Source organism: Arachis hypogaea, chromosome 8, assembly GCF_003086295.3.
Source record: "Arachis hypogaea cultivar Tifrunner chromosome 8, arahy.Tifrunner.gnm2.J5K5, whole genome shotgun sequence".
NCBI lineage: Eukaryota > Viridiplantae > Streptophyta > Magnoliopsida > Fabales > Fabaceae > Arachis > Arachis hypogaea.
Genome location: NC_092043.1, coordinates 17,814,180 through 17,883,722, shown reverse-complemented (window position 1 = coordinate 17,883,722; position 69,543 = coordinate 17,814,180). Strand labels below are relative to the sequence as shown.

Genomic DNA, 69,543 nt, shown 5'->3' with positions numbered 1-69,543 from the left:
CAAACACACTATTTCTCCAAGGTTTAAAACATGGACAACATCCACTAAAAGATTAAGGACAGGGAATCATGCCTGAGGATAAAAGGATTCAGAAGAAAGCAACATCATAGATTAATTTACCCCAGATTTATACTTGGCAGATCGGGAAGCCAGTTTGTTGAAAAGCTGCATTAACTGAACAGGGCTATCCTTCTCATATCGCAAAGCATATAGCATGACTAAACGCAGCCGGTCCACATCTGATATGCTATCATCATTTAGTAGATTTGTCACTGCCTGAAGATAGTACATTGAGACAGAAATTGTCACTTTTGTTAGTCTAAACTCCAAAGCCATTGCCAGTACATATGATAACAATTAGAAACATCGAGAAAAAATATTGGGGGAAGATAATAAGACACTAAAAATATTGCTTTATGTATCTTGTAATCTGCTAGTGTAGGCATGGGTTGTTGGCCAAGGGAAAGGATTTTACACCTATACTTCACCATGTATCCTTGTCCTTACTTCACATCATTGATGGAAATTCAAATATATGTCAAGAAGCCCCCAATTGCAGAACGATGTACCGAGAACAGAATAAATTTTTACCCCATTAACAAATCAACTCTCCATGGAAACAATATGAAGCTTATTAAGGCAATGAACAGAATAATTACAAGATAAAATATCCTTTGAGATGAATGGTAGCACTGAAATGAGCAAACTACTATAGTTGAGTTTTCTAATTTATCATAACCATACAAAGAAACATGCATAAATATTCAGAGGTTAAAATAAATTAAAAAACATTGCACCGCCAGCACCGCTCAAAAAGAATATCCCCCTTTTTTCATCTCCAAAGAGCCTTTTCTTTGAGTGAGAGAGAATACATTAGACCAAATAACGCTTGAAGTTTGAGCAAAAGCAAAGGAAATTTTGCTAATCATTAATACATACCTCAAACGCAGCCCCTTGTCCTCCATTGCAAGCCAGTTCCTGTTCTGTTTGTGAAACTGTCATAAGTTTTCGCTGTTGTACTATCTTGCTCATTTCTGTTACCAAAGTCACATGCTTTGACACATTCCCATGCATTTTTCTGTACTCAGGATAATTGTCAACAAATTTGGCCATGTCCTCTGACAAGAGTCAAACCATAAATCAATTAACTACATACTATGCTGCCATGTATGAAAATAGGTGTAATAGCAGAAGGAACTTTATTATTCTAAAATGTGAGACAATTATAAGTACAAACCTATCGTTTGGATGTTCTGGTTGCTCTTTGACACTTGCTGAAATTCATCAACCAGCCGCTTGATATTCATACCTATATCTCCGAAATTCTCATACATGTTGGCTTTGAAAAACGAATCTTGTTCCGACGACAACACAACCTCCTGCAACAGCAAATAGCACAATATTTCTTTCAATTTGTATAAAATCTAAACTCGAAGATATTGCTAACGTGATTAAACAGCATAAAAGTCTCTCTAACCTCTTGATCCTTTGAAAATTTATCAATGGATTTCAAGTCCACCTTGTTGTCTTGGATTCCTATCAATTCATGAACCATAGCCTGGAAAGTATAAGGCCACAAACAAGAATTACTTTATGAATAAACAAACTATCAGATAGCTAAGCTGTAAGATTGTCAGTAAGCACTGACTATAGCATTAATCCCATAGATACCTGATAGGTCCATTGATTGAGCAATGGGGTTACAGGATCATCTCTCCTATCAAGCACCAACAACAGTGGTGAAACTTCTGTTCGCCTAAAATCAAAAAGACCACTTTCTTCTTGGTACATCAGTTTCTGTTTGAAGCCCATTAATGTAAATTAGTTTTCACTACATATGCATGATAAATTATAACACATAGGGATACACATATTGCCAGATAAAACAACAATAAGATGGCTACATCTGTGGCAAAAGTATGCCTAGAGATATGCATGGTGAGTTCAGAAAAATGAAAATTATAAGGATTTAAAAGATAAAAGTTAACAATTAAAAAAGAAAAAATAATAAAAACACATGCAAACGCACCTTAAAAACATGCAAAAGTTAAAATGCATAAGATTGTCTAACATAAACAGGAAAATAACAAATAATATATATTATCTACTGAGAAAAAGTGACTACATAATTATGCAAAAATTCTACTCACATTTGTTTCGTGTGCTATTCTTTTGGCAATGTCAGACGTCCTTTGATATCTAATAACTGGTCTCCGTTTTAATGCCAAAAAGACAGCTGCTACACCATCAACAACCCGATCACAGAAGCGTTGCAGTGTTGAAGGATCCACCACAGCTGGGAGCATATAAATATAACTTGAAGGGATGTGCAAAGTGAAATGATAAGGATCAACTGCAACAAAGTCTGCGTAGAACTCCTGAATGATCGTAACAAAAACTACATCAGAATTAAACTTCGCAATACAAATCCCAGCATTTGATATCACATATTTACTACAAAAAGAGATGGGGGTTCAAGGGTTCCAGCACAAGAACGTGTGCAGTCATCTATCATCATAAAACGGATAGATAGAAAAGTTCCCATGTTTACAGCGCAAGCAAAAGCAGTTACCTGAACTTGCTGGACAGCTTCATGTTCATCTGAATCAGCAAGTATGTGAATCTGAGTGTCCTTCAATATGTTGGAGAAAACTGTAAATTTCAGAATGCATTCACAAAGTATCTTCGAATCAATGCGAGAAAAAAAAATTATCACTTCAACTAGGGAAAATATACAAAACGAAATTCCTAAATAGGGATTGCTTTATATATACTACAGCATCTGTAAAGATTTAAAAGACCTACATAGGTGATACTCCCCAAATCTAGGAGCGGCGAGCTGGCGGCGCAAATGCTGGATGTTCTCCGTCGTAGGGCGAAGGAAGTAAACGGCCTTGAGATGCGACATAAGCTCCTTCGACTTGGTTATGGAATCCACCAACTCCACCAAGAACACTTCCTTCTGAAGAAGCTCTGACTGTGAATACACAACGCTCACAATACTCACCTACACCATCAATTTCACATTTCACATCCATGTTGTAGCTCAACACCATAACCAGCAACACATATTTACGAGTTTACAATCATATGGAAAAATGAACGCCAATATCATAATTGAAACAATGAATGAAGAATTATATCAGAGAAAATGAATTGATTCGTTGAGATCGTGGTGCGTACCGTTTGGGAATCGAGGATTAGGACCTTCATGCCGGAGATGTCCTGCAGCATGCGGTTGACGTAGTCACGTGCAGAGGACGTGAGCACCATTTTTTTTGTAGTGGCGACTCGAATAATATGGATCGATCTAAGTCTCAGTGGAGAGATTGTAATCGAAGATGATTAACACTGTTGAATTCGCCAAAGGGTTGCGAATCTGGTACAGGGGTTGCAGAATTTAAAATAAAAAATAATAATTAAAAAATTAATATAAATAAAAAATAGTCAAATTATAATATAATATTTTTATTTTTTTAATTTTTAATTTCAATAAAATTGTTTAAAATAATATTTATCAATAGAATCATCTTTATTTTAAAAAATAAATCGCATAATTTAAGTATATATACGAAATTGTAAAATAAAATAAATAAAATTAATAACTAAAAAAAATAAAAACAAAAAATGAATAAAAAATATTTAAAAATTATATAATTATTAATTTTGTAGTGGTAATCATTCTTTTGTCTAAAACCTTTGGCCCAACGGGCCGGCCCATCCTGCCCGCCAAAATCCGCAAATTTGACAATGCAGGTTTGGCGGATTTTTTTATTTGGTGGGTTCAAAATCATATCCGACCCGTTTTTTAGCAAGTTCAGCGGATCGGCCCGACGGGTTCGACCCATTGTGCCACCCCTATTGAAAACTAGACCGGTCATTAAATCGTTCTAGTGATCAATTTATTGGTTCAACCGATTCAATCGTAGTTCAATCGAAATAACTAATTTATAATAAAATAATAAATAAAATATAAATAAACACACTAAAATTAACAAAAATTAACTATATTTAACTGATATTAACAAAATTTTCAAACATAATTTTAACAAGATCAACACAATAATTAACATACTTTAACAAAAATTAACCTAGTTTTTAAACCAATTTTAACAAGTTCAGCACAATAATTAACAAAAAAAAATATTGAATGAGCACAGTCAACTCTCCAATTGCTTAATAACATCCTTTCCTTCCAACAGCTTCAAAGTAATTTCTAACTCATCCCACAATAACTTATATCAATTAGAAATTATCAAACCACATTCATTTTGTATGCAAAAATAGTTTTACCATGGAAAGCTTCATTGCAAAAATACAAGAGTTCAAGTCGGTATGCAGGTCCTCGAACAGCAAATCAATACAAACGTTCGATAAAAAAAAAAGAAAGACAAAATCAAAGCAACAAAGAAAGAAATATCTAAGAATCACCATTGCTGAGAATAATAACTTGAACGTGTATGCTCAAAGAATCTTAGGCTAAGCTTCACTGGGAAAGTGAAGAACACCCAAACGAAGTAAACTTCAATCACAGCTTAAACCAAAATTCACAATCCCCTTAAATTGAAGCAGCAAGCAACTTGAGAACTAAATCAAGGTCAACAAGGTTAAGCAGTGAACTAAATCAGCATAATTTTAACAAAGATTAACTGAACTAAATCAACTAATTATTCAATGATTCAATCCAAAACAAGAAAACAGTATAGTACAGCACAAAAGCAAAGCTAATCAACGATTCAAATTTCAATCAGAGTAGCACTAACAGAATCCAAAAAAATCAATGTTCCAGCAGAATCTCAAAAAAATCATTGAATCAATGTTCTGAGAAAAGATCGAAGAACAGAGAACGAAAATTTTTAAAAAATGAAGCCATTGCCTTCGTGAGCTAGAGGAAGACGCACCAATTGTTGAATGAGGAAGAAGCGCGGAGCCGCAGACGACCAGACGAAGACACGGTGGTGTCTGAGCGCAATGGACGGCGGCGCTGAGTGAGACCCTTGCGGCGGTGGGAGTAATCTAGGGTTTGTGTTTTGAGGATGGGGGCTGTATACCTGTATCTGAATGAGGAGAAGGAGAAGTGGGGAACCTGCGCTGCGTTGCTCGAGGGGAAGGAGAAAGGATTTCTTTTTTTTTAAAAGAAAGCGCAAAACGGCGAGCAGAGAGCAGATGAAGACAACGGCTAGCACGACCGCAAGATGACGGACGATCGAGGAAGAAGTTGCGCGCCTGCGATCGGTGAGTCTGAGAGCGAACAGGGGTTGGAGAGGGTTGCGGCGGAAGCTCAACGGACGGCGACAATGGCTCGCTCCTTGTGGCAGCAGTGGAGGCTAGGGTTGCGGGCAGCTCATTGTTGTTGCTTTCTGAAATCTGAAGGAACTAGGAACTAGGAAGGGGCTTGGGGGCGGGGGCGGGGGCAGGGGCCATGGCATCTCTCTTCTTTTTTTTTTCCCCTATAAAGAATAAGAAACAGCGTCGTTTTGATGAAACCGGCCGGTTCTGCTCCAGTTCAACCGTCCAGGTTCAGCGGTTCAATAACGGTTTTTGACGAACGATTTCAGATAATGAACCGAACCATTAATGTTAATTGTTCATGGGCGGACTGATCTGACCAGCCGGTTCAATTCAATTTTTTTTTTGTTATTACACTACCCACACACCCACACACCCCGGGGTCTGTTCGGCGGTCTATGTTTGTTTTGGAATGCAATATATAAGGTTGATATTTATTTTTGGTGTGATAACTATATTAAGGCTCGAATTGTGGATAAAGAAGGAAATATGTGGTTATGCAATTTTGTATATGGTAATCCTAATTTTAAAAAAAGACAAGAACAATGGAGGGAGATCACGGTTAGTTGCAGAAGTGAAAGTGAACCTCAGCTCTTCATAGGAGACTTTAACGACGTTTTGAGTCAAGAGGAGAAGGTGAGACTGCATCCGAAGCCGCAAAACCAGGTCAGAGACTTCAAAAATTTTGTAGATTCAAATGCTCTCATAGATTTGGAATTGAAAGGAGGAAGGTTCACATGGTTTAGCAATCTAAGAAATGAATTTGTGACAAGGGAAAGAATAGATAGGGCTTTGGGCAATTGGAAGTGGAGGATGATGTATCCACATGCCTATCTTTCGTCAATGCCTGCTATTAGATCGGATCATAGTCCGCTAATTTTATATTTGAACCCTGTGCATAATGTTAGAAGGAGTTTTAAGTTTGAAGCTTTTTAGGCTGACCACGAAGATTGTGAGAATGTAGTGAGAAGGGGCTAGAGTAAACGAGAACCTAATGGCTGCGAATGGGGGATATTAACTAATAAAATCAAGAGTTGTAAGGATGAGTCAAGAAAATAGAGTAGAACTACCTTCAAACGGGTAGACAAAGAGATTCATTGTTTGAAGGAGGAACTTAAAAAATTAAAAGCCTCTGATTTTTTAGAAGAAAAACAAGAGCATATGCAGAATATAAAGGAGAAATTAGTTAATTTGTGGAGGCAAGAGGAGAAGTATTGGAGACAGAGAGCAAGGGTAAAATGGTTGAGGCTATGGGACAAAAACACCTCTTTCTTCCATGCAACCACCATTCAGATAAGAGATAGAAATAGAATTCAAAAATTGAAGGATGCCTCAGGACAATGGTTGAATAGCAAGGAAGAAATAATGGAACACATTGTTAATCATTTCACGAATTTGTTCACTTCAACAAGAAGACAGAATTTTGATAGCATCATTAGAAAAATCCCTAAGAGGGTTACAGAAGAGATGAATAACGAGCTGCTGATGGAAGTTTCAGATGAAGAAGTTAAAAAGGCAGTGTTCACTATTTAGTATGGGAAGTCTCAAAGCACTTGGGCCTGATGGTTTGAATGGATTGTTTTATCATAAGTATTGGGATGTCATTAGCAAGAAAGTGTGTGAAGCAGTAAGAAATTTCTTCAAAAATTGATATATACCGGAGTGTATTGGGGAAACTACAGTTGTATTAATACCCAAAACCAAGAGCCCTGAAAGTCTTAACCAACTAAGACCCATTAGCTGTTGTAATTTTATTTACAAAATATTGGCAAGGGTCATAGTTTTAAGACTTAAGGGAATAATGGAGAAAATAATATCACCAATACAGAGTGCATTCATAGGAGGGCTTCTCATTCAAGATAATTTAGTCATTGTGCAGGAAATATATCATAGCCTTAAAAAAAGGTAGGAATGGATCTCAAGATATAGCGGTTAAATTAGATATGAACAAAGCATATGATAGGGTGGAGTGGGACTTCTTAGAACGGGTCATCACAGCTTTCGGGTTTCATGAACGGTGGGTAAGATTAATGATGGAGTGTGTTAAAAGTGCCAATTACAAGTTCAAAATCAATGGGGACTTGTCAAGGAAAGTGAAATCACAAAGAGGATTATGACAGGGAGATCCGCTTTCGTCCTATCTTTTTATTCTTGCAGTGGAAGTGTTTACTATATTAATAGAGGAAGCACAAAAAGAAAATAGAATTTCAGGCCTAAGAATTGCCCCAACAGCCCCAACAATTACGCATCTTTTATTTGCAGATGATTGTATTATTTTTGCCAAAGCAAAAGAAGAAGAGGTTTATCAGATAATAACAGTCCTTAATGAATATACAGAGACCTCGGGGCAAAGAATAAATTTAGATAAATCTGGTATTACTTTTGGACATCAAGTCTCAATACAAACAAGAGTATGCATTGAAGAAATACTAAATATGTCATCGTGGGAATCCCTAGGAAAATATTTAGGACTACCTGCAATTTGGGGAAGATCTCTAAATCGAGCTTTGTCGTGGATAGAAGAGAGAATTTTGAACAAGCTTGAAGGATGGAAAGAGAGGTTACTAAACCAAGCTAGGAAGGAAATTCTTATTAAAGCAGTTGTGCAAGCCATACCAGCTTACGCTATGAATGTGATAAAATTTTCCAAGTAGTTTTGCAAGAGAATCAATACAAGAGTAGCGCGATAATGGTGGGCGACATCCGGAAAGGAGAGAGGTATTCATTGGAAGAATTGGAATATAATAACAAAGAGCAAGATCGAAGGGGGATTGGGCTTCAAGGACTTAGAAATGCAGAATATAGCGCATCTTGCAAAACAAGCATGGAGAGCTTTGAAGAATCCAGATGCAATTTGGGTAAAAATCCTACAAGTTGTCTATTACCCAAAGGGCAATTTCTGGGAGGCGCGGGTTGGGAAGAATTCTTCGTGGAAATGGAAAAGCATTCTGCATGGACGAGAATTGCTAAGGAGAAAAAGAAAGTGGAGTGTTGGAAATGGGTCAAAAATTAATATATGGAGGGATAATTGGATAGCTGAAGTAGGTAAGGTGCTGGGGAATGGTAGACAAGATGATCAAAAAGTTGAAGAGCTCATTGAAGAGGGAAGGGGTTGGAATGAGAGAAAAATCAGAAGCATGTTTTCACCAGAAATTTGTGATGCTATTATTAAAACCCCAATTAGTTTTGTGAATAAGGAGGATAATTTATACTGGCCAGCAAGAGATGATGGTATATATACCATAAAGACAGGTTATTTCGCAGCAAAAGGAAAATTTCAATCTCGAGATCATGGAACCCATCCACAATTGATGCTAGGAGGGAGTTACGGAAAGAAATTTGGAAAATGGAAGTTCCCTCTAAAATCTAATCATTTTTATGGAAGGCAGCCCATAATATCGTGCCGGTAAATTTAAATTTGTTCAAGAAGAGAATTGCTGGGAGTCATATATGCCAGATTTGTACTAAAGAGGTGGAGACAACATAGCATGCATTATTGCTATATGAGTGGACAAGGGCTGCATGGTTCGGAGCTGATTGTCAGTGTATTCCAACAACAGAAACAGTTACTGAGTTTGGAGACTGGTTTATGACTACATACAAAATATCAAATCTGTAGAGGGGATGAGGAAAATAAAAGAATTAGTAAAATAGAATTTTTGGTTGGGAGATATGGAAGACTAGAAATCAGAAAGTGTACCAGCAGTAAGAAATTAATCCTAGATGGACTATAAAGAGGGCTAAACTAATGGAAAATCTGTTTTGGAGAATAGCGGAAAAGAAGATAAATTTAAAAGAAAGACAGGTTCAAAAAGGAATGAGAGAGGTTTGTTGGAGGCCACCCCCTGCAGATTGGATCAAGGTAAATGTGGATGCTTCTTTAAAAAAGAATACAGGCAAAGGAGCTATAGCAGTGGTGTACAGAAATAACAAAGGAAAGATTTTATTAGGTTTCACAGGATTAATTCAAGCAAACTCAGTCACAGTAGCAGAAGCTTTAGCAATCAGACAAGCTCTAATCATTGCAAATAATTTGTTCATGAAAAAAGTTCTCATTGAATCAGATAATCTAAAAATCATACAAGCAATTAAATCCAAGAGTCCAATTGGTGAAGCATGGGCAATTATTCAGGACATTCAGTTGTTATTGAAACAATTACCTGGCAGGGGCATAATTTGGACACCCAGAGAAGGAAATCTTCTTGCACATAAGGTGGCTAGAGAAGCAGAATTAGGGAACCTTCATTCAAATTGGAGCATGCAACCACCATTAGAAATTCTGCATATTATGCACAATGAAAGTAAGAATCAATAGAATGAGCAAGATATGTGAAGAGATGAGCTATAAAGAAAACATCACCTGTTCTCATACTTCGTTGATAATACAAAAAAAGAAGTGCCTCTTAGCCAGATCATTTGTGATCTGAGGCAAAAGCTCTAAGTGTAACCCAAAGTGACTCGGTCCAAAAAGAGGATGGCCCAAGTTTTGGCGTGAAAACAGGATTTCAGAAGTGAGTTGGGTATCGCCGAGCAGCAAGGATCCCATGGAAGGTGCAGGAGCCATGTAGACGATCGATCAAGCAGCTTAGGTGGCGGTCGAGCGCAGAAGGGGACGATGGAGCTGCAGGCGTCGACGGCGACACACACGAGCGAGGAGCAATGAATCAGGCGCATCTGGGAGAAGGAGATTCTTCTCACCGGGTCAGGTTTCGGAGATCCGGTTATCTTTCGAGCTCTGTGTCCATTGATTCAGGGGAGTCGAGTTCGAAGATGTTGCCGTCCACCTCGCCAGAGCTCTTCCGGTCATTCAGTTGCGTTTGCTGAGGGAAAGCCGCTACAATGGAGGGCGTCGATTCTGGTCTCACACACAAGATCGAGGGGGAAATGTAGGTTTGAAATTCGGGTCGGGTTGGGGGCTTGGAGCTTCTGTTTTGGATCTGGGCCAATTTTGCCCCGGGTCCTTGCCCAAAAAAAAAAAAGCGGACATATCTTTTGGTGGTAAAATATCTTTGATTCAACATTTTTAACCCATCTTTTTCGACAAGCGGTAAAATTAGAAGCTTTTTTTCTCTTCTCTTCTCTTTGCAAATCATCATCTTTCACTCTCCTCTTCATTTGTAGTGCACTTCACTCTTTTCTTCTTAGCAATTTTGATACTCTTATTAAAAGTTCCTTTTCATACTTAGAAGAATTGGATATTATTTTCTGCAGCAATTAACATCGTTATAGAACATTTTTTCCGGTTAATAGAAAAAGTGTTGAAAATTTAAAGATACTTCTAAATGAAAGGAAAATAACAAATAAATTATGAGGGAGCGAGAGAGAGCGAGAGGGGGTGGGGAAACACCTAGGGGGTAGGTCTAGGCAGATGCAACAGCTAGTTAAGGATCCAAGGGTTTGGAATTGAGAAGAGTTTCTCCGATTGGAACAAGAGTCTTTTACTGTTTTTATGGATCGGTTACCAGGGGATATTTCGAAGCACGAATTGTTTAAGCTGTTTTCTTGGATGGGGATGATCAACGACATATACCTATCAAGAAAGATGAGATCTGGGTTGGTGTATCTGTTTGTGTTCATACGATATACAATCAAAGGAGGAGTGTTGAAAGCGATCTCAGATATGAATCACATGCGGTTAAGAGGTAAGGAGATCTTTGTGGGGGAGGCTAAGTACAGGCAAAATAATTCTAAGGGGAAGCAGACGATGATGGTAGTAGACCCAAAGAGGAATATAGGAACTGGGGTGGTTGATCGAGGGGGAGGCAATGTGCAGGATGGAAATCATGTGGAATAGTGTACATGGGACGAGGAGGTTGAGTGTGGGAATAATACTACACTACCCAGGGATGACTTAGAAGGATGGAAGTTGGTGGACATTGTAAAGGAAAACTTCGGAGAAGGTGGGATAAAGGAAGTGGCAGTTGCAGTGGCACAGGATAACTTGGTGTGGCTGCAAAGAAGTGTTGTTGGGAGGACAACAATACCTATTGATTACCGTGTGCTGTATGAGAAAGCTCGGATAGATTGACCTCATGTAGACAAAGTTTTTGACTTGGGGGCATACACAGACTTTGTTGACATTCGACTGCGTTTGTAGTGCGGAAGAGGCGTTGGGTTCTAATATGGATAGTCTTCTGCGATTCTTTCATAGCGTATTTCGATGGGAGGAGCATGTGCGATGTGATAAGCAGAGAGTGTGGCTTGAGTGCTGTGGAGTGCCGCCACATGCTTGGTTAGAAGATACGTTCAGTAAGATTGTTGGACTGTGGGGTGAGATAGTGATATGTGATGATCTTACAAAGTCCTCTAAATCGTTTCGCACTGGACGTGTACTTATTGATACGCAAAGGTTTGAGGTCATTCATGAAAAGGTCCGCGTCTCGTAGGAACAACAGCGTTTGATGTGTTTGTCACGGAGGTCGGAGGCAAGATGGCTGGTTCAGCGGGCGGTGTGAGGAATAAGGCCTTGGATGGAAATCATAGTCTATTCATGGGAGCTGCTTGTGCAACGGGGGCATTTCAAGGGATGTGGGTGGCTGTCGAACTCACAGGCAGCGGCTGGGATGGCATGCAAAGGCAGAGTTGTTGGCCCCAACGAAAAGGTAGGAAGAACAATGCAAGGGTAGAGTTGTAATTCTTTCTGAAGATTTGAATGAGTGGAGTACCAAATTTTTGAATTCTAAAACGGCAAGAGCAATAAGTGAGGAAGCTAAACCTCGGGAGAGGATGACTGATCGCGTGGGATTCCCAGCTGACCTTGTGGAGACAAATTCAGAAAGGACGGTCTCATGGGATTATGGTAGACGTTGTATGGTTGCTGAGGATGAGGTTACTAGTAAAGCAAAGCGGGGCTTGGGTACTAAGCAGCCCAATAACATGATCCCTGGGGTTGGTGCCCAATTGCCTGTACATAAGGCCAAGGGAGTGCGGCTGGGCTTAAAGCATGAAGGCCCACACGGTGCTGTTCTTTCTGGGCCGGGGAAGGAGCAGGGTAATGGCAACTTGAAGCAGCTGGGACATTCGCGGCGATCTACAGACTGTGCGGGTGGGGCTCGTAGTTGCGATGTTGTAGTCCAGACCCACGATAACCCAGATTTGATTGCTGAAGGGAGGGACCGGCCAGACAGGAGAAGTTTGACTGCGAATAACAGCAGAGGGCTGTAGGGCTCGGTTGGAGACAGCTTGCAGACCAACCCGATGGAGGATGGCGAAGAAGGGAAGGGGAGCCAGGATGCCGCTGGTGAAGGTAGCGCAATTCGGTGGACGAGGCCGGCGTTGGTTGCTGAGGAGAGAATTCCGGTGCTGACGAAGACGTGGTCTGGGCCTGGCGGTGAGAGCGGGTTTGCTGAGGTGGGGCGAGATCTAAATGGAGGTGAGGAGTGGGGGACTGACGCTGGTGGTGGGGGTACGACGAGGCTGTTACGGGGAAGTGGTGGCTTGGTGTCGGGTCAGTCTGAAGCGGGAATTGAACCTGGGATATGTTGCGATGGAGATAGTGTTGTCAGGCTTCCGTCAGCCGAAGCCCAATGTGCAGTTGAGGATCAAGTAATAGAAATAGCATTGGGAACAGAGCATGGTGTTGCTGGGGGCACTACAGAGCTTCTGGGGTTTGCAAGTTGTGAGGATGGGAGTGAACCGGGATCAGACACATCAGAAAATAAATGGAAAAAGGATATGCAAGAAAACAGAGAGGCTTGGGAACTTGCAGTGGAGTCTGATGCGGTGCAATATGATGAAGAAGATGACATCATGGTGATACTCCAAGCCCAGAATGAGGCGATAGCACAGAAGAAAAAAAAGCTAAGCAGAAGGAGAAGGCTAGAAGAAGTCGTCCGAAAAATCAGAAAAAGGTGTGTATAAATGCGTTAAAATGATATTTAGCTCTTGGAATGTTAGGGGGTTGGCGGGAGTTGATAAGTTGAGTATGATAAAGAACTTTAGGAGAAAATTTAATCTGAATATGCTAGGATTGTTAAAGACAAAGAAAGCGAGTTTGGCTAAATCTGATGTTGTGCAACTTTGGGGAAACGATGCAGTTAGTTGGGAGTTTGTAGGGGCGGAAGGGGCGTCAGGAGGCCTGCTGTTGATGTGGGATGAAACGGTTTTTAAGATGAATAATTGTTATAAAGGAGATAGATGCTTATGTGTGAACGATGTGCTAGTCAAAAATAATTTATGTTGTGCGTTCTGTTTGGTATATGGTGCGCATGCAAGAGAAGAAAAGCTGCTTGTGTGGGAAGAGTTGAGTTTCTTGTCTAAGCTTTGTCAAGCACCGTTGTGCTATCTGGGGGATTTTAATGAGGTTACGCAAGTGGAAGATAGAAAAGGAGTGACTGCTTTGTCGTTGTATGCAACCGAGTTCAAATCATGGATTTAGGATATAGAGTTAGTGAACCTTGCACTGACTGATCATAAGTTCACTTGGTTCAGGGGCCAGTCATGCAGTCATATTGATCAGGTCCTCGTTAGTTTGGAGTGGTTAGAAGAGTTTCCTGAAACTAGACTGAAAGGAGGGCCTATAGGTTTGTCAGACCATTATCCTCTGATTATAGATGTCACAATGGTGAGAAGGGGGCCGAGACCGTTTCGAAGCCTGAATTCTTAGTTTACTCATGAGGGATTCCTAAGGATGGTAAAGGAGAAATATAGGGGCTTGGGTGATATACTCCTCACGGACAAGTTGAAAGCTTTGACAGTTCCGTTGGGCAGATGGCATAGGGAGAAGTTTGGCAACATGGATATGAGAATCAAACAGTTTGAGGAAGAGATTCGGAAAGTTGACGATATGGTGAGCAACGGAGTATATGATGGGACCATGGAAGCAAGAAGAAAGGCGCTGGTGAGCTCTTGTAAGCGTTGGTATATTAGAAAGGAGCTACATTAAAAGCAAATGTCACGTTCCAGGCATGCAAAGGAGATGGACAAAAACACTCGATACTTTCACAATCTAGCATCAGCCCGTAGGAGGAACAATCAGATTGATGCCTTAATGATTCATGGAAGGTTAGTAAGGAATCACGCCAGGATCAAGGTTGCTATACCGCCTATACGAGACTTCTATAAGGACTTGTATCATCAAGAGCCATCGCCTAATATAGGATTCCGAGATGGGCTGGTAAAGTAGTTAAGTGAGGAAGAGGCAACACAGCTAGAGTTGATGCCATCCGTTGAAGAAATAAAGAATGCAGTTTGGGATTGTGAGTCGACAAAGGCACCGGGCAGCGATGGGTATAATATGAACTTCATTAAGAAGTGTTGGGAAGAAGTTGGGAGGGAGTTCACTGAAGCTGTGATGGGGTTCTTCCAGTCAGCTGTTTTACCTAAGGATTCGAATATTACTTGGGTGGCCTTAGCACTGAAATTTGTTGGTGCCAAAGAAATAAAAGATCTCTGGTCAATTAGTATGGTGGGTTGTGTATACAAGGTCATATCTAAGGTGTTGGTTCAGAGGAGGCGAAAGGTGATGCCAGGTCTTGTTGGTGAGACTCAGAATGCTTTTGTGAAGGGGGAAAAATACATGATGGGTCCCTGATTGCCTGTGAAACTGTGCAGTGGCTGAAGTTGAGGAAAAAGAGCTCAGCAATAATTAAACTGGATTTTCAAAAGGCTTATGATAGGGTTAAGTGGAGTTTTGTGGATATTGTGTTACACAAGATGGGATTTGGCATTAGGTGGAGGGACTGGATAAAGGAGTGTGTCTACTCTGCATCTATGTCGGTCCTTATAAACGGATCACCCTCTAAGCCTTTCAAAATAGAGAGAGGACTACGATAAGGAGATCCACTGTCTCCCTTTCTGTTTGTGCTAGTTGTTGATGTTCTTCATAGAATGATCGGGGAGGCGGTGAGGAATGGATGTATATCTCCGCTGTTGGTTGGGGGGGATAATATTGAGCTGTCACACTTGCAGTTCGTGGATGATACTATCCTATTCTGTCATACTGAGGCTGAGACAATCAGAAACTACAAGCGGTTGTTGCACTGCTTTGAGATGATATCCGGGTCGAGTATTAATTTTGAGAAGTCTAGCTTTATTCCGGTTAATTGTGAGCGGCGTTGGTCACGGAAGATGTGTCAATTATTGGGATGCAAGGAGGCGGCTTTACCAGTCAGATACCTGAGCATTTCTCTGGGAGCAAATCCGAGACTTGTGAAGACTTGGAAACCAATGATTGACAAGGTGGAAGAAAAGCTTAGTCTTTGGAAAGCAAAAACGCTCAATAAGGCGGGTAAGATGATTATCATCAAATCTGTTCTCAATAGTCTGCCTATTTACTATCTCAGTTTATAAAGTTGCCAAAGGTAGTAGCGGAGAAGTTAATCTCTCTGCAAAGACGGTTCATGTGGAGCAAAGAGGATGGGAGGAACGGGATGCTGTTAGTGAAATAGAAATTAGTGATGGCTCCAAAAAAGGCAGATGGTCTGGGAGTTGGCGATGCATTGATTCAGAATACAGCTCTCCTGTTCAAATGGTGGTGGAGGTTTTTGAAAAAGGATTGTCCATTATGGAAGAAAGTGGTGTGTTCCTGTAATAACATGAACCTTTCTGAGATGCTGAGTGGTCAGCCTATTCTTACAAGAGGGGGTCCTTGGAAGGATATCTGTCATTTACAAATCAGGGAGCCACATGTTAGAGAAAAGATTATCAGAGGCTTGTCTATGGAGCTAGGAAATGGTCGAACAATTCGTTTCTAGGAGGATAGCTGGCTACCTAGTGGTGTGTTGAAAGATGTGTTTTCAAGACTTTTCTCGGTCTCAAACCTTAAAGGTTCTGTTATAGGGGAGTGTGGATTTTGGGATGGATTACAGTGGATTTGGAGTTTCCAGTGGAGGAGAGAGTTATTCTAATGGGAGTTAGAACTTGTGAACCACCTTCATGAGAGCTTACGATCAGTCAAACTAACAAATGAGAGGGAGGACAGAGTGGTCTAGAAGTTTGATAAGTCTGGTATTTATTCGACTAACTCCTTTGTGCAGGTGCTGCAGGCAGAAGTTCTCCTGGAGGAAATCACAAGCTATAGCTTCACAAGTGCTATTTGGAGAGGCCTTGTCCCACCAAGGATAGAGCTTTTTTCTTGGTTTGTGTTAGTTGGTAGGGTAAATACTAAGGATAGACTGTGTAAACTAGGTGTTCTTGACCAGAATGATAATATGTGTGTGTTGTGTTGTAAGTTTGTAGAGTCTGCTTTTCATTTATTTATTGGTTGTGAGCTCACTTTGCAGGTGTGGTGTGCTTGGCTGTTTGCTCTTGGGAGGATTTGGACTATGCCAGGTTCACAAAGCAACACTTTGAATGCTGGTCGAATAGTTCAGGGAGCAAGGTTGAGAGAAGGCGTTGGTTTGTTGGGTTCTTCGCTGTCATTTGGACAATCTGGATAGAAAGGAATGATAGAATCTTCAAAAATCAAGCATCGAGTGTGGTGGAAATTATGACCAGATCCTTTACTTTATATGATGATTGGATTGGTGGTGAACCCTGTGGTTGTTGATAGCAATGTCGAAGATGACTAGGGGTTGTTCTGTGCTTTGAGTTGTTAGCTGTTGTATGCTGTTTTACTTTTGTTTAAATACTCCACCTTGTTGTGTTGATCTCCCTTTACTTCAACAAAAAAAAAAGAAGAAGACGATAATTACTTTGCTACCACTGATGGAAAAGTGGATCTTAGTTGAAGTGACTTGAGATGATTTTAAACAAGCAACAAGCTTTGTTATAAAAGGAGAAATAAGAAAATATATTCCTATTAGCTTTATGGCTATGGGTGTGAACAGAAATTTTCTCTTGGAGCCATTTTTCACATTCAAAGATTTTGCCTTATATTGTTTATTTCAACTTTCAAAGTTGATGTAAGAGTTCTCGTTATAACAATGGATATGCAAATTAAAAGTGCTTATTATAAATTAAGAATTTAAAATAAAGCAAAGTGTGAGAGAGGGCGTGTTTTTTTTTTTTTTTTGTGAATTGAGAAATTGAGCCACAAAAGTTGAGTTTTTTCAAATTAATCAAGAAAGCTTTGCAATTTTTTTTAACTTCGATTGGGATTTTTTTGTTTAATTATTACTATACGCATGTTTAATTATAACTAGATTTTCGTAATATAATTTTAGAATATATTTGATTATAATTTGATTATATGGTGAGGTTGAACTTTAATTTAGATACTTGAGTTTGATTATTATTTTGAGCGTGTTTGATTATAACTGAAATTTATAATATTATTTTAGAGTGTGTTTGATTATAATATGTTTATATCATGAGGTTGGACTTTGATTTGGATTTTGATTATTACTTTGAGTACGTTTAATTATAACCAGATTATGTAATATGATTTTAGAACGTGTTTGATTATAATATGATTATAACATAAAAATAAATGTTTAAATTAATATAGAACGAAACATTCAGGAAAAAAATTATATATTATTCTTAAAAAATTAACAAATCAAGCAAAATAATAAATTTTAACGAAATAAATTGTATTATAAATTCAAGATTTTTACTCATACTTATAGAATAACTAATATATAAATTTTTGAAAAAATAAAAAAGTGCACATATACTGTGAAGAACGGCGAAGAGAAAAAAACGGAAGTGTGAGGAGGAGAGAATGAGCAGAGGGAGAGAGCGAGAGTTCGGTTGCGGTTACAAATGCGGGTTTGTGTAGGGGTGTTTACGGATCGGATCGGATTGGATATGGTCAAAAATTCGATCCGATCCGCATTAAAATCATCGGATCGGATCGGATCCAATATCCGCCGCTTTTAAGGTTGGATCCGATCCGATCCGCACATTTGCGGATCGGATCGGATATCGGATATATCCGCAAAACATAAAAATATTTTTAAAGCTTATTTTTATTAAAAAAATATCAATAAAATTCATTTTTTCTATTCTTTTAAATATGTTTACTCTTAAAATAATATTAAACATATTTTTCTTAAATAATAAATTAAAATAATATAACATATATGATAATTATTAATTGAAATAAAACATAAAAAGAATATTTACTTATTTATTTCTTATTAATTTTGCGGATACGCGGATATACGGATCGGATATGCGGATACCAACACAAAATCCGCAATCCGATCCGATTAATGTGCGGATCCGATCCGATTCTATTAGTGTGCAGATCCGATCCGATCTGATCCGAAAATCTTGCAGATCGAATCTATATCCGCAATTTTCGGATCGGATTCGGATAAATATCGCGAATATGCGGATCAAATCTGATCCATGGACATCCCTAGATTTGTGTGAGGCAAATGGCAAGCTAACCGTGTTAGTTAGTGCCCAACACTATATATGGAAGATTACATCTGAACAATTTAGCTAACAATTGCCAGCTAGATTAATACTTGATTGCTAGTTAAATATCTAGTAACTAACTCATTTATAGGGAAAGTAAATATCTGCTAATCTTATTATGTAACATATACAATAAAATATAAATTATATTTTTTTATCTTTAATATACTGAATTGTTTTAATGTTTAATTTAATTAAATTTTATTTTTAATTTTTTAATAAATTTTATTTTTTTCAATAATTTTAATTTTTATGACATATAATCATTTATTTATTTATTTTTATTTTACTCTTAATAAAAAATAAATTTATTTAGAATAAAGAATATAATTAAGAGTAAAATTAAAAAATAAATTCATTTAAAATAAAAATAATGTGATTAAGAGTAATTTACTTAGATGTAATTGAAAAGATAATTGAAATTTACCGTAAAAATTAAAAAATAAAAATAAAATTTATTTTAAAATTAAAAACAAAGTTTAATTAAATTAAATATTAAAGAATTTCGGTATATTAGAACAAAAAGTATAATTTATATTAGAACAAAAAGTATAATTTATATTTTATTGTTATATGTGTCATGTTCTTTTTTTCTTTTTTGTAAATTTATGTATTACGCATTCCACAAATTTTATGATGAGTAAAATCTTTAAGATTAAAATTTAAAAGAAAAATTATTTAAATGAAAGTAATGTAATTAAGTGTAATTTATTTAGATATAAATAAAAAATAATTGAATAATTATGTACCGTAAAAAATTGATATTATTAAAAGATAAAATTAAAATTTATTTTTAAGAATAATATATCATTTTTGTCTTCAAAATTTTCGTCCTATTTAATTTATTAACGTTTCAAAATCGTCTTAATTTTATCCCGACGTCAATTCTATTAATAAATTTCTAACAACAAGATAACATTGAATTAATAAGTTAAATAAGACGATTTAAACACTAACAATTTAAACGCTAAGGACATTTTTTAGACTTACTCAAATATTGGAGACAAAAATAATATTTTACTTTTTAAAAAGTTATGTAAAAATATTTTAAAAATAAATATTATTAAAATTTCACTCTATTCTATTTTTATTTTTTGGCTAAAAAAAACAAAAATTTTGTATTCTAAAACTAAAATTTTATAATAACTAACATTTTAATTCTAATATCTAACGACTACAAACAATACTAAATAACAAAGACTACCTTAAATAACAAAGAAAAACCAAACAAAATGATAAATATTCCAAAACGTATTTGATTGAAATAATATGATTCATTATGTTATTCTTTTTCGATTTGTTAGTTCTTTTATCGTAATAATTAAACCCTAAATCAATCATGCATAAACTATATCTTTAACATACTAATCTAATCATCTTCTTAATCAGATATGTAATCCAACATAATCATTTGAGCTTGGATATATACTAGTTACGTATTTAAGAGTAATATAGATAGGTTGATCATGTGTTGAGACCAACTATCCTGGATAAATTATTTCCTTTTATTATGTTACATGCGAAAGCACTATAAGTCTATAACAGACACATTTTCCATAGGAAAAGTCTAAGAAGTAGTAGTTTTATTGAAATCTAATCAACACTTAACCAGTAAAAAACTAAAAATAAAGTGAGTAATTAAAAACTAAAAATAAAGTGAGTAATTTTTTATTTTTGGATGAAATTTTACACTATTGAAATCACCTCACAAAACTTGCTAGTTTTAGCACTCTTCTTTTCGGCAAGGGAGCATGGTGTCATGACATCTAAACATAAACGTAAACATTAAACTCAGAACGCTTATTTATATATTTGATCACTATTCACTAGCTAATACTATTACCTACATATATACATATTAATTTAATTTGATTTTGAAGTGCTACATGTTGATTGTGTGGAATCTCCAGCTGAAAAGATAGTCCCTGGATTGGCACGATAATCTGTTAACATCACAGAAAGAATTGACTTCAATCTTCTTCCCTTGATTGTTCCACCCGATCCTCACCCAGCATGAGAATCCGTTGGACGAAACAGGCACCTTTGATGAACCACAAAGATGAAGCGCCACGTCACCACAGATCCTACTGGTGCACGTGGCTCCTGTGACCACGGACTGGAGCCAAGAACAAACGGGCTGACCCACCATCTCCCTGTAGGCAGAGTTAGCCATCCTCACTCTGTTCTTGGAGTCTGTTATGACAGCTGGCAATGCCTCTGACTCAACCTCTTCCTCCACTTGCTCTGCTGTTTTCGTAACAAGAATTCCGTTTTCGCTAACGGATATGGACCCCACTTTTATGCATGATCCAACTGCTCGAACTGCCTGCGGCGCTATCACGCTACTCGCATTGACTACTCCTCCTTGCAACTGCTTCAAAAAATCCTTCTCTTCTGGAATGTTCTTCTTCTGTGCCACGTTGAAACCAATGGGAGGGGAAGGAGAAGGAGAATTAGAAGAACATGGAAGAAGTGAAAGTGTCACTAATCTTGGAGTGGGAGGAGGAGGAGGAGTGAGGTGGCATGTGGCGGCGGGACAAAATCCTAAGATGTGAGTTTTCTGTCTCTTGAAAGAAGGGAGTGGTCTTCCTCTCTTTCTTGTCCTGGTGGGGCGGGCCTGGAGCTGAGCCCAGAGGCTTCTGAGGTAAGAAGATTGCTTGATCTTTGGGGAAAGATCAGTTTCGGGCTTTGGTGCTATGGGCCTGTACCTTGACAAGATCTCAATTGTTTTCGCCGGATTTTGGCGAGGATTAAAGGTCTTAATCATGGTGGTGGTGGTGGTGTGAATGCAGGGAGAGGACTATAAAGTTATAAAGGAGTGTGAACTGTGAAGTGTGGAATGTGACAGTTGTAACCGTACGATGTGTACGTGTTGGCGAGGCTCAACAACCATGACACGTGGAAACAGTGGGACCATGCATGCTTACACATATAGAAAATAACAGATCCTATTCAGTTTTAATGGGTGATTATGAGTTTGGTAGTGCAACCTAAGGAATAGGTAATAGGTGTCACAATGATCGTTCTGCAATGCCATTATTTTAAATTGCTAATGCTGATCTTCTTCTGGTGTATGCATACTCATTCCCAGGCACCATCTTCTGGTGCCACCACCTTATCATCTCCAATAGACAATTCCCCACGTTTCAGAATTCAGATCTATCTCAGGTACCAATGCATGTCTTAAGCTTGCTGTGTCTTCTAATTTATATAAACTTTGATTTGATATTCTATTCTGTTTATATTGAATCATGAATTCTTTACAAGAACCTGGGGCAACAAAGGCCTGTTTTCTAATTTTTCGAAATGTATATAAATAATAATGTAATTGACGCAACGTTAAAGGAGCAAAGTTAATCATTGTTATATATGAAGCTGAAAAAGGACCTGACACTTTAATTTGAATTGAATAATATAATTTCTTGGATCTTCATCACAAACTGATCTAAATGTGCATCCTTTTGTTAAGAGATATTAGTCTTATTTATCTTTGCTAATAATATTGCTTTTCCAAATCCTATTCTGATCTGGTTTCATGAAATTGGCATTTTGAATATGTATATGTTTTTGCATTTGTTTCGTACATTGTTGCAGAGATGATAGGTGGTGCATGTGAAGGGTTGGTTTCTTCCCCTAAAATGATTTATGGAGAAGTAATAGAACCTTCAAAGGAAAAGAAGGGAGTGTTGGCACTATGGAGAAGATTAAAATATCAGCTTGTAGAATACAATTCACTGCCAACTTACTTAAGGGACAATGAATACATCTTGGGTTATTATAGATCAGAGTGGCCATTGAAACAGATTTTCCTTAGCATTTTCGCTATTCATAATGAGACACTTAACGTTTGGACGTAAGTAATTTTTCCCCTCTAACTACAAATTCATTTTGCTATCAATGAACATGAAAGGTTCCGTGTCAATTTTGATATATTCAGGGTGTAAAATTTTATATGGTTCTGAAATTAATTACTTTTAATGATGTTGTAACATTGTAAAACTTTCTTACGTTGGCGTGCATAGAAGTTAAATTATGTTTTGATAATAAAAATGTCACTATACTATACTTGAGGTATCCCAACTTTAGGAATGTTAGTTCTGTAAGTGTCTAATCTTTGTGCATTTTCTTTGCATAGCGTTATTATTAACTTGTTACTAATGATGTCATTGTTTAATTTCAGGCATTTGATTGGATTCTTCCTTTTCCTGTTTCTAACCATTTACACTGCCATGAAAGCTCCAATGGTTGATTTAAATTCCATAAACTTGCATGAGATGATGGGAAAATCTGATTTGAACAAGATTCGTCTAGAGCTTTTGGATTGCTTGCCAAAATTGCCTAATATGCCTGATCTCCTTAAACTCAAACATGAATTGAGTGCATCTCTCTATCCATTGGACTTCTTAGGATCAGGTTGGAATGCCATGCAAGTTCTCTCCAATTGTTTGCCTGAGCAGTATTCCTTTGTAAGTTCCTATTCCTATGACATTTTTGTTCAAGAATGTTTTAAAAGATCAAACTTATTATGAGGATGAAGTAATTAACTACACTAAGTTGGAAATTAGGCTTTGTTAGTTATTAAGTAATCATGCACAATTATTGATGTTAGTTAACAAGGGTAGAGACTTGCATGCAGCTGTCTTTCATGTTAACTCCATAGTGGAGAATAGTTAGATGAGTACCATCAAATGATTCAACTACACGTGAGTTTTCAACTGTTTGTACTCGTTCTTGACAATTAGTTAAATTGTTGCAGAATGCAATGAAAGGCGACATGGTATCGATGGAACCGATAACAAGGTGGCCATTCTATGCATTCTTAGGAGGGGCAATGTTCTGCTTGCTAGCAAGCAGCACATGCCACCTTCTTTCTTGCCACTCACAGCGCCTTTCTTACATCATGCTGAGGATCGACTATGCCGGCATTGCAGCACTTATTGCAACCTCATTCTACCCTACAGTCTACTACTCATTCATGTGCAACCCATTCTTCTGCTACCTGTACCTGGGATTCATAACAGTAATGGGCATAGCCACCATTATTTTCTCTCTTCTCCCATTCTTCCAGAAATCGGAGTTCAGGAAGTACCGTGCCACCCTCTTCTTCTTGATGGGGTTTTCAGGGATAGCACCAATAATGCACAAGGTGATAATCCACAAGCATCAACCAGAGGCATTGCAAACGACAAGCTATGAGATATTAATGGGAGTTCTTTATGGTTTGGGAGCTCTAATATACGCAACAAGAATACCAGAAAGGTGGATGCCAGGGAAGTTTGACATTGCTGGCCACAGTCACCAAATATTCCATGTATTGGTTGTGGCAGGAGCTTACACACACTATCTTGATGGCTTAGTTTACCTCAGATGGAGAGATTCCCAAGGCTGTTAGCTAGGTTACTTTGGCAGTGAATCTTTTCTGTAGTTTTCTCTCTTGAATTAAAGAAGCATGTATCAATGCTAAACTTTGATACATAAGATATTGAGAAATTAAATCCTAGCAAATCTTCAGTGTCATATATCGGATTTATGAATATATAAAAGAAGGAAAATATTAGAACTTCCACACTTTTAGTATTATTGTTAGTTTAAAAATGAGACAAAAATTAAAAAAAGAAAAAGGATACGGTACCAACTAATAATCAGTCAAGAATGGAACAATATAATTAATTATAATTAGTTTTATTAATTTATAATTTAATTTGTTTTTTAAATTATTGTTGACCACGTTCAAAACATGAGGAAAGATACGCTACTGATAGGAGAGAATCACGGAACAGATCTTTTGATCATTTAATTGGTTCCATATAATTAATTATGTTTTATTAATGCATAACACATAAAACATAGAAATTATATCCAAAACCATCCAATTTACAAGAAAAAGAAACATCTATGTGCCTATCAGTAGTAACATCCGGTTAAAGTCACCGGTGTCTCTGGTTTACCAATTGACTGATTCTTGGCTTATATAGAGTTGGTTCCCTAGCATAGGAATATTCTAGTTAGCATTTCCCTTAATAGAGTTTCCAAGGTAAAAAAAGGATAGTAAGATTATAGCGTACCCAATAGTAAAGTTCATTAGGGGGGAATCCATAATATGGGAGTCAAGGAGGAGAAAGAGAAGGACAAAGGACATGAAACTCTTGTGTAATTACTTAAAGAAACTCTTAAAAAAGGCTTGAATCCGCTTGTGGGATTAGGCGACCCTTATATTCTCAATATAGCTTTTCGTTTTATGAAGACTCCCCACTTCTTTGTCTTATTAGCGCAGGTGTTCGTCAACGATGAAAGCCGCTGAACTTAAGACTCGAGTTGAGATAGAGGGCTAGGCCAAGGATAGGAGGGCTTTCAGGGACTGGGGAAATTGTTGTTAAAAAAAATATTGATCATCCAAAATTTTCCAAAAAATAATATTATACACATCATTTTCTTTTTGTACACAGTGCCGAAACTTGAAAAGGACTCGAACAAACATACGGCACCTTGCCACCATACAGCTATGTATTCTCCATCACAATATAACATCATTCTAGAAAACATTTTTTTTGGACGCAAATTTTTATTTTTTTAAAAAGAAAGAAAGAAAGAAAGAAAGGTGAGTACACCTGTAATTCAGTCCTTATCTATTTTCTTAAAGACAAAGCGATAAAAAAATATTTTGTTTCCTAATAAAATTATTTTAGGGCAATACGATTTTTTGTTAGAAAATTTATTAAATAGAAGTTTCGCAATATTAATTTTTGTTATTATTTAACCATTTGTTAACAGATGTCCCAAAATAATTTTGTTAAGGATAAAAATGTCCTATTTTTTGTTTACTCACTGATTCCTTGCAACTCCGTTTAAACTAATAAATTGCTGCATATACAATACGAAATTTGAATTCTGACATTTATTTAAGTGGACGAGTGAGATAAACTCAAATTTGTTAAAATGTCTTTTTTTTTTTTATAGGAATTACTTTGTTCTTTGAGGAGATTTACAGGAATCGGATGGGGTCATTACTCATTTTTAAGGTTTTTGAAGCAAATCTCAACATTTTTGTTTTCTTGAGTGTAAACAATTCCACTTTTTGGGCTTAGAAAATCCTCAAGTCCAATTAGGAGGCTCATCCAAATACAAATGGGCCCAATACGACGTTGCTTGAACGTAACGGCTGTGTTGCTCTGTCGAATTTGGAGATTCTGGAGTTTCAGGGAAACCATCAAACTAATTCAGCTTCAGCAATCACCGTAGTATATCAGCATCAACACAGAGAAAGAGTGCACACTGAAAGTGAAACGAAAACTACTATCTTTAATTAATTAATTGATTGATTAATTAATTAATTGTTAGAGGTATGAAATCCACATGCTCCATTTTTCTTTCTCTTTCTCTGTGAAGCCTTCTTCAAGTAAAGTGAAGTAACGGAAAGCCTTTCTCGATCCAAATTCTTCATCCTCTTTCCATGGAGGACGCATTTGCCAGATCTATTCCCGAGGTTATTTTCTATTCCACCTTCTAACAAAAAATCTCATTGCATTATTTACCAAATCTGGAAGCAAACAAATTTTTTTTTATGATTGAATCTGGTAGCAAACATTTACGAAACAAATTGAATGCGAATTTTCCTTACTCGGAAGCTGAATTTAGATGTATGAATATCGATAGGGAGTAGCAATGTGATAGATGATGTTGATAAAGCTATTCTCAGCTACATTAGTATTTAGTGGCAAAGCTTCAAACATATGCATATATCTAGCATAACTCTGATTAGGTTGCACTTGGAGAAACTTAAGTTGTTTAACATTGCTTAGCAATCCCTCAATTTATAATCTTTATAAATCTTTGCGAGTTCTATCTTTTTTGGGTGGTTAGGTCCTTGATCACTTTGGAGTCGACCCAACTAAAGGTCTATCAGATACCCAGGTACTTCAATTTTCCTTTCTTTGCTATTTTTTCTTTTGTTTTTTGTCTGATCAAGTTTAGGAGTGCCTGGATTTCCTTTCCTTTTTCCCTTTTTCGTTTATACTCAATCAGAGTAAAGAAACAACTCTTGTTTTCCAGGTAGTTCAACATGGTCGATTGTATGGTATAAACGGTATGTCTTCTCTATGGCCATGCACCGATGAATTAATTTCTTTAGTAATTTTTTGCTTTACAGAAAAGAAATAAATATCAGAGAATTGTGGTTTAATCTTGAAACAAATTGGATGTTGGGTGCATTCTAAGCAAATGGTTGAGTTCTCATTGTGTTCATTGATGGCACATTACATAAAAAAATCATTATGGTAACCTGGCAAGAAGAAAATTTACATGTAGCATATAGTTAACCAGCTTCATGTTAGTAGTTGATATTTTACTAATGTAGTTGTATATTAACATTTATTTCACCTTCTCTTACTGCATGGTATCCTTTGGTAATCGGTATCCAGTGCTGCCTGAAGATAAAAGTAAGTATATGACATTGAGTTCTTGCTTTCCATTCTCACTCTAGTTCATTGTCATGTGTTGCTTTCACTATTTTGTTTAATGACATAAAATCAGTTGATTCCGGTTGTAACTAACTAACTCCTGTCAAATTTGGTATGTAGGAGCTCCTTTTTGGAAATTGGTTTTGAAGCAATTTGATGATTTGCTTGTGAAGATACTTATAGCAGCTGCAGTGATATCATTTATTCTGGCTTTAGTTAATGGAGAAACGGGCTTAATGGCATTTCTGGAGCCTTCTGTATGATATATTTGATCTTAGATGTTGTATTTGCTTTTTTCTGAACAATTTATTTAGTGAAGAATCATTGTTTTAAGTGTTTCATGTTTTGAATTATAAACTATTTGGAAATGGAGGACTTGAGAAAGTTCCTTTTGTAGTAATTTTTCTGAGTTGGATAATGTACTAAATTTCCTATTGCTATATGATTGCTCTTACTTGAATCTGGTTTATCAAATAGGTGACATTTTCATGCATTAATTCATTACATGTTCAGGTTATTCTATTGATATTAGCTGCAAATGCAGCTGTGGGGGTGATTACGGAAACAAATGCTGAAAAAGCTCTCGAGGTAAATTTAAAGGACTAATAATGTAAATCTCCATATACAATCTTACTCATAATGATTTAGTTATGGCAATTTTAACAGGCTCTGGATGAAGCTTTCCTAAATTTGCGGCTAAAGCTTTCTTGTTTCTAATTTTTTGTTTGTTCCTAATTGAAACTTGTTATATGATGAAAATCATCTTATTTATTATGATTTTCGGGTTGGATTTTTTGTATGCTAGAGTGCTGGTTGTTTCAAGTTGCTTTCACTTTCATCTTTTCCTTTCTTTTTCTGTTATCTTAGGAGCTGCGTGCCTATCAAGCTGATGTGGCAACTGTTCTGCGAAATGGTAATAAGAATCATTTATTTATTTTATTTCTTCTTGGAGTACATCTTATTCTCTTTTCCTTTACTTTGCTCAAATAAATTTTCTTTATACAAATAAATAAGTAGAGAAAGTGATATTTCTACGTCTTCATTCATCCCAGCAATCTTGTTAGAATCAAACTTGGTAATTTTAATTAAGTTTATTATTGTTGCGTGCCTTTACATTTTTCTAAACTGATCTCCATATTTTCTATCGAAATAATGTTTCTCCATGTTCAGTGGAAGAAAGAGAGTAAAAAACAAAAACTTAAAATGCTAGTGAAGTGTAGTTCAAATTATTTATTTTTTGTAATATGTGATGATGACATTATTGGAATTTATTGAATTGGTCAAAGCTCAACTTCTTGAAGTTTAGATAGTACCAGCTTTGAAGCATGGGATAGTCTATTTCTTGCAGGTTGTTTTTCTATACTTCCAGCCACTGAACTTGTTCCTGGTGATATTGTGGAAGTTTCTGGTAAGCTGATTATGCAAATGAAATGCTTACAAACTAGCTGGTTTGTTTGCATAATCCTGTAGAGCTGAAAGCTGACACTGTTTTGGTTTGGAATTAAATAGTGGGGTGCAAAATTCCTGCTGATATGAGGATGATTGAGATGCTAAGTAGTCAAGTCCGTGTTGATCAAGCCATTCTTACAGGTATACCTGCTGTCGTATATTTTAATGTGAATGGAACTATTGAATGTTTCCTGCTACAAAAAGTTACAATTACTTCTTACATGTCTGAAAATTTTGAAAAATTATCATGTGCCAATATACCCATGGTTGACATTAGCAGGCATTTAGATAATGGTTTGGTAGTTACATATAACATAATCGATGCATTCTACTGATTCATTAGAGGAGGGCATGATAGGTGACATTTATTCTTAATATTGTGGGTAATATTGTTAGTTTATACTTGTTGGCAAATTGAGAATTTAGCTTGTCAGTTTGACAATTTGACTACTATTGTAATCCTATTGATGAATTCCACTTCTAACATAGTAATTTGATGAAACTTTGAGATTTAGCTTTGATCACAATAGAATGTACTCAATGTTGTATGATTATTTGTTCATATGAACATATGTTTGACAGAAGCAGTAGAGGATACCTCTACCTGTATTGTGCAATGAGCATTACATAATTAATTTAGTCAGGCTTATATAAAATATGTGATTCTCTGTCTCTCTCCTCCCTAATATGTATAAATATGTCTTGCAAGTTCTTTTACATGCTTATATGTTAAGTTGTTATGATAGTGATACATTTATGTATCAGTTTATTGCACTCACATGCACCAGTTGTATCTATAATCAAGAGGCACCTTGCCAATATAATGAGTGATCAATTTCTTTTTTTTTTAATTTTATTTTTTAAAAAATTATCACAGGTGAGAGCAGCTCGGTGGAGAAAGAGCTTAAAACAACCACAACAACAAATGCTGTATACCAAGACAAGACAAATATTTTGTTCTCGGTATGTAAGTTCAATCCTTTGTTGAACTATGTGGTTGATAAGTTTTAAGTTTGTTTCTAAAGAATAATTTTCTGAATTATATGTTCAGCCCTTTTTTTGGGTTTTTTTTCTTTTTTTTTGGAGAAAGGGGGGGGGGGGGGGCTTCCAACATGTTCAGTTCTATTTTATAAGTTTAATCATTCTGCTGACGTTAATTGTTAAACTATTTATTATATCAAATATATTTGTCAATGCGAATGAAAATTGTTTCAATAATTTTGCCACATAAATGTAATAGTAGCAACTTCATTGTTCCCATTTTAGCGTAGCTACTTTTTTGTTTCAAAATATCCTGCTTTTGAATATTTAGTGGCCAAAAAGAAAGGCCACTATTTTTTGCAGTCTGAGATGCCTTATACCAGATGAGATTATTTCTTTTTATTAATTTTTCAACAAAAAAAAAAAATTCAGGGAACAGTTATGGTTGCTGGTAGGGCAAGAGCTGTTGTGGTGGGAGTTGGTCCTAACACTGCCATGGGCAACATTCGTGATTCAATGATGCAGACAGAGGATGTAAGTATTGCAATTGCCATATAGATGGTTTTACTATATTTGCTTCATGCCATTTTTTCTTCTAAGACCTTCAGTTAATGGTTTTTTTCATCTTAATATGTAAACTAGCAGCTGTCTTTAGTGGTCATCAAGAGTAAAATGACCCTGTGTTGTATACATATCTATAATAAAAAAATTTCTCCCTCCTGCACATTTAAGTTAGGAATAAGTAGGTATTTCTATTGGTCCGTGGCATTATTTACCAATTTTTTTGAAATGGAAAATGGAAACTAGAACTGTCTAGCATAATGAAAAAGTGATTCATTTCATCATTTCTATCTTGTGTAACATTGTAATGCTGAAATACTTTGAGATAATATACATAACCTTCTTCTTGTTGGGATTTACTTCAGTGATAGTTGGTTCTAATGTTGTGTATGGAATTTAAAGGTAGAGATGTCTTGGGTGAGAGCCTGTACAAGTATAACATACTGCTATAAGTTTCCTTTTTTTTTAATTGTATTTTCGGGTGAGAAGTAGTTAGAGTGTAGATCTACGGAATGATAAAGTTGAATCTTTTAATTTTTCAGTTTAAATTTTATAACAAGTGTAAGAATTGACATGATTGGAGATCGTCATGCTGCAATTGGTCATCGGTGATATTAAAGCCAAAGATCTTGTTTAATGATAAAAGGTTTCTAATATGTATGCCATGCTTGTGCATGTGTATTGTGTACTTTCCCTGATACATCGAAAGGAAAGTTTAGTAAGGACTGTTAGACATAGGTTAACAGTGTTTATCCATTGTTCTTTCTTTGTATGATTGGTTACAGGAGGCGACACCATTGAAAAAGAAGCTGGATGAGTTTGGTACCTTTTTGGCGAAGGTGATTGCTGATTGTCTTATTTTAGATTTTTTTGTCAAACATAAAATTTGTTCTATTAGGGCATGTTGCTGTTTTATAACAACTGTTCTGACAAGCTACTCAACCATCATTGCATTTATATGTTCCCTGCCTGGCAAATTTAGCTGATGCCGTTCTGTCAGACATCCAATTCTGCATTTGAAAAGTTTGAACTTAGGATTTGGGACTGAGTTTGAAGTGTCTTCAACAGCAACACTTTGCTTTATTGAGATACATGTGGCTTTTAATGAGAAAGCTCATTTGAAGCCAGGCAAATAATTATTAATTATTAAATGTGTTTTACAAAAAAGTGTTAAGTTACATCTCCATATCATAGTATCATATTATACGTCATTATCCTATATTACAATATCAAACAGTATCTTGTATGATCCTAGGATTCAGATTTAGATTGGTTTATTTTATCATTATCTTTATTGTTTTGTTTTCAATAAATTATTATTGAAACCTCTTGAAATGAACTCATGGTTTATGACGAAACTTGTATTACAAACCTAGATGTTTCAACTAAAAATTATACCACGGATAATCAAATATATGAGTAATATTCATGTGACAAATATTTTTATTGCTTAACTGTTAATTGTAAAGGCGGGCCACTTTTCTCATTTATTTTTAAATTGTGATGGTGCTATTTCAATGTTTATGTTATCAGGTTATTGCAGGGATTTGCGTATTGGTGTGGATTGTAAATATTGGTCATTTTCGTGACCCTGCTCATGGTGGTTTCTTGCGTGGTGCTATTCATTATTTTAAGGTTTGTAATCAATGAGGACTCCACTTTTTTTTACTTATCTTTTTGGAGTTTCATTAGCTATACTGTTCTGTCTCAAGATTTATATACTCTTGTTTTCTGATATTCAAGTTTTGCAGTCAATCATGCTGGAGTCTTATTTTTCATGTACCATTTAATGTATTCTTCTATGCTTAATTCAACTTTTGGTCTTGTGTATAAATAACCATATTGTCTTGTTAGCATGAAAGTCTTTTAACTTCTAATCACATTCCTGCTAGATTGCAGTTGCCCTGGCGGTTGCAGCGATCCCTGAAGGGCTCCCAGCTGTTGTTACAACGTGAGTCTAGGTCTTTTCTTTATTATTTCTATTAGCAATGCTATCTTTCAGATGTTTTAATTTTGATTTCTATAGACATTTTTCATGGGATTTCTTATTAAATTTAGTAGGAGAATGCTTAATTGTTATTGTTTGTGTTGAATCTAAAAATTTGTGAAGTAAATGAAGCATACTATGGTGTTTAATTGACAAAGTTAAATTAATGTATTTTTTTTGCATAGTATTCATTAGTAATTAATTTGTAAAAGAAATCTCAAATTTGCAATGAAGGAAACAACAAGGCAACATATTATTAAGATTCCTCGTATCAAGTACTGTCGTTGAGGTATTATTTTATTTTTGTGAGCTGAAGGTGGAGTTTGTATTCAATTCAAATTTCAACCATCATCACGGTCTTTTGATTCTTTTTGGTGAAAGAGGAAACATTATTGACAAAGAGAGAAGGATGTGCAAAAGAAATGGATACAAAAAAATTAGGATTTATAAAAAAACAGCAGTAGTGCAAAGCTTTTCAATCTCTCTGCAACTCTGAGAAAGATACTCTAAAAGATCAGGCAGCTTGCACCATGTAGTTTGAGTCATTTAACAACCACAGTTGTTTGAAACAACTCTTTATTATTGTAAAATGTCAAAGTTAGAAGGGAACTTCTCTAAGTACTTATGGCTCTTGATAGGTTTTTGTGAATTTAATTTATCTTGATAACCTATAACCTCTTAATTTTTTTCCTGATATTATTGAACCCCACTTGATTTTGTTTCAGTCTATATATTGGGCTAGTCTAAGTGCTATTACTAATTTTTGCATTAGTATATTTTCGTTTTATTTTCTTTGTATTAAGTGTTGTCAGCAAACAGAGACAAAACTAGCATGAGTATGGGCAATAACAGAAAAAAGAAAAAGAAAAGGAAAAGGCTGTTGTGTCATAGAATTCTCCTTATATATTTGCACTAGTGGAATTACTTGGTAACTGTAGGGCTATCCTTAATCTGAGATGCTATGCTTCAGATATTTTTCAATTAGAAACTAATCTGATCTAGGTTGTCCTCCCTCTTTCTTGTACTGATTACTTTTTTATAATAGGTGTTTGGCTCTTGGAACAAAGCGTATGGCTAGGTTGAATGCCATCGTTCGGTCTTTGCCTTCTGTTGAAACCTTGGGTTGCACCACTGTAATTTGCAGCGACAAAACTGGAACACTAACTACTAATATGATGTCAGTTGCAAAAGTGAGTGTTATTTGTCATTGATCAATGAGCATTATATTCATCTATTTGTTTTATGTGGATTTTTTAATTGCCATGAGTGCCATATGCCAGAGAACTTTACCGTTGTCACGGGATCTTGTATTGACTTATTGATGGTTTCGCTGCTTTATTATTTTGTTTTACATTTGTATAGAGGTCCTCTTATCCTCCATCTTGTATAATCCTTCTCTTCATCTTAATAAAATTCTTCTTTTCATCAATAAAATAAAATCTCACTGTCCATGATGTTTTTTTCAATTAAGAATGTTAAATACATGGCTTCTTCCTGAAATTAATAGAGCCCTCTATTATCATTTCAAAACTAAAATCTCTTTCTACATGTTAAAGGTATGAATGTTGTGTTACTTGACTCCTCCCTTATTTCGACTGACTGTGTCATACCCTCCATGCTTTTGTAGTACTTTCAACGTTTCTAAATAATATTTTTATTTTTCCATTTTCAATTTTTTTACTGTTTTCTTTAAATTGGTTTCCTCCTCTATATGCTTTTATATTCACAGGTATGCGTTGTTGAATCTGCACAACGTAGTCCTGCTGCTACTGAATACAGTGTCAGTGGGACAACATATGCACCTGAAGGCATAATTTTTGACAATACAGGGATGCAGGTACTATTTTTCTTTATTTGTCATGCTTTTGTGTTAATGGGCAGGCAAAATTTTCAACACATTTGAAAGCTAATTAATTGACTTATACAAGGAGAGGAATGGGTCTGCTCCTCTTAAGTTGGGGAGGTTAATTTCCTTCCCTAAACAGTATTCGTCAAGGATACAGAATGCCAAATATGCTGTAGTTTTTTCGGCTTTTTGATGGGAATCATCCAATGCTGCATGATATTTGAATCTTTGGGTGACTAAGAAATTGAGTGCTTTCATGAATACGGATGTTTATATTCAAAACAGAAACTTATAATGGTTGGTGATCCAGCTTTTTTTATTGTTCAAATAATAGCATCTGATTGTTTTGCAGATTGACTTTCCAGCTCAATTGCCGTGTCTTCTTCACATAGCAATGTGTTCTGCTCTTTGCAATGAATCAACCCTGCAGTATAATCCTGATAAGGGGAAGTATGAAAAAATTGGTGAGTCAACTGAAGTGGCACTACGTGTCTTTGCAGAAAAGGTTTGTATTTGTGATTTGTACGTTTCTTTGTCTCTCCTATTTATGTTAATCTTGTGTGTGAAGCTCCCTGTTTTGGACTCAAAGTATGCTTCTTTGCTCATCTTTAGGTTGGTCTTCCTGGTTTTAATTCTATGCCATCAGCCTTGAACATGTTGAGTAACCATGAACGTGCTTCTTATTGTAACCATTATTGGGAGGAACAATTTAGAAAGGTATGATTCAGCAAGTTTGTCACTTTTTTTTACATTTTTCTTAATCCTTTGACATATGGTCGAAACTGTGAATATCAAATAATTGCATATTTTTACTAATTGATTTTCTTTACTTTTGGGGGTATATTGCTGTGGATATTTAGTTTCATCATTTGGACTCTGATACTTTGCAGATGGATGTGCTGGAATTTTCTCGAGATCGGAAAATGATGAGTGTCCTTTGCAGCAGAAACCAATTGAATGTTTTGTTCTCTAAAGGTGCTCCAGAAAGCATAGTTGCTAGATGTACAACAATTCTGTGTAATGACGATGGCTCAATTGTGCCACTTACTGCTGATATTCGAGCAGAGCTGGCTTCAAGGTTCCATAGGTTGGTTTCTTTATTATAAATTAGCATGTGTATATGCTCTAATTTTTTCTTATCTAGATTATTTTCTTCTCTTTTGTCCTTCATTCAGAATAGATAACACATGGAGAAAAACAGGAAAATGAAACTGAAATTTTCAAGAGCTTAGTTCTTATCAGTATTAGCACTTTAGCAGTGGAAAGGGGACAGTCGAGTGAACTATATGCTTCATACCTGATGGATACTTGTTAGGCATTGAAAAAGAATATCCATGATGATTTGTCATAGTGATCCATCCTCCAACAGTTAACTGACCTTTAACTACAGTATTTTAAGTGAAAAAAACCCTGCCACTTGAAGTGATAAGATGACATTGCCGTTCATAATAGGAGAATCATTGCCTCCTTTTCTGGGGATGATGTAAAGATTAGTTTAGCTTCCGTGAAAAAAGATTCAGGTTCAATTACTACTCTTGTAATTATTCCTACCAGCATTGAGTAGAAAATTAGATTACATCAATATGAGAGATTGAAGAATTAACGTCCAAAAGAAAGAATCTTTTTGTGGTTTAAAGCTTTTAGATAATTGAGGAAAGTGCATTCAGAAAAGCAGAGGAAATGGAGCATAATGTATCTTAACTTTGCATACACTTCCTTTTCCATTTAGATGATTCAGAGAATGTTCCTAGTTGTGAACGTTTTTTGGTCTTGTACACTTCTGTGAACTTCCTTTTATTTCACATTGTGAACATGATTTTGTTGGCCAGTTTTGCAGGAAAAGAAACATTGAGGTGCCTAGCTTTGGCTTTGAAATGGATGCCCTCAGGTCAACAGATGTTGTCCTTTGATGATGAGAGAGATCTTACATTTATTGGGTTGGTATGCTTTCTTTTCAATGGCAAGTACAAAAGTTCAAATATTGAATTCAAGTCAAACAAATCTAGCCTTTGTTCTTAACATATACTTTTGCTTTGAATGGTTATATTCATATACTGAGACATCAAATGGGTTATATGCTTTTGAGTCTGTTTATTTTAAATTTTATGTCTTAACATATCTGATTAGTGAACACGAGTGAATGAATCAGAGGGTCCAAAATGACCTCTTTTATATTTTGCCTTTTTCTTAATATTTCGATTTTCTTACTGTTATTTCTGCTACTAATCTTTTGTCAACTTTTTCCACCTTTTTTTTTCTTCTTTTGGTTTTGTTTTGTTCGGCTCTTCTCCCCATTGTAGGTTGGGATGCTGGATCCACCAAGAGATGAAGTTAGAAATGCCATGCTTTCATGTATGACTGCTGGCATACGTGTTATAGTTGTCACTGGAGATAACAAGGTTTCTGGAGTTCTGTAAACTTCCATTTTTTTTTTTGCTTTAACATTCCAGATGTCTTCCTATCTAAAATTACTTAATGCTGAATCAGTCCACCGCTGAGTCCCTTTGCCGCAAGATAGGCGCTTTTGACCATATGATAGAATTTTCCGAGCGATCTTATACTGCTTCTGAGTTTGAAGAACTTCCACCACTGCAACAAACTCTAGCATTGCAACGTATGGCACTTTTTACCAGGTATGCCGGATTATGTGTATACTTTAAAATTTGATTTCATTAGAAAGATATGGCATTACATGAAGAGAAGTTCTTTAATCTCTTTGTTCAACATTTTTCGCGTGAAAAACTCGATAGTTATAAGTTGAATGTCTTTGTTTCATGTAGAGTTGAGCCTTCTCATAAAAGGATGCTGGTTGAAGCTTTGCAAAATCAGAATGAAGTGGTACAAAAATGCTTCCATTATCAAAATGTTAAACTGCAATTGCTTTGTACAAAAGGTTTTTCTTTAGGGTTGGTGCTATTTTACATCCATAGATATCTTCTATTCTAATTTTCTTGTCATATTTATGTAGCATTATGTTCTCATCTAAAGATAGTATGGTGCATTACACTTTTTCTTGTTGCTTGATATGAGGACTAAGTGCTTATCATTCTTTGACAGTTTCACTCCAGATGTTAATACTTTGTTGTATCCTTGTAATCATGGGAATAATCAGTTTTATAATATTTTAAACTTTTTCTTCCAATTTCTTGAAATTCACAATATATTTTAGGTTGCAATGACGGGTGATGGAGTCAATGATGCACCTGCACTGAAAAAGGCAGATATAGGAATTGCTATGGGTTCTGGAACAGCTGTTGCCAAGGTGTTATCTACTGTCATTACACTCTTTTGTACTCTATAATCCTCAGTAGGTTTGTTTTTTCTTCCCCCAATAATCCTCGGCTATGGGATTGTGTTGTTTTATTACAGAGTGCATCAGACATGGTGCTCGCTGATGACAACTTTGCTTCGATTGTTGCGGTAAGCTAGGTTATATCAATTCCCTAAAGTCAAGTATCCTGGCTGTCTCTTTATTTTCCTTCATACCTTTTCAATTAGAAAGCAAATTCCCTATGCAACTTTTTAACCTGATTGTTTTGAAGCAGGCTGTAGCAGAGGGTAGAGCTATATACAACAATACAAAACAGTTTATTAGATACATGATATCATCCAATATTGGTGAAGTAGTCTGTATATTTGTCGCTGCTGTGCTTGGGATACCTGATACTCTCGCTCCTGTGAGTTTACAATGCTTGTCTTTGTGTTATCTTATTGGGCCAGTTGTTTTCCAGAAGTCTTAAGGATAGAAAATTAAAAGGAGTTCTATCATATATTTTCCATATGATATCATATTACTGATTTTTTCTTTGATGCATATTGATACATGCTTCAATCCTGTGTAAATCCTTAATTTATGTTTCAATGATTCTTGCCGTGGGCCCTGGCTTGTAGATGTAATTGGTAATAGTGTTTATCTCATACAGTGTGTCTTGTCGTTTGGTTAAAGTTGATTGCAGTAGATATTTTCATTGTTTCAATGAGAAATATATCATTAATATTTGTTTCTATTTTTTCGTTGAATTAATGTATCTTTTTCTTGTTTGCCTCAACTTTTACCAGGTCCAGCTGCTTTGGGTCAATTTGGTTACTGATGGACTGCCTGCCACTGCTATTGGCTTCAATAAGCAAGACTCTGATGTGATGAAGGCTAAGCCTCGAAAGGTACTCTGGCAATACTTAGTTGTGAGGCTTGTATTCGATTCGACAATTCAATAATCAAGATTCTAAATACTTGGGTATCACAATGTCTTATAATGATGGCAAGTTTTTATTTATTTTGAACTTATAATCCTAGGTGAATGAAGCAGTTGTGACAGGTTGGCTCTTCTTCCGTTATCTAGTAATTGGAGGTAAACACTTACTCTTTACCATGAGTTGTTCATTATAGACATCTTTGGTCAGTTCCTTTGTCCAATAACTTTTCTTCTTTATTAATGAAAGAAACACTTTTTAAGTTTTTGTATAGTAAATGTAACCTGGTTTATGTGTGTGTGTTTCTTTTTCTTCTCATGGGGCTTTGTGCATGCTGAGTGGTGTTTTCTTTTTTTTTTTTGGAGGTGGAGGGGGGGGGGGGGGAATAAAAGAAGAATATTATTAATAGAAACATGATACAAGGTGGGAGAAAAAAGACATCCACTTTATGAGAACAAAATAAAACAAAACAACAATGGTTTGACTTAATCAAATTAAAATATTTTGCAAGTGTAATAGTGTATTCAGTGAATGGAAGATGTGTGTAAGATTTTTTCATTTTTCGTGGTTTGGGTAATTATATATATAAGTTCATTTGTTGCAACTCACAAATCATAACATGTTAATGGTTCATGCTACACAAAAAGTGTGTATATTACATAACTTGATTTAGGTAACAGAAATTACTCTAGTTGAAAATTGTGAGCAGCAATTATGTTTCCAAATTTACATGTTAGTGAAAAAGTTGTTTTGATCATGCTTTATAAATGAATCATAACTAGCCATTTTATGCTTTAATGTTGTTCATCTCGCATAATTTGTTTTGGTAGTTGTATCCTTTTAACCTTTCATGCTTGATGCAGCTTATGTTGGCCTTGCAACCGTTGCTGGTTTTATTTGGTGGTTTGTTTATGCTGATAGTGGCCCCAAACTACCATATGTTGAACTGGTAAGATATTATTTATCCTCATTTATTGCGAGTGATTTGGAGACAATGACTGAGATGCAAAGAATGTACGGTATCCAATTGAGTCCTGAGTATTCTCCCTATTAATGATATAGTGAAGATTCAGAGCAACAATAAGAAGCACGAGTTTTCAAGTTACGACATTATATCCCTTGAAGGCGAGAGGATGCAAATTTTCTACTAGTTATTGTTTTTAACAAAAAAGAAACTTTAGGGACGTAAACAAGATATATTTTAGGGACATAATATATAATGTAACTATATAATAAAACTGATTTGTTTCTTTAATCAAGATTCACTAAAAATTAGAAAAAGGTCTTGAAACCGCTGTATGACCAAGGAGAAGTCATTAACATACGTAATGGAATGGAGTTGAAAATCACTGTTGACCGCCTACTAAAATGTTTATTATGAAAGCACATTATACATTGTGAACTTACAATGAATTACATAGTTGAATTCTACTGCTTCAGGCCTGGGCAACATATTTTTGTTCATGTAGATGCGATAATCTTTAGCAATATATATTAGGTTTGCTTTTTCTGGTAATAATTTCTTCCAATTTTCTATAAATAAATTTAATTAAGGTATTTTATAGTTTCACTTGTTTTCTTCTTACAGATGAATTTTGACACTTGCCCAACAAGGGAGACAACTTATCCATGCAGTATATTTGATGATCGACATCCATCTACTGTATCAATGACTGTGCTTGTCGTTGTTGAGATGTTCAATGCTTTAAACAACCTTAGTGAAAATCAATCTCTTTTGTGAGTAATATTTTGATCTATTTTAATTTGACTTCGTCTTGGGGGGTTGTTCTCTGCAGAATATATTAATGTCACTAACTAGTAGGGTGCATGATTGCATATATGAAATCATCATGATGATATCGGTTAAAAGATAACTTTGGCATGCAAAACAAAACCTTTCGTGGGAACCAGGGGAGGTTTTGCATGTGGAGCACAGTGGGCCTTGCATGAGCTGTAGTTCAGCTTTAATTAGGAACTGAGAATAAACTTCTGTTATATTTGTAGTGTAACAATATTAATTCTGTTTCAGGGTCGTTCCTCCCTGGAGTAACATGTGGCTTGTTGCTTCTATAATCATAACTATGCTTCTTCACATACTAATTTTATATGTTCACCCGCTGTCAGTTCTTTTCTCTGTGAGTATTTTTCTATAATGGTGTACCACAACTTTTCTTGGAGTGACAACTCTGCTTAATTGTCCTGTTTATAAGCAATCTGAATTATTAATTTATTATTATTAACAACTGTTTTGGCAGGTAACACCATTATCCTGGGATGACTGGATGGTTGTCTTTTATCTTTCAATACCTGTATGTAGTGTTTTTTTGTCTTTGTCAATAGTATTTTTGTTAACCTTTATGCACCTGTTGTTGATATCTAAGTAGATCAGTTTCCTCAGATGAACTATAAGAGAGTAGGTGTAATATATGTCCTAAATTTTGGAACAATGGGCTTTAAATTGAAAACTTGTTATAACTAGTGATTAAATTCACTTTTAAAAAAAAAAAAAGAAAAAAAATGTTCAATATATAAGTTATGAAAATGTATGTTATTGTATACAATTCATGGGATCTTCCTTAGGCTCTGTTTTGCCTAGATTGAGAGTCCTGCTACTCTTCAACGGTTTAATCTTCTTTCTTTTCTTTTCCTTTTTCATTTTCCAGGTTATAATTATTGATGAAGTATTAAAGTTCTTCTCCAGAAATCCCATTGGTAATCTTCATTCCATCATCTTAAATTTTCAGCTAAATCTATGTTGCTAAGATTCTGTGTGGGAGTAGCTTTTGCTTAAGGTGGAAAATTGTAGGATTAGTAGTCTCATTTTCATTTGAAATCTTGGAAACAAATTCAGTGGGTAAACTTTGGTGTTATCTTGGGAAAAGTTTGAGTGGGAAGTAGGTACATTTTGAAAGTGTTTTATCATGGGATACATTTCGCTTGAATCAAGTGATATGATAACACATCTATATGGACTATTTTCCATTTTGCTGATTTGTTGATTATTCCAATGTTTAGGTTTGAGGTTCAGATTGTGGTTTAGGAGGTCCGACCTACTTCCAAAAAGAGAAGTGCGTGATAAGTAAGATGATGTGCTGTACTATTCGATCAAATCCTTCACTTGTAACGAATCAGACATCCACACAGTGGTATCCTTGGTTGAATTCAAATCATCAATCTCCATATGCAATGGCAGTCAAGGAGTTTAGGCAAGGTACCTCAATAGATATGCTGTACAATATTTGATTTCTCTGTAATATTTATATTATTATGAAAATTCCAAATGTAGTTGGATATAGGCCGTTACTCGAATTTTTTTTTTAATTTTCGACTGTATTTAATCAATTTTGCTAGCATAATTACCTGCCGGGCCTTGTTGAGTGCAGTGCAGCCAAAGACAGAAAATCAGATAACAAAACTCGTGTTTAATCACTTGTTCCATTGCATCTGCTAATTCTAATTACAGAAACGCTTAAACACTTAAATACATAGTTATGTGTCAATTATATGGGAACCAAAGACAAAAGCCAGAGAACAACCAGCACAAATTGTTTTCATTCATGTTCAATCACTTGTCCCACTCCCATTGTATATGCTAATTTATTTACAAAAAGCACTTAATCATTCCAAGTTAAAAATGATTTTATTTTAGATTGTCTCTAAAACTCACTGTACAAAGTGATTATCCTTCATAGCATAGGTACACCACCACCTTGGCTCTGCTGGGTATTCCTATAATGGCCTTTTAGATATCCACCTAATGAACATGCCTAAACATTCTTCAGGTTTGTACTCGGTAGCTGTATGTCCTCCACCCTGGTTAAAAATATTTCTCCAAAACGACAGTTAAATTGAAGTTAATTAGATAAACATTGCATGAGGCAATTTATTGCAGGAATTAAAAAAGGTCTTACTTTCACAGTTGCAAACGTCATCCGATTTGAATAAGTCCTAGTATATCTATCAAATTATGAGATTGATTTAGCTTCTGAGATAGTTCTGCAAATACAATAATGGTATAACAAGTTTGGAGTTTGAGCACATATCACTTACCCTGCAACTTGACCATTGACGTACCATTGCCTCCACTCATCCACGATGGTGTAGTTTAAAGATCGAATCCACGCTTGGGTCGCCAAGAATGGAACTATCATGTCATGATCCCCACTATTATTAAAAAAAAAATGGAATACATTACAATTTAATTATACATATCCAATGCTAAATGGAACCAAAAGTAAGTAACTAATGATATCGACCTGTATATTAATGAACGATAGCCTTTACTGCTTAGATTTTCATGATATTGGACGCTGTTTCGAATATCATGCTCGTAAAGTATGTCATAGTTACAGCGCTGCCATTTTCCTATACTACCCTGAAGCAAGAGTTAGCCATTCATGTTATATATATATACATCATTTAAAGTTACCGTCGTGTATAACGAATCAATTATACCTTTCGAACGGTTAGTGCCTTGCGAACATCTTCAAAATTGGCCCAATAGGTACATAGTAAATATGCATGACTCTGGGATGTGGAAAATAGTAAATATTAAAATGATATACTTTTAGCAACAAATTTAGGGTAATTAGTTACATGAAGTTGTTATCATATGAAGATGATATGCGAAAATCATTAGATAGTTTGACATATATAACTAAATTACAATCTAATGATCTTTAACTATCGAGTTAAGCCCCACTTTAGTCATTGAGATTAGCGAGTTACATTGATTTAGTCTCTAACTTATCAATTGTTACTATTTGGTCTCTTGGATTTAAAAAAGTGCACTAATATAGTCCTTCGTGTATTTTCTATCACAATACCCTAACACCGTTAGTGATGTGGCTCAAACATTGCCACGCTGGACATATTAAAACGATGTTGTATGCGTTTTAGACTAAAGAAAGCACTAAATGACGTTGTTTGAGACTAAAGAAAGCACTAAATGACGTTGTATCGACGTCTCTAGAGGTTGAGAAAGGATTTAAAGCTTTTGTGTTTGCCCACAGAGGTTAAGTTATGGTTTTTTATATTGTAGTTCGGGCATCCAAAGAATGACTTATTAGGGTTCGATTCCGTCGTTGACTAGCAGAGAATAGGGCGACATCTGCAGCCACACCACCCTGGTACTCTTGGTGCTCTGCTTTGACTTGGACCCTAGTGGTTGAATGAATAAAACTCTGGCTACCACCTAAAATCATGATCCCATACCAGCAACTTTGCACAACAAAGAAGAAGAACGACAAGAAGAAGATTGGATAGAACGTTCTCTGTTTTAGGTTATAAAAGAGAAAAAAGGAAAAAGACTAAGTCAGTGCTATTGGAATTTTTCTCTAGCTTAGCTGGCCGTTAATAATCTAACGTGGCAAGGCTTGAGTCACGTCACTAACGGTGTTGAGTTCTGATACTGGAAAATACATGAGGGATTACATTGGTGCACTTTTTTAAACCTGTGAGATTAAATTGTAGCAATTGAGAAGTTAGGAACTAAATCAGTACATCTCACCAATTTCAGAGATCAAAGTGGGACTTAACACTTAACTATCATTATCATATGAAGACAATTTCATGAGAATAGTAATCTAAATTTAAACTCTTCCATTAATGAAAATTGAAGGTGTGAAAAGTTACCCGACAGCTTAAGGGTGGGACTGCAAGGATCGGAAACTTGTGGAGCTGATCAGTTAGAGTCAGAGATCTCCTCCTCCATGGGTTACGCAAGGCGAACTCGCAGTTAGGCTCCAAAATGTGGCATACATAAATTCCTGAAATAGTCTGAGGACACACGAGTTTTCTAACCTTTATAATTTACACTCAGATGTTTCATCAAAAGCAATTATAACAATACATGGCTGCTGGCTTACCTCCTTGTATGATTCCATGTCTCTTACACAAGCTTTGTTTCCGGGGTTTACATTAATGAACTCTCCTTTACAGTTCCTATTTAGTGACTTATTTTATTGCACCAAAATAATTCGGATATGTATGTTAGCATTTTAAAACAAAAATAAGAAATATTATTAATTACACCTATTGAGAATTGATTAGTAAATGATTTACCTCGTATAATTCATCAGAAATGAGTCCCATGCCATGATTGAATGCTACTGCATAATTATCTTCGATAAATGTTGTAAAGGGATTCCCCAGCAGGTACCCCTGTACAAAATAACATAGAAAATTCAATCTACTTGAAATTATAAGGAAATGAAAAAGTATATGAACCAAGAGGGATTAGCAAAAAAGTAAACAACTTAATTAATTTATAATTATATTTAATTAATTTCATTTGTTTTTTAATTAAAATTCTGAATGATACGTTAGAGAATTAGGGACAGGAATCACGGAACTCTGCTTCCAACAATCCCGATTCTTAGTATATAAAAAAATTTATAAAATATATAAAAGAACATCTATTTAGTATGAAAAAGAAACATTCTGATACTTAGTAGAAGAAACATCCTAATGCCTAGTATAAGCACCATCCACATAGAGGTTTTGAATTCACCTAAAGGCATCTGGCTGGTTTTTTGGTGATACCCTCTTGATTCCTTAGCATTGTTGTAAGTTCATATAAAAAGACAGGTTGTTATTACCCATTTTTTTTTTAAACGCACAAACCTGGAGATTTATATGTGGCTTGACGCCACCTTCATTTCCTGCGAGTAATAAAATTTGGAGAGAGATTGAACAGTCAGAAATTGGAGGGCATTAGGCCATTAACTACCTATTATTTAAGCTTAGATCAGAGGAGTTTAACCATTTGAAATTTCTTCAACAATTGCTGGAATGGGAAGCCCAGACACTGAATCACCCGCAATGTACACTTCATTTGATTGAAATTCCGGATGATCAACCAGCCACTACACGTATTTAAGTTAAGATAATGCAAATGCAATGCTGTATTTGAAAAGATTGGAGTTTATCATAGAAACAACATGTATAGAATATCAATGAGAAAATACTCAGTTTGTGAAGTTACAGTCGAACCTCAATTTAGTCCTTAAAGTTTTAATTACCTCAGTCCCTAAACATTTCAATTGACTCTGTGACGGAAACCACCGCAAGACTAACGTGATTAAAATTTAAAAAGTTTTTTGGACTAAGTTGAGGCAATTGAAATTTTAAGGACTAAATTAAGGCTTGAATATAACTTCAGGACCAAACTGAGTATTTTTTCAAAAATCAATGCAATGAAGATTAGGGTGACTATTAGAACGGACCTTCCTAATAAATTGATGAGCATCTTGAACTACTTTCCGGGTACTTTGGTGAACAGCACGTTCTGTTTTGGCATAAGAGAATCCAGCACCCACAGGTAAATCTACGAATATAACACTGCTTACCTGGCCACCAAACCATGCAAATATGATCAATTTTCTCAAAGCAAGACTAAACTTGTTTAATTTGACTTGGGCAAATTTAAGTTGAAACATTTATTTACTATAATACTTTTCTAATCGCGTGAAGATGTCTTTATTAAAGATTATAGTTAAGATGCTGGTACACAGTTTAATCAAATATGTCAAACTATCTAATATTTTCTGTTGTTATCTTCACATGAAACATCTTCCTACTTCCTATAAGTATTCATCTAATACTAAACCTTTGTCCATGACTGTGGCTTCAAAACCAGATTTGGCAAGCTCCCATTGTATTCCTCGTTTATAAATGACAAAGGACCTGTAACAACACACATATATAATATGCAAAAAATATGATTCGACCCATTATATAGTACCTTTGAATGCGTTTGTTTCTGAAAACAGGACAAGACAAAATACTGAAAATAAGACATAAAGCACAGAGACATAAATTCAATTTATTTTTATTTTTTTATTTAAAAAATTTAAGACGAAAATAATAATAATAAAAAATATAATTATAAAAAATAATAAAATAAAAAATCAGTTGTATCTCTTGTTAGTATTTTCGTATCCTTTCTGTTATGAATATAAAATATATTAATTTAGTGTTTTGGATATATTGTCTTGTCCATGTCTCCTCTATTAAACACGATTTTGTGTCTCTATGTCCCAGTCTCACTGTGCTGTTATGTAAACAAACGCCGCTTTTGGTGTTTGGTATGTACCTACCTACTTCAAAGACAAGGCCAGACAAAGCAGAGCAACCAGGGCCACCGGTAAGCCAAAGAAGGAGAGGGTCCTCTTTGGGGTTGTTCTCTGAGTGAATGAAATAGTAGAAGACTTCACCATCTTGCTCCTCTTCAGTTTCACCTACACCCACATACCTTATTGCCATAGCCATGCCATGCATATTTTCATAGTTTGAATTCAATGATTATTGAATAATAACCATAATATGACTTAGGAATTAATGAATCATATTATACCCACCCAGTTTCAAGAACAAAAGGAAGGGGTCCTTGGAATCCAGGAAGGGATTGCACTATGGAGTGAGATGTTGAAAGCTGAAAAGAGCAAATGATCTCTAACACAAGTGCAAAGACAATTAAAACTTGAGACAAGGAGCTTCTGCCGCCACTACCACAATTACGCAAACTAAGCTGTGCCATTTTGAGTTCCTATGCTAAATCTCCCGCACCACACTTCTCTATATCCATATTCCTTATCCATTCTAACTTTTAAGGAATGTGTCTTTTTCTTCTTGGACCAACTATTTTATGGAATGTTATACATGATGTTACTGACATGGTGAGATATGGTCTTTTTCTTTTTATGGTATCCTCCCATCCAGTTGGTTAAAGATTAATCTAATGCAGCACTGAGTTTATCGCTGATTAATAAATTACTGATGGGATATGGTCATATGGTGAGAAATAGTCACCATTTTTTTCTAATGAGTCATGCCCATTTTCTCTAGACTTTAATTGTTCCTGCCAATTTCTATGTAAGTATGAATTTTTGGTAACCCACTAGCATTTTAAACTAATTACAAATTATTTTTTCACAAATGATCTGGTATGACTTATTTTTGAACTATTACTAATAAATATTTATTATTTAAAAATTTATAAATAAAAAGACAAAATATAAATCCATAGGATGCTATTATATACATGTAGTATCAGAGATGAACGGGAGACCTCCCGGTTGGAGTGTTCAATAACGAATTAGAGGATTATTTCTATACGTAATATACATAAGATAATTAAATATAGAGTAAATTATTATTTCTATGCACAAAAGTTAAAAATACTGACATATTTATCTATAGAAAAAAGAAAATTATCATTTATATCCATAAAATATGAGTTTCATAAAAATTTTAAATTATCTTTATCATTATCGGTATCATCTTTTTCCTCCCTACTAACCACTCCATCATCTTCTTCATCTGCTCATCACTTTATCACCACCACCACCACCACTAACTCCATCCATTGCCGTCCTCCTTTCTTTGTGGTCACCCTTCTTTCTCTTCTTCCTTGTCTCACCCTTGCCAAACAAGGGGACTTTTGTACCAGCCCTGCTTCGTCGCCGCCAACAACTCTAGAGCCGCAGTACCCCCTCTCCTCTCTTCACCTAATGTCGCTGCCTTCTCCTCATCACTAAACCAGTGCCGTCGACGGGCCACTGCGCCATCTGCCACCACTACGCTCTCTTTTGCGAACCAAAACCGCGGCAAGCTCTCTCTCTTTCTATCTCTTTCACCATCTATTTTAAACCACCGGACTCTAATTCACTTCTTCTTCTCCTCTTCTTCCCCTTCTTCTTTCTTTTTCAAGAACCAGAGAGCTCTGAACCACCATCACAACCCTGCCATCATCACCGTCCGCACTTCCAACCACCAGAACTGCCACGAACCACCATCGTCTTCACCATCGACAAACCCGAGCCACCCTCACCGTCTCGGTCGTTCTTTCTCTCAGACCACTGCTAGCGAGCCACTCACCAGTCTCGCACCTCCACCGAACCCTAACTCAGCCTCTGATCTCACTCTCTCTTCTACTCCAACGAGTTGCCGACAACATCACCATCATCATCATCTTTTCAGTCATCGAACTTTCAGAGAAACTACTATAGCTAACGTCTTCCTCGCTGAAACAGAACAAGTTCACCCTTGCCTCTTAGAGTTGGCTTAGGTGAAGATTGCTCAATTCGTTCAATTTCTCAAATGACTTGTTTGAGTTTGAATAAGGATAATTTGGGATTTTTATATAATTTTGTAGTGTTTGAATAATTTTGCTGTATAGAACCCATATTTCATGGGTACAAATGGTTTTTTTTTTTTTATAGATAAATATGTCAGCATTTTCAATTTTTATGAGTAAAAATGGTAATTTATTTTTAAATATATCTTATTTTTTATTTGGATTAAAATAATTTTTTTTCTTTTTTTCTTCAATTGAGTAGGCCAATTTAATTAGATCTTGTGTTTTTAGCAAGCTCAAGTGTCATTTTGAGATTTTGTGATAAGCACAATAAATAATTTATAAATAAGTTCCGAATGGGGCCAATAAATAAGCCCAATAAATATAGGAGCACATATTATAAATTCTTTGTATTATTGTTTGTTTGGTTTCAATTAAATCATTCATAACAAGTTCACTCTTTCGCCGGTCTCCAGCAATGAAATAAGCATCTATTCATATCATATACATTATAATAACAACCAATCCAAAAATAAATAAAAGAAAATGAAAATTGCAAAACAATCAAGTCAATAATCTACTTGCCAAAATGAACGCATTCATTTCAAGTAACCCAAAATAAGTAATTTCAAGTGGCAACACACAAATTTTCATTAAAAAAATTCAAGAAATAATTATCAAAATTTATACAAGATGAAGCGGTAGGATGATTTTCATGAAGAACAATAATAATAGTAATTACACATAAAAATGTTGCATTACTTAACCCTAAACTACTAATTACCCATTATTATTCCTTAGAGAACAAGGGTGGGTTTTCTAATTCCAACAGCATAGCTTCTACTTCTAGGGTAAGAATTAGGCACAACAGCTTCACCCCCTTCATTCAAATCAAAAGGCTTATCCTCATCAATTCGACCCATACCAACACTCACCGACTTTGGCAACCCCACTGGTTGACTTTGACTTTGACTTTGACCTCGTCCTCGAGCTTCTTGTTGCAGTTTCAGGACCAAATCCACGTCGATTCGGTTCCCCATGGTCCTCGCCGACGCTGCCCTGACAAGCTCCGCGTAATCCTCCGAACCTGCACCGGACATCGACGTGGCGGCGCTGTAGCTTCGCGGCAGCCCCGCCTGGAATCTCCCCGCCGCGTCTCCGGTGTTGCCGTAGCTGACGCTGTAACCGCACTGTGTTATGCTTCGAACGTACATGTCCTTCGCCTTTCCAAGAACTCTTATAGGTGTGGTTATGATCCTCACCAACTTGTTCTGCCCTCCTTTGTTTCTCATTCTTCAATTCTTTTCCGCGCTTTTCAGTTTTTGATGCCCGAGTAGTGTGGAAAAATGAGACTAATAAATGGGATTTATATATGAAACTGGGAACGCTACCATGGACTTTTTCAGAGCAAGCCGGGTCAAGAAAATTACGCAGATAATAACGTGTTGGCGTATTATTATTATATATTAATCAATATAGTTATAGCATTTGTTGATGAAGACATGTAGAGGTTCTACGTTCAATACTTTGTATTTTCAATTACAGCGATAGGTGGCTTAGATTAGAGGGAAGGACCGCTACTATTTCAACATCTTTTATTTGACTTCTTTTTTTTTTAATATTAATAAACGTGTTCTCAATTGAAGAACAGTTCCTTCTGGCTCTAGCTTTTTTTTTTTTTTGTATGGAGTTGTTGATCGAGATAGCTTTATTGTCAGGTGATGAACAAGTTAATTAAGAGTAGAAAATTAGCGTAGGCAGGGATCTGATGTGGATAAAGTTGTAAAGACGTTTGTGTGTAATAAGTAAAACTTTTTTTTTAATAAAGATATTTACGTGTCTTATTATTATTAGACGAATTAATAAATCGATTATTTTTAAATTTTTTAATAAAATAAAATTGATTTTTTTATAATAACAATAAAATCAATTGTTATCAAATTCAATTGAACTAAAATCATAATTTTTTTTAAACAAAAATAAAAAATTTATTTATTTTTTATAAAAAAATTAAAATATAATTCGATTTAGATTGTATAAATTGATCGGATTAAATTGGGTCTAATAATTATAATGTGGATAATTAAGTTTATTATTATTACTATAATAAACTGATTTTATTTTAATTTATTAAAAAATAAATTATTAATCAATTTAATAAAAATATCTAATAATATCATAATACATATAAACATCTTTAAAAAGAGAAGTGATCCCATAATAATAATAATAATAATAATAATAATAATAATAATAATAATAAAGATCTTGAATTTTGATATATATCATGTATGTCTTGCTTAAGTCTTACTTAACTAGCATGGCAATTAAGGAAGGAATGTGAGAGGAAGAATTAGAGCACGCCTCTATGATTGAAAATTAAAGTGTGGCATTTGAAAACTGTAAACGGGAGGCTTGACTCATAAAGTAAATGGTAGAATTTAAACGCATTCTCATTTTGGCAACTAAGATAAGAAGATAGACTATTTTGTTAACCAACAAATAAATGTATGTTTGATTTGTCACCACTTGCCAACCAACAACCCAAACCCAAATCAAGAATGAGCACATGTCAATAATTGCAGCTGTCCCTAATTAATAATAATGACTTAATGAGTACCCAAATAAAATTTCAAATTACTCTATCAGTAACTATGGAATAATTAAGTACAAAGCATAAGTAACTATTCTATCATCAGTTCCAAAATCTGCATTTTCTAGTATTTAAAATATTTTTGTTCAATTATACTAATAATATTTAGCTCAATTATATTAAGTATATACTAAAATTAGCTACTAAAATTAGACACTAATATAAAATATATATTAAAATATAAAATATTTATTAAAAATAAATTAATTTTAGTATATAAATAATATTTTTGTATTTAGATAGTATTCATTAATAATTATACTAGATATACACAAAAATCAACTATTAGTATAAAATACACACTAAAATATAAAATATATATTAAAAATAAATTAAACTATATATATATATATATATATATATACACAAAAATACATGATAATCGAATTTAATAATTAATTTGGGGATACAAATAATACTTTTGATTAATTAATATTTCTTTCGTTTACCCTTCTCTTAACCTTAAGGAGATGAATGAGTAGTGTAGAATTGCTTAAAGTGAAAACTCAAGTACATTTATTTTTATATAAAATTTATAACTGATAATTATTAGATGATTTGATATGTTTGAGTAAATTATTATTTAAAAATTTTTAATTATCAATTTTACATGAAAACAATTGCATATAAATTTTTACTATTACTTAATTAAATATTTTGCTAATAAATGCAACTCATGCACATTTTAAAGACACTGCAATCACAAAAATTTAAATAGAAATTATAAATTAAATGAAAGTTTTTAAATATTTATTGAAAGAACTAAAATTTTACGGTAGTTTTATTCTCTTAAGTACTAAGCAATATTTTTAGAAAATTCTTTAGTTAAATCCATTGATTAAAATGTATATTCATTTTTATGAGGATATTTTTATTTTAAAAAAAATGTAGATAGACAATAATATTATTGAACAATATGAACAATGGAATTAAAAAAGTAAATTAATCATAAATTTAATTAGTAGCATAGTATATTTTAGTAAAATTAAACCAATTTTAAAATCTATTGTTCATGTTATTTAAAAAAAATCATTAATTACCTAACATAATCTTTTATCTATTCATATAGTTCCTTGTGTTGATCAAGTTGTGTTGTTGTTATTATTATTACATTATTATTTGCCTTATTTATCTTTTATTTTTGTGACAATATTGATATAACATTTATTAAATTGAGCATAAAATGTAAATTACGTCACTTTCGTGGTCTAACACGGATGAAGATTTATATTTAAAAACGAAAAAACCTTATCTGATTTTAAGAATCATCAATACTTGTTTGAATAGGGAAAAAATCAACAATCCATGTCAATTTCTAATGATATATCCAAACTTCTCCTTCCATGAAATGTTGAAAAGGCTCATGAGTGTTGTTAGACGTCCCCATTATTATTAACTAAATCATAATAAGACACTTGTACCAAAGTAAAATAATCATAAGACGCTTCAAATTCAACATTAATACTTTTGATATGGTATTATTGATAATAAGCTAGTAAAGATGGTCCTTATCACACATATAATTATAGTCCTTATTTTAACACCGCCAGGGCAAGTATTTCGCCCTACGAAGAATACATACAATAAGAAGGATTGCAAGTATGAGTCTTAATTTTTTAAAAGGATCTTAATTGGAATATTGACTGAGAAAAGAAAATTGCTTCTGATTTTGTAAGTTATAATAATGTCATGTAAAAAACAGAGACTAAATCTCTAATCTAGTTCTTAAGATTAATGTGGTATACTAAAATTATTTTTAAAATTTCAATTATATTGATTATATTTTTTAGATTAAAAAAATTATACCATATTAATTCCTGACCATTTTTTATTAACGACGCACTAACATAACTTGATATTATTCTTAACACGTATTAACATGCTAATCACTTGCTATTAGCTGATAATTCTATTCTATTAAGTAAAGTTTCGAAAAATAGTTGTGCCTCTCATTTAAAATTATTGGAATCTTATAAGAATTTCAGTGGGTAAAGAGTTAATATTAATAACTCGATCCTGTTTTTTAGTAATAACACTTTAGAGCTGATTAGAACCTCACTAATAGTCCAACTAAAAATTTCTCACATAAGTGCACAGAATAAATATTTAGGTTTATCTTCCCTTGTCAACCGCTCTAAGAAAGCCACCTTCAACTTAATCAAATATAAAGTTCTCAAAAGGATACAATGATAAAAAAAATGCTTGTTATCTAATGGAGGAAGACATATATTACTCCGAGCAGTTGGTAAAGTCATACGAATATACACATTGTCATGTTTTAAACTTTCGAACAACTTGCTAAATGAAATTTATAGTATTCTAACTCAATTCTGGTGGGGACAGCAAAGTTTTGAAAGACGAATGGTGTGAATTATTGGGATAAAATGACTAGACTTAAGAAAGAAGGCGGGCTTGGTTTTAAATATCTCACTTCTCACAGCTCAAAACCTTACTTTTTTTTGGTAAACAGTACGTGTTGGAAAATCATGACTCAACCTAACTTTCTTCTTTCTAAAATATTTAAAGATAAATACTATAGATTTAATTATATCCTTACAGCAGAAGTGGAAACCTTATCTTCTTGAGGTTGGCAAAGTATTCTTGAAGAGAGGCGAGTTGTAGAGAAAAACATTAGTTGAAAAGTAAGTTTTGGTGATATCCGAATCTTTAGTGAATCATGGCTTCCTCCTCCTTACTTCTTCACTGTTTCACCATATGCGGTACTACTATCAGATAATTACCATTTATTATGGGTAAAAGACCTGTTTTTGTCAAATAAATAGTGGAATCAAGTATTAATTTCAAATCTTTTTCCTCTAGAAATTGCTCCGTATCTTTTCCATAATCCCAAGAGAAGGTGAAGACACAATTTAATAGGTAATGAACAGAGTAAAAACATATGATAGATGTTGCATCACAATACATGATTGCTTATCAATTTTACCATACTTCCATTAAATTTTGTCCGAACTTCATGTAATAGAGACCAGTTTGGAGTCATTTATGAAAAAGTTTCTTGTTCTCCATCAACGGTTCCCATCCACTCCGACAACTTATTCAATTTGCAAGTCAATTTCAAAATCATTTATACACTGTCTATTTTTTTTTGTAAAGACGCAAATCTAGTGTGGAAGAAGAATCTTTTGGCTTACCTTATTCCAGATTATAGATATTCTTTGTTTTTCGATTGGTTAAGGGATTCGGTATTACAAACTGGATTTTAAGAAACAAGCCCTCAAAGAGCTTGACTAGTTTTGATTATAATTTGGAATATTTGGAATGAGAGGTGTCGTGAATCTTTGAGTATGTCCAGGAGCATCGGAAAAAAAATACTAGCAATATCGCTTAAGTTGAATAAAAAATTATCTATTTTGTTTTATGCATAATATTCTAAACTTTTTTTTTTATCTACTTTTTTATGTTATTTTCTTCTTATAATTTTATCGTTGGTGACGAGTATTTGAGATTTTTTTTCTATTTTTTTATCTTGAGTATTTATTTTCTTATTGAATAAAATATTATTATTATTTTTGAAATAAAAAATATTTTAAATACTTTAAAACATATATTAAAAATAAGTTTATATTTATTTTATAAAAATTTTAAATTGAGGTGAGCGTCTCTGGTGTTGAATTTGTTGAGTAATAACGGGGCATCGCCGTAGCCAAGTAATATCCACCGTAGCATACATTACACGTGTCACCTAATCTAGTTAAAAATCACATGCTTCAGAATTCAGATATCTGACTACTACTACTACACTCATATCCACATATCCATTGGTGATCATTCATTCATGTGATGAAGAAGCACATTGGAAGTGATGATGCCACAGTTACAGTGGCAGTTGCGATGTTATCGTTGCTGTGCACATGTGGAGCAATAACACTAACCCCCACCGCTAACGGTAACACCAATCTTCACCCGTTGATCCTAATACCTGGCGCCGGAGGGAACCAACTAGAAGCTAAGTTGACCCAAGACTACAAACCCTCTAGCTTCGTTTGCAACTCCTGGTACCCTCTTTTCAAGAAAAAGAATGGTTGGTTCAGACTCTGGTTCGATTCCTCTGTCCTTCTTTCTCCTTTCACCAAATGCTTCGCTGACCGCATGATGCTTCACTACAATCAAGACCGAGATGATTACTTTAATACCCCTGGGGTTCTCACCCGTGTCCCTCACTTTGGTTCCACCTCCTCCCTTCTTTATCTCAATCCTCGTCTTAAGTAAGTGCTCATTCTTCTTTACGCATATGGGTCTCTCACATGCACATAATTTTATCTTTGAGGTTTTAATTACACTATTGTCATTCCAAAATGGAGCATTGGGTACCATGGTGGTAACTGAACTCACACTTCTTTATCATGTTAAACAATGGTAAAGTGATATTGTTTGCTTTTGAGGTTCAATCAAAATAGAAACGCTTAATTAATGTGTGTGCGTATACAACTATCAAAACGACTTCATTTTTGTATTAATTGAACACCAAAAGCAACCAACTTGATTTTCCATTGTCCAGTAATGTTGCAAGAGAGTGACAGCTCATGGCTCTGTTTGTTAAATGTGGAATCTCAAAACCACTTTAGGGATTTAGTTTGGTTCAGGGTTAATCGTGCAGTAGAATAAATAGAATGTTGGTGAGTTTGGTTTTACTTTTATCATTTTATCATTTCAAGCACTTGGTTAGAAAGGAATGACAAAATCTTCAGTCATTAAGAAACAGGTATTGCGGAAGTAGTCAACAAGTTGATTAAGAATTATAAAGAGTGGAGTGATATTTGATCTTTTAGATGATTGATGGCATTGCCAAAGATAATTAATAATTAGTTTATTTTATCTGTCTAGTACTTTTTCTTTGATGCTCCGTGTTATTATGTTGAGCTCATTATTTTTTTAAAAAAATTGTAGCATTGAACATTAACCTCTTTAGTTTTTTACAGGTATGTCACGGAATATATGGCTTCCCTGGTAGATTCATTAGAAAAGCTTGGTTACATTGAAGGTGAAACACTGTTCGGAGCACCCTATGATTTTCGTTATGGTCTTGCAGGCGAAGGGCACCCATGTGAAGTGGGATCAAAGTTCCTTGAAGATCTCAAGAAGTTGATAGAAGAAGCAAGCGCTTCAAACGGTGGGAAGGAAGTGATTCTTGTGTCCCACAGCTTAGGTGGTCTATTCGCCTTGGAACTCCTTAACCGAAACGACCCTTCATGGAGCAGGAAATTCATCAAACACTTGGTGGCACTTTCTGCACCATGGGGTGGTGCAATGGACGAAATGCTCACTTTTGCATCTGGCAACACTCTTGGTGTTCCCTTGGTGGATCCATTGATAGTTAGACCTCAGCAGAGAAGCTCCGAGAGTAACTTATGGCTTTTGCCTAATCCCAAAGTATATGGTCATCATCAAAAGTTGCTCATCACTCAAAATAGAAGCTATTCAGCACATGACATGCCTGATTTTCTCAAAGATATTGGTTTTCTGGAAGGGGTTTATCCTTATAAAACACGCATTTTGCCGTTAATAGAGAACCTTAAAGCACCGGAACAAGTTCCTATTACTTGTGTTATAGGGAGTGGGGTCAGTACCCCGGAGATTTTGTTTTACAGGAATGGTGATTTTGATGAAGGGCCAGAAATTTTGTATGGGGATGGTGATGGAACGGTGAACATGGTGAGCTTGTTGGCCCTTCAGTCATTAGTGGGAGAAGACAATAAAAACCAAAGCATCAAAGTGATTAAGATTGATGGTGTGTCTCATGTTTCAATACTAAAAGATGAAGTTGCACTTGAACAAATAATTGCTGAGATTAGTAGAATTAATTCTCATCACTCACATACTGCTTTTGGCAACATTTTTGTAGGTAGATAGATGATGGTCATATATATGTCTTTGTATGCAAAAATTAATGCCTCCTATGGAGTTTATAGTATTTGAGTAATTGAATAATTGTTCATAATTTTGAAAATGAAAATTAAATTATATAATTAGTTCAATCATGCAGAGATCTCGTTATCCATTAATTCCAACCATACGTGCAAAATTAGTAATAAATTATATATTTGAGTAATAGTTGAACAGAAGTCCATCATATCGGTAGGGGGAAGAGAAGTGGAGAACAGGAGTGTAAGTTATCGAACTGAACTGAAATTTACCGTAAAATCGAGTCAAAATTTACAATTAAATAAAAAACTGAAAAATTGGTTTTTTTTAGTTTTTTTTTTCTGAATTAAACTGATCGGTTCGGTTTGATTTTTGGTTGATTCGGCAAAAATCGATTCGAACTGAACCGAACCGAAGAATTAGATTAATAATACAATGTTTTATGTTTAGTTGTTGGAATGAGTTGAAATTATGTTGAATTTGAATGTAATGTAATGTTATTTCAGTTTATTGATTATTTTAAACATCATTTTATTGAGATTAATTTTCTATTAGTTATGATTTAAAAATTAAAAAATCGACCGAATTAAACTGCTTTTAAATCGATTCGATTCGATTGTTATACAAATAATAAACCGATTAGTTGAAACCCTATAAAAACCAAATAGATCGATTCGGTTGGTTTTTAATTCAAAACCAAATCAAACCAAACCTATAACACCCAAGTGGAGGGTACAAATTCCAAAGGCTTCAGACAAGGCACTCTTGAGTTTTTGACTAGATTCACTTTCCTTTGACTTTTGACTACTTTTTGAAGTTAAGTAAAAGAAAGCGGAACAACCCCTCGTGCACTTGCCTTTTTTGTGGGTGAGTGCTCAATACTTCTTCTCAATCCTGTATTTTATTTGTATCTATGTCTATGGTCAATTGGTCATGGTCCTCCTCTGATTTTGTGCTGTGGATTAGATAGACCAACCGAGAACAAGGAATCATGTGAGCCTTCTCATATTCAGAATACATATAAGCAATGTGAGAAAACTTATAGCTCAAATAAATAAGCAATATTTTTTATGTGCATTACGATATTGAATGTTTGAACTATTGCCTCTCCTACTACCTAAGATATCGTGCCTGTTCTTAAACAGAGTGACTACTCTATGACCATGCGAAATAGTGAATACAAATACGATACGTTTAACCATTACATTGTGAAAGTTTGGCAGAGTTTGAACTTATTGGGACCAATGGAGAAGAATATGTGGATATATATCCTAAATTATGATTCGATTGGTGGCATCTATTTAACCTTTTTGACTATGTGTCGCAGCCCAGGTCCACAACTCAAACTTTAATTTTTTACCACATTAAAGAAGAAAAGCAAACATGACCGTATTAGTTATTACACTGCTACTGACTCGAAAGAGTGAACTTTGAACTATATGCATGACTGACTACACGTGTGGTGAATTGTCGCCAAAACCCAATCACTATGTGAATGATTTAGTGCAAACATTTGTTTTTCTGAAAAAATAATTGGAATATAAACTATTTTACTTTACCGACCAAAAAGAAAAACTATTTTACTTTTAAAAATATGCAAGTAGTTGTATTTTTTAACATTTCTATTTTGGTGCGTGGAAACTCATGTGGATTGTACTTCATATGAAGTTGATAGTTAAGAATGATTAAATAATTTGACTAAATTTTTATCTAACAATTTTTAACTATTAACTTCATGAAAAATCGACATTAGCTGAGTTTTCACTATCTTGGTAAGGTGAGGTGAAGGTGCAGTAATTAAGTAACAAGTGGTTTGGGTTTGAAAGAGGAAGAGAGCATCGGTATTAGTGATGGAAAATTAAGACTCAATCATGTTGGTCATGATGTATAGGCATTGCCTTTACTTTTTGACCACAAAAAGACATATCACAGTTACAGATGCACAAGAAAATAAAAAATGAGACAAAGCAAATTTGCTTAGAGAGGAAAAAGAAAACCCAAATAAAGTAGTCCTTCTCTCTCTCTTTTCTCTATTATTGGCTTATTGCTTCTTCTCCTTATTCTTTTCTTTCTATTTCTATTTCTATATCTATATCTCCTCTCCCTCACGCTTGCTTCTTATCTTTTCATTCTTTTTCAGCACCTAATATTCTTGTAGAAATTTAAGTCCATGCAAGAAACAATGCCTACTCCTCCTCCTCTGAAGGTGTTGATTGAAGAGATGGAGTCATCAATGGAAGATGTTCCTTCGGTTTTCATCTGTCCCATCTCGCTGGAGCCAATGAGAGACCCAGTCACACTCTGCACCGGCCAAACCTACGACAGGTCCAACATCCTCAAATGGTTGTCCCTCGGCCACAACACTTGTCCTACCACCATGCAACACCTTTGGGACCTCTCCCTCACCCCCAACACCACCCTCCACCGCTTCATCCTCACATGGTTCTCTCACAACTACTTCTCCATCAAGAAAAGCCTCCAAGACGTTCAACGCACAGCCTTTCACCTCTTGGAATCACTCAACAAGGTTAAGGGTCAAGCAAGAGTTAAATCCCTCAAGGAACTTCGCCACCTCCTTCATTCTCACGCTTCAATAAGGAAGACAGTTGTGGAACACAACGGACTTGCCTTGGTTTCTTCATTGTTAGGTCCTTTCACTTCCCATGCTGTTGGGTCAGAAGCCGTTGGGATACTCGTGAAGCTGGACTTGAGTTCAGAGGTTAAGAAGAATCTGATGCATCCATCAAAAGTGTCGTTATTGGTGGATATCATGAACGAGGGAACCGTTGAAACAAAGATGAACTGTGCAAAGTTGATTGAGATATTGTTGTTAGAAGGACACGTGTCAAGCTTGAGTCTGTTGGTGGGTTTGTTGAGGTTAGTTAGAGACAAGAAACACCCAACTGGGGTGGTCTTGAACGGCCTCAAGCTGATCAAGATGATGTGCAGTTCCCAAGAATCAGTTAGAACTTCCATTGTGAGAATCGGAGCGGTGCCGCAGCTGGTGGATCTATTGCCAACACTAAACGATGAGTGCTTGGAAATAGCGCTGTTTATTCTGGAGGTGGTGTCGACGATTCCAGAAGGAAGAATGGCGTTGAGAGATTGTCCCAATGTTGTGATTAATTTGGTGAAGTTGTTGATGAGAGTCTCTGAGAGGTGCAAGCTATTTGCGCTTTCGATATTGTGGGCTATTTACAAGCTTGCGCCGGAACAATGTGCCTCCGAGGCGGTGGAGGCTGGGTTGGCGGCGAAGCTGCTTCTGGTGATTCAAAGCGGTTGCAACCCTGTTTTAAAGCACATGTCTGCTGAGTTCTTGAAATTGTGCAGTTTGAATTACTCTGCTAGTATCTTCATCTCTAAGTGTATGCTTACCACAACAATACAATGAATTTTTCCTACAAAATCTGTTCATGGCTTTGAATAAATTATTTTTTATTAAAAACAAACAAAAAGAAATTACTAGAACATTCGATTTTTGTACAAAAAAAATCAGACGGTTTGATTTTTATATCTCTTAAAAATTGAACAGTCTGATTTCTATATTTCTTAAAAATTAGACTTTTCATGACAGTACAGCTGTCTAAAGCACTTATACACTCTATATCTGCATAGCTAAATAAAAAAGTGCGTAATAAGTTAGTTAGGGTGGATTACTGGTTGGCCTTTCAAATCAGATCTTTGCTGTCTTTGATTTGATGCTAGTGTGGAAGCTGGCAAACCCACTAAAGCTAGATAACGTTGTGAAGTTTGGAGATCACAGAAAGTGATAATATAATTGTGTAAAGTTTTTACTTTCAGTATTTTTTATTTTGTTTTGTTGAAGCTGTATCTGTGTTTTTGGTTTGGTCAACGAGAAAGAATACGGATTGGGTGGGTTTAATGTTGGTCAAGATCTGAAGACTATAGGCTATAGTTTAGAATATAGTGTGTCCATATTTAAATTTTAAAATAAGGGCATGCAGACATAATTGATAGCATATTTATTCAACATTTGTCTTTACATTGCTATGGGCGGGCTCATTCAACAATCCAAAAATTTGCCCAAGTCTCGCGCTCTTGATTGGTTTTGGAAAACTGAATAGAAAAGGAATACAAATATGAAATATACAATAGATATTATGGCGCTAATGCTGAATCTTTAGCTATATTCCTCACCCCTTTCCATAAGGTGGAAACTTGATACGTCTAACAAGGAACACAGCCAACAAATTCAAAACAACAGGAGTCTAATTGAGGAACCAAAAAAAAATGTTGAAACAGCAGGTGGGCTAGTAACTGAGAAAGACCCAACAAGTAAGAGAGAAAGAAGAGTCCCATCATGAATGAAGGATTACCATATGAACTAATAGAGAGAGAGCATGATAGTCAATCCATATAAGCAGTTAGTTAGGATCTCAGAGGAATAAAAAGTAATGGATAAGAAGAGAGAGGGATACAGAATTACCAAAGTGTGTAAAGGAGTCATTCTCCCAGGACTCCAAGTTGGGGGTAGCGTCATTGCAACTACTAGTGATTGTTGAATTTTGCTTAATTCCTATTTTTCATTCACCTTTCATCTCGTTCATGTGCATTTTCATATTTTGTATTCATTGAGTATTTGAGTTTAACAATTTGGTGTTCTCATTGAGAGATTCGGAAATGGAATTAGGAACTCCACTGTCCTGCTTGGAGGATGCTTACCAACAACATCGGTCCGAGATCGTAGCGCTTCAGAGAGGGCAGATCGAAACCATCGCTCAGGTCGTGGAAACCCAAAGCTGACTTGGATCTGTGGAAACGTCGGTTAAGAGCATTGAGAAGATGCTCAAGGAAAGTTTGAAGCTCAAGCAAGCGATACTGGAACATGGAGAGAGTTTCGATTTCGCAAGTTCTACGGGGAATCTCCATCTGTCACAATGGCCGAAGGGAGTTCGGGCCGAGCTACCAGTTTTTTAACGGCGAGGGAGTGGAGGAATGGACCTTCAGAGTCAGGGAGTATTTCGAGCTTTATGCGGTACCAGAGGCGTGGAGAGTGCGGCTCTTGTCCTTCCACCTCACCGGCCCAGCATATACTTGGTGTCGTTGGTGCGTAAATAATGACATCACGTATACTTGGGAGGGATTCTTGGAGGCGCTATGCACTAGATTCGGCCGCAATATTTTTCATGACCCAAAGGCAGCGTTGAAAGATCTTCAACAACATTCCACGGTCGCAGAGTACCAGTCCCAATTCGAAGATCTGTCCAACCAAGTCACGGGACTGACGGAGGATTGGCTAGTGTCACTCTTTACGACTGGGTTGAACGATGCACTCAAGTGCGAGCTCATGCTTGCGAAGCCTAAGACATATGTGGAAGCGGTCGCCCTTGCCAAACTTCATGAGCAGAAGCATAGTGCAAATTCTCTCAATCTGCGACCACACAGCCACCGTACTGCCGGAGGTACTCCTACCACTCTCAGCCCTGTTCGGCCACCGTTGCTACGACCACCCTCATCATCCGCATCATTGAAGTCCCCGGTACTTGAAAAGGGACCCCCCGGCTCACAAAGCGGGAGCAATACTCCACATCGTCGACTCACAGCTGTCGAGATTAAACAGCGACGTGAGAAGGGACTTTGCTATTATTGTGATGAAAAGTATTCGGTGGGACATAAGTGCAAATCATCCTTTCTACTACTTGTGGGAGGTGAAGAAATGGATGAGTTACTTCAGGGGTGGCAGACCAAAATGACTAATCCAGAAGGAGACTCGGCCAGCTTGAGAACACCCAGTCCAGAGGAAGGCGTGGTGGAGATCAGCTTCAATGCCATGGTAAGGGTGTACCACCCAGAAACTATCAGAATTGCTGGAACCTGTGAAGGGAACCCAGTAATGGTATTAGTGGATGGGGGAAGCACCCATAATTTCATGAAGTCAGCGACAGCAAGGAAAGTGGGCTTACCAATCACTCAAGTACCACAGTTGAATGTGTATGTTGGTAATGGCGAGTGTATTGGCTGTGTTTCCAAATGCAATCAGGTGCCGCTGCATATGCAAGGATTTGGATTCCGGTTAGAAACCTTCATTCTTGATATCAAGGTAGCTGATATTGTTTTGGGTGCACAATGGTTAATGCAATTAGGTGATGTAACAATTAATTACTTGAATTTAACAATGGAATTCGTGGTAGGGGGACAGACTGTAAAGCTGCAAGGGGAGCGGTTGTTCCAGCCAGGGGCAATCGGAGGTAGAACTCTTAATAAGATGGTCACTGCCGATGTCATCGCTTCCTTCCTTTATTTAAGAGTGCTGGAACCAAATGAACTTGTAGCCACACCAGAACAACAAGATCAACAAGTGCAGCAAGTATTGGAAAAGTACCACGAGGTGTTCAAAGAACCCACCGAATTACCTCCACCCAGAGAAATTGAGCACCGAATCCACCTCCAACAAGAAGCAGACCCGGTAAATGTACGCCCCTATCGTTACCCACACTATCAGAAGGAAGAGATAGAGAAATTGGTGGAGGAAATGCTACAAGCAGGGGTCATTAGAGAAAGTCACAGTGCTTTCTCCAGCCCAGTATTACTCGTACGCAAGAAGGATGAGAGCTGGCGTTTTTGCATGGACTATCGCGCATTGAATGCGATTACCATTAAGGATAAGTTTTCGATCCCAAATATTGATGAGATCCTTGATGAATTAGGTGGTGCCGAGTACTTTTCCAAGATTGACCTCCGTTCTGGCTACCATCAAATTAGAATGCGTGAAAGTGACATTCCGAAAACAGCCTTTTGGACGCACTTGGGACATTATGAGTTCATCGTTATGCCCTTTGGGTTAACCAATGCTCCCTCCACATTTCAGGCTACTATGAACAAACTGTTTCGTGCTTATATTCGGAAATTTGTAGCGGTTTTCTTCGACGACATTCTCGTTTATAGCCGGTCCAAGGAAGAACACCTTTGCCACTTGCACACCACCCTGTCAGTGCTGCAACAGAACCAATTTGTTGCCAAACTTTCGAAATGTGTCTTCTGTCAAACCCAAGTAGAATATCTTGGTCATGTGGTCAGCGGTGCCGGGGTGCAAGTAGATGCTTCCAAGATAGCCGCCATAGTTGAATGCCCAAAACCAACCAGCTTGAAACAACTACAGGGTTTTCTCGGTCTCACTGGGTACTATCGACGCTTTGTAGCTCAGTATGCGCATCTTGCTGCCCCATTGACGGACCTGCTCAAGCAAAACAGCTTTCACTGGAATCATCTAGCTGGCTTAGCCTTTGAGAGGCTTAAGGCTGCTCTTACTCACACCCTAGTACTTGCCCTCCCTGATTTTTCTCAACCCTTTATAATGGAGACAGATGTTTCGAGTAATGGAATTGGAGCTGTTTTATCCCAAAAAGGACACCCCATTGCTTATTTCAGCAAGAAACTCAGCGGGAGGTTGTCGATGGCATCGGTGTATGTTAGAGAACTTTATGCTATCACACAAGATGTTGCCAAGTGGAGGCATTACCTTCTTGGTCGCCATTTCGTCATTAAAACTGATCACCAAGGCCTTCGTGAGCTTATGAATCAAGTGGTGTTGACCCCTGACCAACAATATTATATCACTAAACTGCTGGGATATGATTTTGAGGTGGTGTATCGGTCTGGCTCCCTGAACAAAGCTGCTGATGCTTTGTCTTGGCAAGGGGAGGAAACTGCAACCCCAGTTTGCTTCCAAGCCTTCTCATCAGTTCAATCGGCTTTAATGCCTACATTGCTGCGTGCCACTAGAGAAGATCTAGAGACAAAATTGCTAGTTGAACAATATAAGCAAGGAGAATTACCCTCTGATTTCCTCTTTCAAGATGGATTGTTGGTTTATCATGGCAAAATTTGGGTCCCAAATTTCGAAGGTATCCGCACACAACTGCCTCGAGAGTTTCATAACACCCCAATGGCTGGGCATCATGGCGAGCTCAAGACGTATAAGGCTATTGGGGAGCTTTTCTTTTGGCTGGGCCTGCGTAAAAATATTCATAAGTTTATTCAGGAATGTGATATTTACCAATCAACCAAATATATGACTTCTAAGCAACAAGGGTTATTGCAACCTTTACCTGTGCCAAGTGGGCCGTGGATGGAACTCTCAATGGACTTCATTGTTCAACTGCCGAAGTCTGCTGGATACTCTGCAATCTTGGTGGTTGTGGATCGCTTTAGCAAAACGGCACACTTTGAACCATTGCGAGCTGGGTTCACTGCCAGTACGACGGCAAGAATTTTCATTGGGTCATTAGTGAAGTTTCATGGGTTCCCTTCCTCCATTATATCCGATAGAGATCCCCTATTCCTCAGTCGTTTTTGGCGTAACCTTTTCGAATTCAGTGGCACTCACCTCCACTATAGTACGGCGTATCACCCTCAAACCGACGGCCAAACGGAAGTCACTAATCGCTCCCTTGAACAATATCTGCGTGCTTTTTCCCATTCTCAACCACAACAATGGGCAACCTTCCTACCATGGGCAGAGTTTTGTTATAACAGTTCCTACCATTCAGCAATCCAAATGACACCACACGAAGCTTTACATGGGTTTCCAATGAATCTACCACCAGGATATACATCGGGGTCCTCTCCAGTCATAGAGGTTGACCTGTTTTTACACACTCGGGAGATTTTGAATGATGAACTCGCGTATTACCTACACTAAGCCAGAAAGCGTATGAAGAAGCAAGCAGATCAGCATCGGAAAGATAAGAAATTTCAGGTGGGAGATTGGTGTTGCTTAAGCTCAAACCTTACCGGCAATTGTCGTTGTCTCACCGGGAACACCCTAAACTTGGCCGAAGGTATTTCGGGCCCTACCGTGTGAGGAGTAAAGTAGGAAAGACTGCGTATCGCTTGGAGCTGCCAGAGGGGAGTACAATCCACCCTGTCTTCCATGTATCCATGCTGAAAGAGTTCCACGACGCGCAAATAGCCGACACACCCATCCTCGCCGTGGCTCTTACATCGTTTCAGCCAGTGCCGATGGCAATTGTGGGACAGCGCTCAGTCGAGAGGGATGGGAGGCAAGTGATGCAAGTCTTGGTGGACTGGGAAGGCTTGCCAAGAGATGAGACCGCATGGGTGGATTGGGATGAGTTACTGAAGTTGTTTCCGGAACTCAACCTTGAGGACAAGGTTGTTCTCAGGGAGGGTGTAGTTGATACGCCTAACAAGGAACACAGCCAGCAAACTCAAAACAACAGCAGCCCAGTTGAGGAACCAGAAAAGAATGTTGAAGCAGCAGATGGGCTAGCAACTGAGAAAGGCCCAACAAGTAAGAGAGAAAGAAGAGCCCCATCATGGATGAAGGATTACCATATGAACTAATAGAGGGAGAGCATGATAGTCAATCCATATAGGCAGTTAGTTAGGATCTCAGAGGAATAAAAAGTAATGGATAAGGAGAGAGAGGGATACAGAATTACCAAAGTGTGTAGATAAGTCATTCTCCCAAGACTCCAAGTTGGGGGTAGCGTCATTGTAACTACTAGTGGTTGCTGAATTTTGCTTAATTCCTATTTTTCATTCACCTTTCATCTCGTTCATGTACATTTTCATATTTTGTATTCATTGAGTCTAACAAAACTCAGGTGCAGTCGACTTCACGTGAAGTTGATACATGAGAGCCGTTAGATAAAAATTTAGTTAAATCAGTTAAATTATCTAATGGCTCTCAGATATCAACTTCACATGAAATTGACTTCACTTGAGTTTTCACCTTTCTATAATTATCAATCTGCTTGCAGCCTTATGGTTATAACATAGAGTGATGCAGATTATTTAATAATTAACGCAAAAATGAACTTTGAACATTTGCAAAGGTTCGAATAGTATTTGGCGGCCAAATTTACTACTCTTGTAAATACGCGTTTAATGTAATTATGAGCATCAACATTTCTATTTTGTCAATAATTGAAAAAGAATTTTATAGAAATAAAATAAAAAAACAGACTAATTTTACTTGAATAAACTTCATATAAAGAATACTTTATAGAAATTCAAAAATGTCTAGACATACAAAAAAATTTACAGAAAATGGCTCAAGATTAAGTTTTAAAAAGTCGTTCGAAATGTGAGATTTGTGTGAGTGTATTTTTGAAATAAATTTCTATTTTTTTTCTCTTTGTGAAACCTTAATTTAAAGACCAACAAAGCTAATTGTTTGACAACACATCATCACATCAAAATGTAACTGTTTGCGCCTAATCATGCCTTTCAACTAAGGAAAAAGTATAAGTAGACAATAAAAATATTAAATAATGTGAGCAATAAATATATTGAAATTCACTAGGTGTGCAGATGATTATTCTAATATTAAAATTTAGGCAAGTAATTTAAAATGTAATATAATTTACTTGAATTGGACTAATTTTAAGGCCCATTATTCATGTTATTCAAAAAAATCATTGATTACCTAACATAATTCATTACCAAAATACCCTTAGATGCATTGATGCACATGACAACCACCTCTCGACCGCGTCCAAGTTATTCTTATTTTTTATTTATTTTTTCGACATCAACAACCATATTTGATCTGGTAACACATAGTAAAAGAATAATTTAGTTTATACATGTAGAACTGATTATAGGTATGAATTTTGCACAAATATGAATCCATCTATATAATTCAGGAATGAATAAATTTCTAAGTAAAAATGTGGGTTTTTCCCCCATCTGACGGAGGATTTACCAAGTTCGCTCAGTTTATTTATTTATTTTTTGTCTAAAGCTTTACAGTATTTTTATTTTTTGGACTTCAGAGAACTGACCCGGCCTAACAACCAGAACCCGAATTACTAGTCACAAAAAAAATTGAACAGAATTACTACCAATAGTGTATAACTCAAAAAGCCCAAGTCCAATTAATTTCAGTCTGATTGCCCAATGGAAAAATTCACGTGTGGTTGGAGCATAATTATTTTGTCCTTATTGGGGTCCAAGAGCAAAAGCGACAAAACGGGAAGACCAGTTACTGTGCATGGATTTAATGTTTGTGAGTTTGATTCTCCCGTTTAGCGAGGTAAGTGGTGACAAGTGAGAGAATAAATAAACATTTACAGCCAATCAGCGATGTCAGATGCGTCTAAAAGTAGAGACGACCATCTTAGACATTAGTGAATAAAACCACCATAATATTCCCCTCTCTCCCCCAAACCTTTTCACTCAATTCTGTTTTACGCATCAAACCAAAAGCAAACTCACAATCACAATCACAAAATTAAAATTCAAATTACAATAAGAAGCAGCAGCATGTCATCGTGGCTAGCTCGGTCCCTAACAAACTCCCTCCGAATCGATGACAACGACGTCGTAGCGGACCCTCCAGCTGTTTCTCCCACAAGCCAACCACATGAACATCATGATAATGCGCATGGATCGGAACCAGAAGACGACGAAGACGAAGAGGATCAAGGCCAAGGCCGTGGAGTCAAAGAGGATCTTGATGAAATCAAACAAACCCTAACTCGTCAATTCTGGGGAATGGCTAGTTTCCTCGCTCCTCCTCCACCTTCCAATTCCAACCCTTCATCTCCCCCTTCTCACGACCTCTACCAAGACTCGATTCCCGATCATTCTCGGCCCGATTATTCCGACGTCGACCAACCTGATCCTGAACCCATCGGATCCGATTTCGGAGGGAACCACCAACCTGAATTGGAGGAATACGCTCCTGAACGCGCCGTTGGGATCACCGACGAGGTTTTGTCCTTCGCCTTCAATATCGCTATGCATCCCGAGACCTGGCTCGATTTTCCTATTGACGAGGAAGACGATCCTCAAGGTAACCTCCTTTTTCAAATTAAATTAAAAAAAAAAGGAAGAAATGCATTAGATCGCTGGTTCATCATTTCGTTTTTCAATTTTGTTCTTGCTTATAGTCATTTTTGTTGTGAATCTTAATCTTAGGTGATAAGTGTTTCAATTCAATTCATTTTGATTAAATTCAATTCTGCTGGTCATCATACAAGCTTCAGTGTTTTATAATGGTGAATTTGGGGATTTCTGATTGCATCTCTTGGCTCATTGTACCTGTAGATTTTGACATGTCCGATGCACAACAAGAGCATGCGGTTGCAATTGAGAGACTTATTCCTAGATTGAATGCACTCAGAATTGAACTGTGTCCTTGCCATATGAGTGAAAGTTACTTCTGGAAAGTCTATTTTGTGCTTTTGCATTCAAGGCTTAATAAAGAAGATGCTTCCATTTTGTCTACACCGCAGGTCAGTAACTGGGACTTTTGCTTTGGTGTCTCTCTTCCGAGGACCATAGATTGCAGTCTCCTATCTTGAAAGATATCGATGATTTTTATAATCCCTTACCACAATTACTTATATAACTATGGTTAAGAGGGAAAATGGTGAAGTGATGAAGATTCTCTTTGATAGATAGTTAGATACTTATCTAGGTTAATGTGTTATTTTATTTTTATTAATTTTTTAAAGTAGATTATACACTCCTCTTACATTCTCTCTATACAAAATCCTCTTCATCATAGAATTGGCCCTTTATTTTTTCATAAGAGTTGGCTCAAACTTGATGGAAGTGGTTTTTTAACTTCATCTTTGCATAATCAGTGTAAACAATAAAACTGGAAGACTGATATGGAGGTGTGAATGTTACCTTACTGTTGTGTTGAGGTCGAATTTTTTTAGTTCATGTTACTTAGTACTCAGGCTTGTACTCTGGAATTCATTCTAGAGTTTCAATATTGTTCTCTATGATTCTGTTTTAATTCATTATAGAATTTCAAAATTCTGTAAGTTTAGGCTGTTTGTCTTTTTGGCTTCTAGGAGGAAGCTGGACTGTAACTTTTATAAGATGAGTTCATTTGAGTTACTTTAAGATTTTGATTTT

The 69,543-nt window shown here is 35.9% G+C and overlaps 9 protein-coding genes across 13 annotated transcripts in view; 5 read left to right on the top strand and 4 right to left on the bottom strand.

Annotated features, from left to right (window-relative positions):
- LOC112706421 (vacuolar protein sorting-associated protein 45 homolog) overlaps window positions 1-5,454 on the bottom strand; it is a 7,031-nt gene extending 1,577 nt beyond the window's left edge. Inside the window, exons 1-10 of one of the 2 annotated variants that reach the window (XM_025757719.3) lie at window positions 4,902-5,454; window positions 3,184-3,379; window positions 2,806-3,007; window positions 2,573-2,652; window positions 2,151-2,378; window positions 1,672-1,797; window positions 1,478-1,558; window positions 1,238-1,379; window positions 940-1,118; window positions 121-276 (exon numbers count right to left, since the gene is read on the bottom strand). In XM_025757719.3, coding sequence (XP_025613504.1) covers window positions 121-276; window positions 940-1,118; window positions 1,238-1,379; window positions 1,478-1,558; window positions 1,672-1,797; window positions 2,151-2,378; window positions 2,573-2,652; window positions 2,806-3,007; window positions 3,184-3,273 — 1,284 coding nt within the window. In that variant the 5' untranslated portion in view covers window positions 3,274-3,379; window positions 4,902-5,454. Of the gene's footprint in view, window positions 1-120; window positions 277-939; window positions 1,119-1,237; window positions 1,380-1,477; window positions 1,559-1,671; window positions 1,798-2,150; window positions 2,379-2,572; window positions 2,653-2,805; window positions 3,008-3,183; window positions 3,380-4,876 lie in introns of both variants that reach the window. The other variant, XM_072200815.1, reaches the window with a different exon arrangement.
- A 14,781-nt stretch (window positions 5,455-20,235) lies between these two features.
- Window positions 20,236-21,364, bottom strand: LOC112706420 (uncharacterized). The gene has a single exon (XM_025757718.3). It carries the CDS (start codon window positions 21,362-21,364, stop codon window positions 20,480-20,482), a length of 885 nt encoding a protein of 294 aa, XP_025613503.1. The 3' UTR covers window positions 20,236-20,479.
- Window positions 21,365-21,512: 148 nt separating this feature from the next.
- LOC112706419 (heptahelical transmembrane protein 4) lies at window positions 21,513-24,163 on the top strand. The gene is made up of 4 exons (XM_025757717.3): window positions 21,513-21,765; window positions 22,192-22,450; window positions 22,778-23,063; window positions 23,354-24,163. Exons 2-4 carry the CDS (start codon window positions 22,194-22,196, stop codon window positions 23,987-23,989), a joined length of 1,179 nt encoding a protein of 392 aa, XP_025613502.1. The 5' UTR covers window positions 21,513-21,765; window positions 22,192-22,193; the 3' UTR covers window positions 23,990-24,163.
- A 1,480-nt stretch (window positions 24,164-25,643) lies between these two features.
- Window positions 25,644-41,497, top strand: LOC112706413 (calcium-transporting ATPase 3, endoplasmic reticulum-type). Of its 2 annotated transcripts, XM_025757709.3 has the most exons (35): window positions 25,644-26,080; window positions 26,458-26,508; window positions 26,647-26,680; window positions 27,015-27,032; window positions 27,174-27,310; window positions 27,567-27,641; window positions 27,921-27,966; window positions 28,402-28,461; window positions 28,563-28,643; window positions 29,380-29,465; window positions 29,916-30,017; window positions 30,830-30,883; window positions 31,578-31,679; window positions 31,788-31,835; window positions 31,937-31,995; window positions 33,077-33,221; window positions 33,761-33,868; window positions 34,230-34,382; window positions 34,490-34,594; window positions 34,768-34,964; window positions 35,707-35,818; window positions 36,178-36,276; window positions 36,365-36,510; window positions 36,658-36,715; window positions 37,047-37,139; window positions 37,247-37,297; window positions 37,423-37,554; window positions 37,937-38,038; window positions 38,172-38,226; window positions 38,932-39,017; window positions 39,657-39,805; window positions 40,098-40,203; window positions 40,324-40,377; window positions 40,732-40,780; window positions 41,084-41,497. In XM_025757709.3, the coding sequence occupies exons 1-35, from the start codon at window positions 26,048-26,050 to the stop codon at window positions 41,149-41,151; spliced, it is 3,054 nt and encodes a 1,017-aa protein (XP_025613494.1). In that variant the 5' UTR covers window positions 25,644-26,047; the 3' UTR covers window positions 41,152-41,497. The 2 variants fall into 2 exon arrangements, with proteins under 2 accessions (XP_025613494.1, XP_025613495.1); XM_025757710.3 differs by lacking the exon at window positions 31,788-31,835.
- Window positions 41,498-41,595: 98 nt separating this feature from the next.
- On the bottom strand, window positions 41,596-46,740 carry LOC112706415 (serine carboxypeptidase-like 17). 3 transcript variants are annotated; one of them, XR_011864618.1, is made up of 14 exons: window positions 46,429-46,740; window positions 46,168-46,322; window positions 45,678-45,754; window positions 45,295-45,417; window positions 44,832-44,934; window positions 44,693-44,730; window positions 44,132-44,230; window positions 43,936-44,022; window positions 43,703-43,846; window positions 42,524-42,595; window positions 42,325-42,433; window positions 42,119-42,232; window positions 41,980-42,025; window positions 41,596-41,881 (listed from the first exon to the last, which is right to left on the bottom strand). XR_011864618.1 is itself a non-coding variant. In XM_072200814.1 (14 exons), the coding sequence occupies exons 1-14, from the start codon at window positions 46,605-46,607 to the stop codon at window positions 41,886-41,888; spliced, it is 1,368 nt and encodes a 455-aa protein (XP_072056915.1). In that variant the 5' UTR covers window positions 46,608-46,740; the 3' UTR covers window positions 41,596-41,885. The 3 variants fall into 3 exon arrangements, 2 of the variants coding, with proteins under 2 accessions (XP_072056915.1, XP_025613496.1); XM_072200814.1 differs by having other exon boundaries at window positions 41,596-41,897; window positions 42,325-42,443; XM_025757711.3 differs by having other exon boundaries at window positions 42,325-42,443.
- Window positions 46,741-48,772: 2,032 nt separating this feature from the next.
- Window positions 48,773-49,969, bottom strand: LOC112706418 (uncharacterized). Its single transcript, XM_025757716.3, has one exon. It carries the CDS (start codon window positions 49,436-49,438, stop codon window positions 48,944-48,946), a length of 495 nt encoding a protein of 164 aa, XP_025613501.1. The 5' UTR covers window positions 49,439-49,969; the 3' UTR covers window positions 48,773-48,943.
- A 4,439-nt stretch (window positions 49,970-54,408) lies between these two features.
- Window positions 54,409-56,798, top strand: LOC112706416 (lecithin-cholesterol acyltransferase-like 1). The gene is made up of 2 exons (XM_025757714.3): window positions 54,409-55,025; window positions 55,740-56,798. Exons 1-2 carry the CDS (start codon window positions 54,601-54,603, stop codon window positions 56,668-56,670), a joined length of 1,356 nt encoding a protein of 451 aa, XP_025613499.1. The 5' UTR covers window positions 54,409-54,600; the 3' UTR covers window positions 56,671-56,798.
- A 1,766-nt stretch (window positions 56,799-58,564) lies between these two features.
- Window positions 58,565-60,088, top strand: LOC112706417 (U-box domain-containing protein 30). Its single transcript, XM_072200813.1, has 2 exons — window positions 58,565-58,688; window positions 58,823-60,088. Exon 2 carries the CDS (start codon window positions 58,853-58,855, stop codon window positions 60,071-60,073), a length of 1,221 nt encoding a protein of 406 aa, XP_072056914.1. The 5' UTR covers window positions 58,565-58,688; window positions 58,823-58,852; the 3' UTR covers window positions 60,074-60,088.
- Window positions 60,089-67,703: 7,615 nt separating this feature from the next.
- LOC112706412 (uncharacterized) overlaps window positions 67,704-69,543 on the top strand; it is a 3,314-nt gene continuing 1,474 nt past the window's right edge. The window contains exons 1-2 of the mRNA XM_025757708.3: window positions 67,704-68,467; window positions 68,722-68,909. Of these exons, the coding sequence (XP_025613493.1) occupies window positions 67,936-68,467; window positions 68,722-68,909 (720 nt within the window). The 5' untranslated portion in view covers window positions 67,704-67,935. The remainder of the gene's footprint in view (window positions 68,468-68,721; window positions 68,910-69,543) is intronic.

Bases quoted from the DNA above. Each gene is read 5' to 3' on its own strand.
- LOC112706420 (XM_025757718.3), bottom strand. From the start codon at position 21,364: ATGATTAAGACCTTTAATCCTCGCCAAAATCCGGCGAAAACAATTGAG.
- LOC112706413 (XM_025757709.3), top strand. From the start codon at position 26,048: ATGGAGGACGCATTTGCCAGATCTATTCCCGAG. The intron at 28,462-28,562 runs GTAAGCTGATTA...GGAATTAAATAG, and splicing joins TGATATTGTGGAAGTTTCTG to TGGGGTGCAAAATTCCTGCT. The intron at 40,781-41,083 runs GTAATCTTCATT...TCCAATGTTTAG, and splicing joins CTTCTCCAGAAATCCCATTG to GTTTGAGGTTCAGATTGTGG.
- LOC112706417 (XM_072200813.1), top strand. From the start codon at position 58,853: ATGCAAGAAACAATGCCTACTCCTCCTCCTCTGAAGGTGTTGATTGAA.
- LOC112706419 (XM_025757717.3), top strand. From the start codon at position 22,194: ATGATAGGTGGTGCATGTGAAGGGTTGGTTTCTTCCCCTAAAATGATT. The intron at 22,451-22,777 runs GTAAGTAATTTT...GTTTAATTTCAG, and splicing joins GAGACACTTAACGTTTGGAC to GCATTTGATTGGATTCTTCC. The intron at 23,064-23,353 runs GTAAGTTCCTAT...AAATTGTTGCAG, and splicing joins TGCCTGAGCAGTATTCCTTT to AATGCAATGAAAGGCGACAT.
- LOC112706415 (XM_025757711.3), bottom strand. From the start codon at position 46,607: ATGGCACAGCTTAGTTTGCGTAATTGTGGTAGTGGCGGCAGAAGCTCC. The intron at 42,596-43,702 runs GTAACTTTTCAC...TCCACATCCCAG, and splicing joins TCCCACCCTTAAGCTGTCGG to AGTCATGCATATTTACTATG. The intron at 42,026-42,118 runs GTAAGTGATATG...ATAATTTGATAG, and splicing joins GTCAATGGTCAAGTTGCAGG to ATATACTAGGACTTATTCAA.
- LOC112706416 (XM_025757714.3), top strand. From the start codon at position 54,601: ATGAAGAAGCACATTGGAAGTGATGATGCCACAGTTACAGTGGCAGTT. The intron at 55,026-55,739 runs GTAAGTGCTCAT...AGTTTTTTACAG, and splicing joins TATCTCAATCCTCGTCTTAA to GTATGTCACGGAATATATGG.
- LOC112706418 (XM_025757716.3), bottom strand. From the start codon at position 49,438: ATGAGAAACAAAGGAGGGCAGAACAAGTTGGTGAGGATCATAACCACA.